This window comes from Fulvia fulva, chromosome 3, assembly GCF_020509005.1.
Source record: "Fulvia fulva chromosome 3, complete sequence".
Classification (NCBI taxonomy): Eukaryota; Fungi; Ascomycota; class Dothideomycetes; order Mycosphaerellales; family Mycosphaerellaceae; genus Fulvia; species Fulvia fulva.
In genome coordinates, this window is record NC_063014.1 from 3,419,669 (window position 1) to 3,488,880 (window position 69,212).

The 69,212-nt window shown below is 49.2% G+C and overlaps 16 protein-coding genes across 16 annotated transcripts; 8 read left to right on the forward strand and 8 right to left on the reverse strand.

The window, feature by feature from the left end:
• Nucleotides 1-6,719: 6,719 nt before the first annotated feature.
• CLAFUR5_08297 (Cutinase transcription factor 1 alpha) lies at nt 6,720-9,970 on the forward strand (the record flags this gene model as incomplete). Its single annotated transcript, XM_047907445.1, has 7 exons — nt 6,720-6,948; nt 7,005-7,047; nt 7,116-7,386; nt 7,439-8,115; nt 8,180-8,608; nt 8,657-8,848; nt 8,908-9,970. The coding sequence occupies 7 exons, from the start codon at nt 6,720-6,722 to the stop codon at nt 9,968-9,970; spliced, it is 2,904 nt and encodes a 967-aa protein (XP_047759304.1).
• Nucleotides 9,971-11,560: 1,590 nt separating this feature from the next.
• CLAFUR5_08298 (Pre-mRNA-splicing factor brr2) lies at nt 11,561-18,172 on the reverse strand (the record flags this gene model as incomplete). Its single annotated transcript, XM_047907446.1, has 1 exon — nt 11,561-18,172. The coding sequence occupies one exon, from the start codon at nt 18,170-18,172 to the stop codon at nt 11,561-11,563; it is 6,612 nt and encodes a 2,203-aa protein (XP_047759303.1).
• A 260-nt stretch (nt 18,173-18,432) lies between these two features.
• Nucleotides 18,433-19,351, forward strand: CLAFUR5_08299 (Glutathione-specific gamma-glutamylcyclotransferase; the record flags this gene model as incomplete). The annotated part of the gene is made up of 4 exons (XM_047907447.1): nt 18,433-18,479; nt 18,533-18,564; nt 18,619-18,669; nt 18,783-19,351. 4 exons carry the CDS (start codon nt 18,433-18,435, stop codon nt 19,349-19,351), a joined length of 699 nt encoding a protein of 232 aa, XP_047759302.1.
• Nucleotides 19,352-19,792: 441 nt separating this feature from the next.
• Nucleotides 19,793-21,742, reverse strand: CLAFUR5_08300 (MADS-box MEF2 type transcription factor MIG1; the record flags this gene model as incomplete). Its single annotated transcript, XM_047907448.1, has 3 exons — nt 19,793-21,403; nt 21,453-21,634; nt 21,712-21,742. The coding sequence occupies 3 exons, from the start codon at nt 21,740-21,742 to the stop codon at nt 19,793-19,795; spliced, it is 1,824 nt and encodes a 607-aa protein (XP_047759403.1).
• Nucleotides 21,743-23,075: 1,333 nt separating this feature from the next.
• CLAFUR5_08301 (uncharacterized protein) lies at nt 23,076-24,137 on the reverse strand (the record flags this gene model as incomplete). The annotated part of the gene is made up of 2 exons (XM_047907449.1): nt 23,076-23,497; nt 23,546-24,137. The coding sequence occupies 2 exons, from the start codon at nt 24,135-24,137 to the stop codon at nt 23,076-23,078; spliced, it is 1,014 nt and encodes a 337-aa protein (XP_047759771.1).
• A 171-nt stretch (nt 24,138-24,308) lies between these two features.
• On the reverse strand, nt 24,309-26,482 carry CLAFUR5_08302 (uncharacterized protein; the record flags this gene model as incomplete). The annotated part of the gene is made up of 4 exons (XM_047907450.1): nt 24,309-24,820; nt 24,874-25,403; nt 25,619-25,997; nt 26,056-26,482. 4 exons carry the CDS (start codon nt 26,480-26,482, stop codon nt 24,309-24,311), a joined length of 1,848 nt encoding a protein of 615 aa, XP_047759404.1.
• A 311-nt stretch (nt 26,483-26,793) lies between these two features.
• CLAFUR5_08303 (uncharacterized protein) lies at nt 26,794-28,002 on the reverse strand (the record flags this gene model as incomplete). Its single annotated transcript, XM_047907451.1, has 2 exons — nt 26,794-27,638; nt 27,690-28,002. The coding sequence occupies 2 exons, from the start codon at nt 28,000-28,002 to the stop codon at nt 26,794-26,796; spliced, it is 1,158 nt and encodes a 385-aa protein (XP_047759772.1).
• Nucleotides 28,003-28,338: 336 nt separating this feature from the next.
• Nucleotides 28,339-29,610, forward strand: CLAFUR5_08304 (uncharacterized protein; the record flags this gene model as incomplete). Its single annotated transcript, XM_047907452.1, has 1 exon — nt 28,339-29,610. One exon carries the CDS (start codon nt 28,339-28,341, stop codon nt 29,608-29,610), a length of 1,272 nt encoding a protein of 423 aa, XP_047759774.1.
• A 1,027-nt stretch (nt 29,611-30,637) lies between these two features.
• CLAFUR5_08305 (Dihydroorotate dehydrogenase (quinone), mitochondrial) lies at nt 30,638-32,842 on the reverse strand (the record flags this gene model as incomplete). Its single annotated transcript, XM_047907453.1, has 1 exon — nt 30,638-32,842. The coding sequence occupies one exon, from the start codon at nt 32,840-32,842 to the stop codon at nt 30,638-30,640; it is 2,205 nt and encodes a 734-aa protein (XP_047759773.1).
• Nucleotides 32,843-33,587: 745 nt separating this feature from the next.
• Nucleotides 33,588-33,920, forward strand: CLAFUR5_08306 (uncharacterized protein; the record flags this gene model as incomplete). The annotated part of the gene is made up of 1 exon (XM_047907454.1): nt 33,588-33,920. The coding sequence occupies one exon, from the start codon at nt 33,588-33,590 to the stop codon at nt 33,918-33,920; it is 333 nt and encodes a 110-aa protein (XP_047759405.1).
• Nucleotides 33,921-34,656: 736 nt separating this feature from the next.
• CLAFUR5_08307 (uncharacterized protein) lies at nt 34,657-35,760 on the forward strand (the record flags this gene model as incomplete). The annotated part of the gene is made up of 1 exon (XM_047907455.1): nt 34,657-35,760. One exon carries the CDS (start codon nt 34,657-34,659, stop codon nt 35,758-35,760), a length of 1,104 nt encoding a protein of 367 aa, XP_047759775.1.
• Nucleotides 35,761-36,236: 476 nt separating this feature from the next.
• On the forward strand, nt 36,237-37,991 carry CLAFUR5_08308 (putative cystathionine gamma-synthase; the record flags this gene model as incomplete). Its single annotated transcript, XM_047907456.1, has 3 exons — nt 36,237-36,323; nt 36,376-37,064; nt 37,127-37,991. The coding sequence occupies 3 exons, from the start codon at nt 36,237-36,239 to the stop codon at nt 37,989-37,991; spliced, it is 1,641 nt and encodes a 546-aa protein (XP_047759770.1).
• A 478-nt stretch (nt 37,992-38,469) lies between these two features.
• On the reverse strand, nt 38,470-39,135 carry CLAFUR5_08309 (uncharacterized protein; the record flags this gene model as incomplete). Its single annotated transcript, XM_047907457.1, has 1 exon — nt 38,470-39,135. One exon carries the CDS (start codon nt 39,133-39,135, stop codon nt 38,470-38,472), a length of 666 nt encoding a protein of 221 aa, XP_047759769.1.
• Nucleotides 39,136-39,986: 851 nt separating this feature from the next.
• CLAFUR5_08310 (uncharacterized protein) lies at nt 39,987-40,243 on the forward strand (the record flags this gene model as incomplete). Its single annotated transcript, XM_047907458.1, has 2 exons — nt 39,987-40,046; nt 40,103-40,243. The coding sequence occupies 2 exons, from the start codon at nt 39,987-39,989 to the stop codon at nt 40,241-40,243; spliced, it is 201 nt and encodes a 66-aa protein (XP_047759246.1).
• A 192-nt stretch (nt 40,244-40,435) lies between these two features.
• Nucleotides 40,436-41,178, forward strand: CLAFUR5_08311 (Methyltransferase pytC; the record flags this gene model as incomplete). The annotated part of the gene is made up of 3 exons (XM_047907459.1): nt 40,436-40,559; nt 40,612-40,880; nt 40,942-41,178. 3 exons carry the CDS (start codon nt 40,436-40,438, stop codon nt 41,176-41,178), a joined length of 630 nt encoding a protein of 209 aa, XP_047759247.1.
• A 683-nt stretch (nt 41,179-41,861) lies between these two features.
• Nucleotides 41,862-42,053, reverse strand: CLAFUR5_20254 (uncharacterized protein; the record flags this gene model as incomplete). The annotated part of the gene is made up of 2 exons (XM_059463090.1): nt 41,862-41,873; nt 41,973-42,053. The coding sequence occupies 2 exons, from the start codon at nt 42,051-42,053 to the stop codon at nt 41,862-41,864; spliced, it is 93 nt and encodes a 30-aa protein (XP_059318933.1).
• Nucleotides 42,054-69,212: the final 27,159 nt, after the last annotated feature.

Here is a 69,212-nt window from a genome sequence, read left to right on the forward strand (position 1 = left end):
TTAGCGACCCCGAGGCCAAGGCGCGTCTACTAGCTAGCAAGTTCTTCCCGCCCCTAGTCGAGGCTAATCTAAGCGACATAAACAGCTCTACTCCCCTAGCCCCTAGTATAGCGGTCTAATAGAATATGTCCGAGGGAGATGTTACCGCTATACTTAGGAAGTTGCCGGAGAAGAAAGCCCCGGGGCCGGATAGGATCCTAAACGAACTACTAAAGAAGTGTAGAGATTAACTAGCCCTAGTAGTCGTAGCGATCTTTAACGCCTACCTATAGACCGGATACTACCTAACGGTATTTAAACAATCGACGATAGTAGTCCTACGTAAGCCGTAAAAGGAAGACTATACGTAGGTAAAGTCGTACCGCCTAATTGCGCTCCTTAATACTCTTAGGAAGGCGCTTAAGAAGCTAGTTATAACGAGACTCTCCGAGGCGGTAGAGGAGTACTCCCTACTCCCGGACACCTAGATAGGTACGCGCCTATAGCGATCGACGCTATCCGCGATAGAACTTATTACCTCTTAGGTAAAGGCTATCTAGTATAAGAATAGGGACAAGGTAGCTTCCTTACTTAGCCTAGACATATCGGGAGCCTTTAACTACGTGTTATACCCGCGGCTACTCTATATCCTAAGGTCGAAAGGACTCCCTAAGTAGCTTGTTAACTTCGTACGGTCCTACCTCCAAAACCGTAGTACGTCGATCCTAGTCGGCTAGTATAGAAGCCTATTTTAAGTAGTCTATACTAGAATCCCGTAAGGCTTAACGCTAGTACCTATTCTATTCCTCTTCTTTATAGCGACGCTACTCCTAGCCCTAGAATCCTAGAACACCGCTACGAGCGGCTTCGTAGACGACATAAACATCCTAGCGTAGTCTTCCTCGACTAAGGAGAACTATAGGCTACTAGAAGAGAAGCACAAGATCTACGAGGACTAGGCTAGGAGGCACGGGGCTCGGTTTGCCCTAGAAAAGTACAATCTAATATACTTTACGCGCCGGCTACGGTTCTATAATATACAAGCTTCTATCTAGATATAGGGGTATACGACTAACCCGGCAAATTAGCTTAGGATCCTCGGACTATAGGTAGACCCGGCGCTACGGTAGAGGAAGCACGTATAGGCAATATTACGGAAAGCTAAACAGAATATAGCATTATGCTAGAGGCTCACTACGTCTATATAGGGGGCGGACTTCCGGTAGTTACGACTTCTATATACGGCTATTATACGGCCGGTCCTTACCTATAGTAGCTAAGTGTAGTCCTTAGACGAGAGGGCCTACCTATCGAAGGGACTCGTCGCGCCGCTAGCGAAGATCTAAAACCAATGCCTAAGGAAGGTTACCGGGGCATATAAGTCGATACTAACGAGGATACTTAAGTACGAGACCGCTATACCGCCGATCGACCTATATATCTAGGGACTACGGACCTCCTACTTAGGCAAGTCGGTATAGTACCTAGTATAGAAGGTCATCGCTAGTATAGTCGTAAGGGCCCGCGAATTAGTACTAGCGTATAGGGGTATTCGACCCGGAAACGAGCCGAACTACCGGGTAAGGGACGAATAGCTAGCAATATAATAGGAAGGTAAGAAATCGTTTATAGAGCAACTATAGAAAGAGAGGTAGAACAACTAGGTCATAGGGCATAGTGGACGCCCTTAGCTAGCGGGACAACCTAAGGAATAGTTAGCTATAAAATCCGCGGTTAAGTACCCCCCGAAGCTTATCTACTACCGCCTTACGAGGGTATAGAGTAGTATAGTAACCTAACTACGAAGCGAACACATCGGCCTCTAGGGGTACCTATTATAGAGGAAGGTTCTAGGATACACGAATACTAGCTACCCCTACGGCTATCGCTCCTAGAACGTACGGTACGTACTCCTCGTCTATCCGAGGTAGTCGCTAGGAAGGGGGGAGTAGATAGTAAAGGCGAGGAACCGGACGATTAGGGCACTTCTTAATAACGCTAAGGACCTACGGCGTATTACGAACTAGATACTAGAGAAGGGCTAGCTAGAACAGTACCGCCTAGTAGGAGTAGTATAGGAAGAGAGGACACGACGTAGCGCGACGAGACCGGCTAGGAGCGGGGGCTAACGGGGTAGTAATATAGACTACGTACGTTTAGAGGGAAAGCTAATCTAGATAAGGAGAAGTTAGGGGCGGGAAGGGTTTTCACCTATTCGGGTTTCCTTTTGTACATAACAATAGATATATACCTGTATAGGCCGGATAGGGTCCTAGAACAGGGGAATGACAAATCTATCTATCTATCTATATACTTAGGTAACAATAACGTAGGAGCGGTAACTTCGTCGGGATTATCTTCCGCTATCGGCGGTCGATAATTGCCTAATAGTACTAGCGTAGCTAGATAGTTAATAGACTATACTATTAGGTACTTATTAGACCTCTAGTTTGCCTTATAGGTACGGCATTTCAAATAGTTCATTATTATAATGCCCTTCTCCTATTATATCTCTAGTTCGTAGTCTACGAACTAACTAGAGCCGAGTATAATGTTATACTCTAGTGATTCTACTAAATAGTAGCTAAGGATTTCGACGTGACCGCCGATATTAAAAGGAAAGTACGTAGACTCGGTAATAAGCTCGTTAGCGGAGCCGCTATTAGCTAGTCCTAATTAAAGAGGTTCTTCCTAGAGTCGAGGAAGATTATATATACGAGCGTATACAGAATTTATATACTAAGAGGTAGTACTATAATTAAGGAAGGTAAGAGCTTAATTACTATCTATACTACTAGGCATTATAAGGTAAGGGGACACTCTCGGCCTTAGTGCCCCTCGTATAATAGGCGGTGTTAGAGAGCTTACTAATATACGTAAAGCGTACTCTAGTCCTTATATTACCGTATCTCGCTATGTTTCCTTCTTAGTATTATGTTCGTAAGTAGGACTAACGGTTATCGTACTTAAGCGTTAGTCTAGCCATTTCCCTATTACTAAGGGTTAGCCGGTGTCTATATTATAGAGCTAGTATTCGCGCGCGGCGGAGGGCGCTTATACTACTTAATAGGGCAGTCTAGCAAGTATAAGTTATAGTCTATACGGCGGTAGCGGACATAACCGCCTACTATAATAATACTAGTCTTCTCCTTAGGCTCGAGCTTTTTAAGTTCCTTAAATTCGCGCGGTATCTAAGCGTATAGCTTAAGGCCTAAACCTTAGGCTACGCCGGGCGCGGTAGGTATAGTACCGTTACTACCGCTATTACTACCGCTAGTACTACGAGGTAGTCGTAGTATAGCTAGGGTCTTTGACTTTAGGCGCTCGAACTTGGCTTCGAGCTTATAGTATAGGTCGACTAAGTCTTTGCGGTCCTTAGTCTCTATAGACAGTGCCTCTATATATTTGTAGTTAAGCTTACCCTCGAGTAGGCGGTGATTAGTCTTAGCTAATAGGTCGTATAAGTTGCGCTATTCGTCGTACTTAGCGATAAAAATGAAAAATAACTCGTTCTTACCCTACTATAAGACCTAGAGCTTCTAGAAGGCCTTGCCTACGACGTCCTTCTTACTATACCGGTCGATAAGGAATTGGATTATACTATCGATAGACTTGAAGGGGTTAACGCAATTACGCTTAGTACGCTTAGAGGGTACTCGCGGATTATATAGCTAGTACGGGTACCCGTCGAGGTAGTTAAGGATATAGCGTATTCCGTCCTCAATAGTCTAGAACTATATTACGGACAGCTTGATCTCTAGCTAATCGAGCTAACGGTTAAAGTTTATATTCTTATTATCGAACTTGCTTTCTAGGTCCTTAACTGACTTGTTAGTATATATAACATTAACTAAGGGTTCGATAGTAGTGAACTAGCTAACGGCGGTATTGCTAGTTACCCTAGAAGCACTACTAGGTATACCCTAGCGTTCTCGTCGTAAGGAGTTACGGCGTAGGTAACGGCGTAGTCGACTATTATCTCTACCTTTATCGTTATTAGAGTTGTCTCCGTCGTTATCGCTACTACCTCTACCGCCTCCTCGTCGGGTACCTCTACCTATACGGTCCTACTAAGTAGGAGGCGTAGGTAATCGTAAAACACCGTTACGACGAGGGGAGTAGACGCGGACCTAACGACTACGGTTATTATTATTATTACCGTTAGTACCGCTAGTATCGCTAGTACCGTTCGTGTCCTTAGCTACTAGCTAAGCCTTTAGTTCTACCACCTCCTTATTTAGAGCCTAATTACGCTTAGATAGGGCTTTAATGTCCTTAGGTGATATACCTACCTACGACTCCTCGACCTATCCGAAGAGCGTGTCGTTATCCTATCGGAGGCGCTAATTAGCTTCCTTAAGGTCTTATATCTAACTCTTATACTTCTAGTATTTGTTAAAGTAGAATATAAAGAGGCCCTTAACATCCTTATCCTTTTCGAGTTAACTAAGACTCTCGGATACGATGTTACGTTCCTACTTTATATCGGCGTACTTACGCTATATAACCTTATTAGCCTTCTTTAGGGACTCGACCTAGTTAAAAAGTGTAATGAAGTCTAACTATATCTAGCGGACGAGGTGAAACATAATCTCCGGGTATACTATAGTACGAGTCGCGAACTTAGCTAGGCTCTTAATAGTAGTATACTCTAAGGCGATTACCTACTCCTTAGGTTAGCGTATATTATTAGTTTTACTATCTTATATAGATATATTATCTCTTGACTCTATGATCTTATACACCTTAATTCCTCCTTCTTCTAAGATCTATTCTTCGTTAAGGAATTGTACGAAGTTAATAGGGTCGGAGGTTAAGGCAAACTACTGTTCTTTAGGTAGTAGATCCTTCTCGATCTCTTATTATTCGGCGGCGAAGTTCGAGTCGTCATCGGAAGGGAAGGCACCTAGAGCGGTATCGGTGCCTAGGTTATCGAGTGTCTACGTTTTAGTAGATACGGTTAGGAAAAGCTTAGCGCGTACGAGCGACTAACGCTTATACTTACTAAGATCTAGATAAAGAGGTTACTTAGGCAAGAGTACCCCGTTAGTAGTACTGTCGGGTATAGCTATATTATACTATTACGTAGTAGATAAGACTGCTCTCTTAGTAGGTATATAAGGGCCCTATAAGAGTAGGGAGGCGCGCGTTTTACGCGAAGGAGAGAGGTGATCTATTGACTTAACTAATACGTTTGTTTACGCGACTATAGTTATTATTAGTGCGCCTATACGCGCGACTCGACGGTTAGTAACTATAGTGAACTTGACCTGCCTTAACGCGTTTTGCGCAAAGGAGAGAGGTGATCTGTTGACTTAACTAATGCGCTTGTTTGCGCGACTGTAGTTATTGTTAGTACGACTTGATTGTGACTGCTAGCCTGACTAAATAGGCCGCTTATAGGACCGAACAAACTATTACGGGTAGTGATCTATGAGACGATAGTATAGGGTTGCCGTAAAACAAGCGTTGTTCGGTAAGGCTACGAAAGAGAAGCGCGAAGCGCGCGAGATATATAAGGAAGCGCTAAGGCGCGCGACGTCACGGCAGTAGTGAACCGTGACACTAATACTCGCTACGCGGGTCGTAGGGATTTATACGGCTAGTAGCTATAGATTGAAATGTCGTGAGCCTTACGGCTGCTGCTTAATCCACTATAGCTACGCAGCACTAGTAGTAGGCACTTGGGGGGATGAGGAGAAGTGGCCGGCACTCTCCACGGACAGACAGTCCGTTCTGCGACTTTTGCATGTGAATGTCTGGGGAAGCTTCCTCGGCACAACTTGCTACCATGACCTCTCGCGCTACTGCAATTGGCAGATTGCGGTGTGATGTGAAGAACAGCTGCAGGTTCGACACAGTTCTGTCCTGTAACAAAGGAGACACCGCTTGTACGGAAAACAGGCCGCAAATGTCTCCGGACTAATTGAGGACATGGGGGAGCGACATGATGTGCTGAAGATCTGCCGTTCGTGCCGGTGCAGCGAGCAAATGCTTGGTATGCGATTCATCAGGACCAGAATGCCATGCGTCATTTCATGGTCGTCAGCAGCATTTTGGCATGTCGCAAGCCCATCTAGGCGGTAACATTGGCATACATGTACATGTACTTCATTCTTTGTAGTACTACACCGCCGGACAATGCAGGCATGTCAGGGTCGAGGGCGCTGATCAATGACCTAATAGTAGGCACAATGCAGCTATAGGAGGGCGTGGAGGAAGACGAGAACGATGCCTGTTGTCATGATGTTGGATATGATGGCGTTCTGGAGGTGGCCGGGCAACGGATGAGCTAGTGCATCATTGGAGATACCGAGGCTCGACAGGTGAGTAGCGGCAGACAGCTCGAAACGGCAGGACAGGTGCAAGGCACACGCGTCCGCGCCCGATTGGACTGCACTGCACCCCAGCTTCGACGTGGATCTCGGTGACATAGCGTGATAGTGTAGTAGATGGAGACGTAAGCACGGGCGAGGAATAGTTTTAGTAGATGCATATGCGACTTGTCACTTGAGCCTTGAGGCGGCAGACCAACCACACTTCCAACTTCCCCGCATAACTTAGCCAGCCCTATTCTAGACCAGGGCCTCTCGACTCCGAGTTTCATCAGTCTCAAACTTGTCACGCTGCCACAAGCTCTTGCACGCCATCCACCTTGTTGAAGGCCAGATCCAAGGAGTGTCACGGTCACACACAGCTGCTGCAACACTCGTCGATGCAGGCCGACATGAGCGACGTGGATGCGACTGCCGACGCCTGAGACCCGGAACACACACGCCGACACGCACACTCTTCACAACATGGCCACGCTGGCCCCGAACCCGAACCCGCCCACCGCCAGCGAGACTCCCCCGAACTCTGCCATCAGCATCGCGCCCGGCACATCCTCTGCGGCGCCCTCATCACAGCTCCCGGGACATCCCTCATTCAGGCGGCAGAGGGCCAGTCGCGCGTGCGAAACCTGCCATGGTATGAAGTTCAGGCGGCGCAGAAGCTGCGGGCAGCTGCTGACTATGTTGCTATAGCGAGGAAAGTGCGATGCGATGCAGCATCCCTCGGAGTGCCATGGTAGGGACATATGAGATGACACATTTGGTGGTGTGGGCACATGCTGACGTAGTGGCTGCGCCGAACAGTACGAATTGTGTTGCCTTCAGCATAGAGTGCAAGATTCCCACGCCGAAGCGCAAGAAGACAGCGGGCAAGAAAGAGGATAGCAGTGAGCGCGCCGAGTCCGTGAAAGATGGCATCAGCCCAGCGGGTGCCGAAGCCTTCTCTGCGCCTCCACCGGACACTTTTGCGCCAGAGAAGGTGGGTATGAACACAACCGCGGCCATACCAAAGAGCGAGGGCAGCGACCAATACTATGCCAACCAACAGCTGTCAAATGGCACATACGCTCAATTTGTGGGTGTCATCCCATTTGCTGCGTGCATAGTGAAGGCTGACGATACCACAGATGAAGCCGAAATTCGCACGCGCTCCCATCAAAGAGGCTGGACGTGTTGCATATCTGGGAGAATCATCCAACTTATCCTTACTGGTGCAGGACCGCCACGGCTCGTCAGATGTCGTGCATTATCCGCTGCCCGAGAATGTTCGTGGCGCCCGTGCACGAATCAATGAACTTGACAACGTCGAGATCGATGTCCTTCACCAGCGCGGCGCTTTTCTTCTGCCACCACGACAGCTGTGCGATGAGCTCGTCGATGCTTACTTCACCTGGATTGCTCCCGTGGTGCCGGTCATCAATCGCAGCAAGTTCATGAGGCGCTATCGCGACTCCAAGAATCCTCCTTCGTTATTACTCCTACAGGCTATCTTACTTGCAGGTTCTCGAGTATGCAATAACCCACAGCTTATGGATGCGAATGGCTCTACTACACCAGCGGCAATGACGTTCTACAAGCGCGCAAAAGCGCTATACGATGCGAACTATGAGGACGACCGTGTCACAATTGTGCAAGCCCTCATCCTCATGGGATGGTATTGGGAAGGTCCAGAGGGTAAGAACCGCGAAAGAGCAGACATTGTCACGCACGCTCGGTCTGACCTGGTTGCAGACGTGACAAAAAATGTATTTTACTGGAGCAGAGTAGCCGTCATTGTCGCGCAAGGATCTGGCATGCACCGAAGGTAAGTACTTCGAGCACGCCACACTCTTGCATCGATGGTCCAGCCGTTTAACCTTTCTTTGAAGCGTCGAAGGTTCTCAACTCAGCAAGGCAGACAAACGACTATGGAAACGGATCTGGTGGACATTATTCACTCGCGATCGTTCAGTTGCGGTCGCGCTTGGACGTCCAGTCTCCATCAACATCGAGGACTCCGATGTGGAAATGGTGTCCGAAGACGACTTCATCGACGACGAGCCCGATCGGCCCGCCGAATATCCTGCCGACCCGATTCACGTCCAGTTCTTCCTCAATTACGTCAAGCTGTGCGAGATTATGGGATTAGTCTTGTCTCAGCAATATTCAGTGGCCTCGAAGCTCCGTCGAAATAATGCTCTCGATCTGACACACAGCGATATGGCGCTCGCAGATTGGCTACAGAACTGCCCACCCGAAGTCAGATGGGAGCCACAACGGCATCACTTCTGGTCTGCCTTGCTTCACGCCAACTACTAGTAAGTGAATTCGACATTGTCGCCATCGGATCGACTAACAGGCTACAGCACCACGCTGTGTCTTCTGCATCGAGCGCACATGCCGCCTGCGGGGTCACCAAGCTCGCGCGACAACCAGGGATACCCTGAAGAGACCGCATACCCCTCAAGGTCGATCGCCTATCAGGCTGCTGGCATGATCACGTCAATTGTTGAAGCATTGCAGGCGCACGACCAGCTCCGCTACGCGCCAGCCTTCATGTGAGTTCTCAAACCGGACGTCATGCCGGCGGCCGCACTGTTACTAACAGCGGATGTAGTGTCTACAGTTTGTTCTCCGCATTGATTATGCACGTCTACCAGATGCGCTCTGCCAATCAATTGATCGTCACCGCTACACAGCAGCGACTGACATCCTGCATGAACGCGCTCAAGGATGTCTCGAAAGTCTGGTTGGTCGCTAAAATGGTCCACACATTGTTCGAATCCATCCTCGGCAACAAAATACTTGAAGACAGGCTTCAGAAAGCGGCCGGCAGGCAACATCGCAAACCGAAGCACGGCTCAAGCAGCAAGGCCAGCAAAGAAACGCCGGGTCTTGATATATCATCCGAGGCCCAGAAACGCAAGTTCGACGACATGGAGATGGGCTACACGAACGGACCACCTGCGCCGCAGATGTCCTACGAACGCTCACGGCCGCAGTCGCCAGCGATCACACCTTCGCGCGAACTACCACAATCCTCTCAGACACCACAACAGCAGATACCTCATATCACCGCCGGCAGTCCAACAATACGACAGGGAACAGATGCGTTCATGGGCACGTCTCGTGCCAACACTCGACCAACAACTCCATTCAACAACTTCTCGTACCCTGGTACCCCTCCTGACCTCTTCTTACATACTCGCAATTCGCCCAAGATCTCGGAGGATCTGTGGCAGAACTACCAGCCTGAACAGCTCTTCCCGCCTGAGACTAGCCAGTTGTTCCCGATCAGCACGAGTCCTAACCAGATGGTCGATCCTGCGTTACATGATCCTTCACACCCACCACAGATGCATCAACAGCAGTTCGCACCTCAGCAACCGAATATGCAGCATCAAGGTCCACCTATGCAGCACAATCAGCAACATACGCCTACCATGTCGGACGGTCATTCCATGCCTGCGATCAACTATCAACACGACCCTAACGCCTGGGCACACATCAACATGTCCAACCAGCACCGGCCAGACGACCAGTGGAGTAACTCCGCTTCGAGTACAACAGGAGGACCGATAGTGCCGACAACACTCAACGTTGGTGACTGGTTCGAGTTCTTCGGAATCCCAGCTGGGTCAGATCTCGGCGCCTTCCATAACTCGGCTGGCTTTGGTTGAAGCGGCCCGTGTTGGTCGAAAGACGCGACTCACAACACCGGAAGCTACTGCGCCAACAGGGTTAGCACTGACCAGTCCGGCATGCAGCGCACTGCATACCCGACGGCATATCCCAGGCCCCCTCGCTTGCTGGCTCTGACACCACCTTGTATCTCTACCGACCATATCGAACCCTTGTACGACTGTAGTGACAAAAGTTTTATCTGGAAGAACAGCATTGCCTCCCGGCGTTTTCAGCATACGCGTGCACAGTATTTAGCACGTTTGTCATTGTTACAATAGCTGCAACCCAGACACATCGCAGTAGAGGTCCAGAAATACGACAACGGACGCACGCAGGGCCGTGGCAGTCCCGGAGAAGGAGCGAGGGATCGAGGGTAGTCATAACTGAGTAGCTTGAGCATTTGATAGCTGATGTGAAGTATGCAGTATGACTTCTGCCCAACGTCAAACCCATTTTGCCTCCACCGTTCTCAAAAGCACTTCAGACAATCCCACCTCACGCCCCCTTCCCGTCCTCATCAACATCAGGCCAAAACTCCCCCTCGACCCACACAACCTGCCTCCACGCCGCCTCACACTCCTTCCAAATCCAGCCACCTTCTTCTACACCCCACTCTAAGCACATCTTGTTGACCAGCCCACCAAGCCTTCTCACGAACGCCTCGAACTCGGGTGACGTCCAATTCAGGATAAAGACACGCTGCATCACGTCTTTATCCTTAGGACGGAGGCTGTGATCCATGTGCGAGAGGGAGTGTTTCCAGGCGCGGAGGTAGCATTCTTCAGTTGCCCAGAGGATGACGAGGCCGATTAGCAAGGGGCGACCGCCGGATAGGGCGCCGGCGAAGCGGTCCTGGTAGCAGCGTGTTGGGCGTTCGACTTCGACGTTGCAGATTTCGTCGAGGAAGGTTTCGGCGGCGGCTGAGTCTTCGAAGAGTTTGAGCTGGTGGATAAAGGTCAGTAGCGAAGATATCTTCCATGTAGGAGTTGATCGTCGTGACGTACCTCAGTCCGAATGTTTGTCAGGCAGTTGATTAGGCAATCTGCGATTCGCCATTCGATTGTTGAAGTTCTGTCTGAGCCTGTGGGGATCGAGATTTGGGACAAGAGGGTTCCAATGAAGTTGGTATAGCTGAGAGCGTAGAGGCGATCTTGTGCTAGCCAGTGCTTGAGCTTGGGCGGCTATAGTGAGGATGTAGCTGCTGCTTGGAGGAAAGGATGGGTTGTTGCTTGGTGTAGTGATGCTTCATCTAGTTTGAGAAGATGGGATGTGAGGGAAGGCATGCTTATTTGTCGTCGTGCTGGTGATTGACTTCGGTCGTTATCGTGACTTTGTGGTGAGGACCAATGGTTAAATGTATGTCACAAGACAATGATACTAAGGTGTCATGTGCAAAACGACTAGAGCAACAAAGAGACCATGTGAAAAGACCAGCTCAAAGTGAAGATCAAGCAGGATCTTGGAATGACGTCGGCATCTCAAGCGAAATTTAATGACATCGACTCGATACGTTATGGACCGTGATGTGAACTAAGGCAGTCCTCCTGCGGGTATCATTACACCATCTATCCTATACGTGCAGCTGTCTACTCCTCATCGTCCTCCTCATCGTCTTCCTCCATGCCCTCGGCCGCATCGACCTCAAATGTTGGAGCTTGATCTACACCCACGTAGCTGTCACTCATCAGGAACAACGTCAAATTGTGCTTGCCCGGAGTAGGAAGCACAATCTCCAGTTTCGCGTTGAGCTGCTTGACGATTGTGACTCTCTTGATAGCCAGCAATGTCCGTGTACTTTCTTCTCCGACCACAAGCCACCAGTTCTCAGTCTTCTCAGCCGGGTAGAATGGAGCGTGTACTTGCAGATTGGGCTCCTCATTCTCCTCGAGCTGGCGCTGTATCGATACATTGACGTAGCTTGGCTGGCCTGACGCAACGTTCTCCGCATCGTCGAGCTTGAAGTCCATCTCAACATTAGGATATCGCTCGTTGATGAATCCAGCAGCGTCTGCGAGCTGCTTGTTGCCGAACTGTAAGCCGTCCATGAACTTCTTGTAGTTCGGGTTCTCATCAGGATCCATGGCATCTTGGAATTCGAAGACATCCTTGATCGAGAACTTGCTGCAGACATCGATCTTGTCGTCGTCGAAGTGAGGTATCTGCTTCAGTGGCGAGTCACGATCCCACATGGCTTGGACGACCATCTGGCTGATCTCCATCGCACTCATGGCATTGAGATGACCTTCCGATGACAAGACATCAACACAGGCACTGAGCAGATTGAGGACCTTGCGCAAGATGACTTCTTGGTCCTTCGCCAAGTCAGTCGGCAGCTGCATGCGCGCGAAGTGCGCCTGCAGGAGGACGAATGCTTTGAAGTGAGGCGATTCGAAGTTGACCTCGGACAACTTGACAGGGCAACGATCGTAAATGCGCTGGAGGGTGTGCTCTTCGTGTCGGCGAATCTGGATGTCTTCAAATTCGGTCGCGGCAGTCACGACCTCAAGAATACCCTTGAGCTTCGTGCCGCGCTTCAGAGACAGCAGCAGGGTCTGCATCGTGATGAACGAGATGTTGTAGTAGGCCGCAATCATTGCTGCGTTCAGGGGTGTGATCGTGTCTTCTTCCTCGTCCAGCTCAATGATCTTGGCGTCGTTCAAGTCCTTCAGAGTGCTTTCGACTTGCTCGGACAAGTACGCGCTCAGACCTTCGTGAGAAGTGTCTGTCAGCCCGTAAAAGCTGGGGTTGGCGAGCAGTCTCCGGTAAAAGTAGGTGTATGTCGTCCAGTCCACGGCGTCTTGTGTCGACTCCACAGTCTTGGTGCTGATCTCAGTGACGAAGGCATCGTGAAGGTACGACTGCAGCTGGCTTTCAATGGGCAGTGCTTCGGCCAAGAACTTCTTGTAGTAAGTGCGCTTGACATCTGGGCACATCAGTACACCACGAGAGTCTTTGTCCTCCATGGGTCGTCCGGCTTTGCCAAACATCTGCAGAACTTCGCTGATTGGGTAGTCGATGTAGCGATGCTCACGGCCTTCGAAGAATTGAGTACCCATGACCACAACGAGGTGTGCGGTGCTTTGTATCTCCCAGCAGCAGTCACGAGATACAAACAACACTTGTGCGGCTCCCTGGCTAAACAGTGACTCCACGATATGCTTGTCCGACTCACTAAGTGCTTCGTGGTAGTACGCAATGCCATGTGCCAGAGATTCTGCGAGCGAGCGCTCCTTGACCCTGCCAAGAATGGGCGCAAGCTGTTCGGCATCCGTATGAAGAAAACGGTCCTCGTCATCGTCTGCTATGCATGCCACCAGCAGATCCTGAGCTGTCGCGCGAACTTGTTTTCGGCTTGGTACAAAGACCATGGCAGGCTTTTCAGGCGCGTACTGCAGTATAGCCTGGTAGGTCGGCTTCGTCATAGCCAACATCAGCGAAGGAAAGTGGGGGATGTTGAAAGTCTGTAGGTGCAGGTTCAGCGGCAGAGGTCGGTTGTTTGGGCTGAAGTTGAAAATTGTGTGCTTGCTGCAGCCGATCCACTCTCCAATATCTCTGGCATTGGAGAGCGACACACTGAGACCAATGGTGCGCAAGTCGTTCTCCAGCTGAACCTTGATGGCCTGAGAGCGCGACATGACAGCTTCGTAGGTGTACCCGCCTTGCCCGCCAAGCATGTGCAGGTCATCAGCGATGATGAGACCGACGTTCTGAACATTCTTTCGTCGCTGCCACTGGCGAGACATCATGTCCCACTGCACTGGCGTTGCAAGGATCAGATCACCCTCGGCGAGCAGCTTGAGGTCAGCTGTGGTCTCGCCAGTGAGCTTTACGATCTGCTTGCCACCAGCCAAAGAGCCGAGTCTTGGTTTCCAGGCTTTGTGTCGTGCATCGACCTGTGTCTGGAAAGGTGCAATGTATACAGCCTTTGTCCCGTTGGCCTTCGTGAAGTGTCTCAGCAATGCGAATTCGGCACAGACAGTTTTGCCACTTCCTGTTGGTGCACCCACGAACACGTTGTCATCAGTCTGATACGACGCATTGAAGACTTGTGTCTGGATCTTGTTGAACTGTGACCAGTCCTGGAACAGATCCACGTACTCCTCTTGCTTCAGGGCGGCGACTGGCAGTGGCTGCATGTCAAGAAGTGGCGTGTGTGGTGGGAACTTCTCAGGCAAGGACAGCTTCTGGAAGGACAGTGTAAGCTTGCTCTCGGCATGCATCCATCTGTCACTGAAGACCGAGATGAAGTAGTTAGGTGGCATCGGCTCTGTGATCGGAACAGTAAACTCCACGATATGCTCGTTCATTTCGGCCATGGCGTAGTCCTTGCGAAGCACAAACTGGTCGTGGAAGAGGATGTCCTCGCCGTCGCAGTCTTCGACCATAATCCAGAAGAGCTCGCTGCCATGGTGAACGTTGTCGTCCCACTCGAAACGAGGCGTCAGAGTCAACTCCACCTTGAGCATGCTCCTTGTGATGGGCTGGCACTGTGCTTGGATGTCCAGCCGTGGAAACTTCGCAATCATATTGCAAACCTGTCGGCCTTGCTTCTGCATACCAAGCAACTCACCCATGCGAGGTGGATCCAGATCGAAGTAGCTTGACCATGGCACGTCGATACGCTCAGCCTTCTTGGTGATCTCTGGTGGACAGTCTGGGAACTGTCGCAGCGGTGTCATCGTCGGCCACATGCGCTTCTCTGCCATCTTACACAGGTCAAGTGCATCCTTGGCAACTGACGACCAGCCCTTCTTCAGCGCGATCTCAAACATTGCGCGCAGAATACGACCAGCCGATTGTGTCACGTACACAAGGTCTGCCATTAGAGCCAGACCTTCTAGCTTCAGCCGGCTAACATATGCTTGGAGCAGCACGTTGATCTTGCACTGAGGTTCGTCGATGGTCTCCTTGACAGGAATAGGCACACGACCTAGCAACTTCGCGAGTTCAAGCTTCTCATCTTGTCGGACTGGAATGTACTTGAACTCGTCGCTGAGCGCGAAGACTCTGAACAGCTCAATCGGGCTGGTAGCTGGCTGAATGTGCATGTTGTATGTCAGCATGCTGTTGTGGGTGATGTAGTAGTGACTTGCGACACGGCCAAGATCTGTCGACTGAAGGCGCCCAGTCTTCTTCTCGTACTTGATCAAGCTTGCTTTCTCCAGCACGGCAGCGGCAGAGTGAATCAGATCTACTCTCTTTTGCTCCAGTGTCGCATCTTCCTCGATATCCTGTCCGACCTGGTACAGGTTAGGTGTGCGCAGCATGCGGACGAAGAGGTAAGTGTAGCCGAGCCATTCTACGCCTTCATCGCGAGTCCTGACGTTGCCTAAGACAATCTCAGCATTGAGGTTATCGGCCAGCCGTGACACGAACTGCGACTCAATCGGCAGTTGCTGATTCATCAGCGACAGATAGTACTGTATCTCAGTCTGAGTCGTGATGATGATACCTTCACCGTAGGTGTCGTACTGTGGACGACCCGCACGACCCAGCATCTGAAGCACATCTTGCGGACTGAGCTCAACCCACGAACCTTTCTCTGGCGAGTAGATCTGCGTGCCTTTGATTATTACAGTATGCGCGGGCAAGTTGACACCCCAGGCGAGTGTGGCTGTACACACCAGAACTTGGATTGCGCCATCTGCGAAGAGATCTTCCACAGCTGTTCTGTCGGCTCGGCTCATACCAGCGTGGTGAATACCGAAGCCATATGGCAGCACGTCCTTGAGATCAGTATTCGTGACGGATTCAGCTTCTTCGCGCAAGATCTCGCGGCTAGCAGCATCCGTTCGCAGAATTTGGCCGATCTTGTCCTCCTCGAGGGCCTTGTCACGAATATACTTCGCAGTCTTCGCAGTCTCTTTTCGCGAGTGGACGAAAATGAGCATCTGGTTCTTGTTCTGGCCGACTTGCTCAAGCGTTTTGTTGTAACATACATCGTTCATGGTCTTGAGCTGCTTGATGGCCTTCTTGTCGGTGACGCCAATAAACTCTTGCTTCAGCGGGCAAGGTCGGAATGTGCCGTCAAAGTGGAACAAGTCCTTCTGTGTGTCTACACGCAGGAAAGCTGCAACATCGCGGTAGTTGGGCAGCGTCGCAGAAAGACCGACGATTCGGACAGGGTCACCAGTCTGTTCGGTGCGTCGGATCGTCCGGGAAACAATACTCTCAAGCACAGGTCCTCTGTCATCATGCAGAAGATGAATCTCGTCAATGCATATCAGGCGAACCAGGTTCGTGTAACTGGTGTCCGTCGCCTTTCTCGTGATGACATCCCACTTCTCAGGTGTTGTCACGATGACCTGAGTGTCGGCAATCTGCTGTTTCGTAAGCTGCCTGTCACCAGTAAGCTCGGAGACAGTGATGCCATATGGCTTCAGACGAGCGCCAAAGTTGCCGACCTGTTCTTGAACCAAGGCCTTCAGAGGAGCAATGTAGATAATCTTGAATTCGTCCAAGTTGATCTCACCGGTCCTCGGGTCGCGGTGCTTGCCGATCTCGCGCAGCATTGTGAGCATAGCGACGTTCGTTTTACCAGATCCAGTAGGAGCACAGATCAACATATTACCATCTCCTTCAAACGCTGAAGGATAACACTCGGTCTGGATTCGATTGAGCGAAGTGGAGCTACCGAAGCCGGTCCTCGCCCAGGCTGGGAGGTCTGATGTGGGAATCAAGGGCCTCTCGTTCGCGTTTGGCTTTCGTTTCGGTGCAGGAACGTGGATCTCTTCCCATCCCTTAAACGTCCGCTTGACAGAGCCAGCTGGCAGCTTGACATTCTGGTTGGTCATAAGATGATTGCCGGCATCAAATTTGAGATCGTCGAGGTTCAGGGTCTTCCTAGGTTGCAAACCGCCCTGAAGACCATCCTTCTTAGGCTCATCTTCCTCGTCCTTGATCGGCAATTTGGCATCCAGGTCCATGGCATCGATATTGACTTTGATCTTCGGCGCAGCTTTCCCTGGCGCTTCATCTCGACCGCGAAGCTCTTTGAGAATGCTCGCGTGACCAGCGTTGACCATTTCCTTCTCCAATGCCACGCGCGACGCTTCGTCTTCAGCGACCCTCCGCCATCTTGTGACCCAGACGACCTTGTCTCTGTTCTTCACCAGCTTCCCAACCACTTCGTGATGTTCATAGTCGAACAGCTCCATCAAGTCGTTCTCGACGTCTCGAAGTGGTTTCTCCTCGCCAGAGTCGTCCAGTCCAGCCATGATCGATTCTGCTTCCTTGGTCTTCTCGGTCTGTGTATGCGCATCCTCGTATATTTGACCAATCTGCCGTTGGAGCCAGTATGCATCGATCTCGTGGGCAGGCACAAAGGTCGGATCCTTATCTTCTCTTGCGCCCCGTCGTGGCTTGTTCTCAATGACCATGCCATCTTCGTCTTCCTCTTCCTGGTCTCCTTCGCCTTGAGGTGGCGGGCCTGCACCGTCTTCTGCGACTTCTTCTGTACCCATGGCAAGATCATCTTCCGACTCTTCGTCCTCATCACGGACCTCGAATGTTTGGTTTTGATCTTCGCCTTCAGATTCGTCCCCGAAGTCGACCGCAACACCGTTATTCTCATCCAGATCTGCGTCCTCGCCGCCTTCGGCCATTTCTTCGTCGTCATCCTGCTGATCGTAATCGGTGATTTTCTTGCCCAGATTCACCAATTGATTGAACTCTTTGCTCGAAGTTGTGATGCCAAGAATGTCGTCAATCTCTTTCTTCTTGTCGAAGTCCTTCATGTTGTCGTCCTTGAGGTATTCCAGGACTGAGTCTGTCGCAGAAGCCGTTACGGCGAGACCATAGTCACCGCCCATCTTCTGCGCGACATTCGTGGAGATCAAGTCGTAAACATCCTTGTTCGCGGCTGTTCGAGGTCGATACCGCAGGCCCTCAATATTCATATCCTGCGCACTCAACACACCAGCAGCTCGGGAGCTCTGCACGGGCTCTGTGCGTTTCCTCTTTCGCGCCTGCTCTGGTGGCGCTGCCGAGACTGGAGCCTTTTCTCGTGCCGTTCGCGATCCCATCTCGTTCAGATTGATCCGTCCAGCCAGCGATTCCGGGTCGCCTGTCGTCTCATCGCCACGTCTCGAAACGAATCTTCGATCGGCCTGCAGGACCAAGTTGGACATGGCCGCATATTTGTACTGGCCCAAGTTGTTATCGGCGCCATCGCCACCCTTTCCCTTGTTGCCCGACATGCTGGTGATGTCGTCGCTGGGATGCAGCGAGCTGAGCAAGAATTGAAGAAAGGAAAGTGGCCGTATGTGGCTCGATGAGTCGTGGTGGGCTGTGAAGTGAAGCAGAACTATCCGATGCCTCGAACGCCAGTAGAAAATTGATTAAGCTTCCAGCGTGACTCGTGCGCTCCGGTCGGCATATCGGCGTTAGCGAGGTATTTTAGTCCTCGATCTTCACCAGCACTCGTCAACCAGATCTATTTTCCATTATAACATAGATCATGAAGGCGGAGAACGGAGAGGAGGATTTGTGGCTGTTTGGATATGGGTAAAGTCAGGAGGCCGTGAGCCACAACGTGACCTTCGCTCATAATCACGTAGGAGCTTGATATGGAAGCCACCACCAGATTATGGTATGCGATCATGCCGTTGTGATCATATCACGGCCTAACAGGACTCTATCTTAGATCTGCGACTGCCCGGCTACATAGAAGGATACGTCCGTCGATTTTGGCAGGTAAGTACACATGCCTCCCCTCATCATTCACTCCAAGCTAACCTCGCTACGCACAGGCCAGGTAAGAGTACAAGCCGCCCTCTCCCACACACCACATCAACCCTGACACAAACCTCAGCGAGGACCACCGCGGCACTCCCGAAGCCCCAGGCCGCGTCTGCACGTTGATCGACCGCAACCTCTGGGAGACCCTAACCGACCACCACGCCTCAGCACCCCCCAAAACCTGGGGCGCAGCCTACCGCATCCCCGCCGCGAAAGTCCCCGAAGTGCGCGAGTACATGAACATCCGCGAAATCAACGGCTACAGCATGCAAAATGTCCCCTTCGTCCAACCCTCCACCACCAAACAGAAAGCCGACGACATGTCCGCCACATACCAGAACGTGCACCTCCCCGCCAGCGTCTCCCCGGACGGTGGCAAGACGATAAAGTGCCTTGTCTACATCGGCCTTCCCGATAATCCCCAATTTCTCGGACCCCAGGATCCGCAGGCGTTGGCGGAGCATATTGTGAAGTCGAGGGGACCGAGTGGGGAGAATAAGGATTACCTTTACGAGCTGGATGCAGCACTCAATGATCTTAGCCCGGAGAGCAGTGATGAGCATGTGAGTGATCTAGCGAGGAGATGCAGACAGATTGAGTTCAATGAGGGGATGAAGGCGAATGCGAGATGTGCTTGATGATGTAGGGAGGAGATTTAGAGCCATAGAGGATGATGTATGAGAAGCAGAATCGAGATTGCCACTTGTTGAAGGCTTGAAAGCGCCGCATGATGACTCCTTTTGCCACGCCGTACAACTTTACACCTCACATACCAGATCAGGATTCGTGAGTAACGTCTTTCAAAAGTCCACCATGCCACAGGTGTGAACCAAGAGTCAAATGTATCGTTGCTCATCATTATGCCACCCAACCTATTACGCCCTCTAATTACCTACCCGCCCATTTCACATACTATGCCAGAACGATCCGATACACGTCGCCCCACCATATCGCTCACAAAAGCAATGAACTCTCCACATCAACCAATGCCAGAAAATCTCGATTCATTCTCAAACCCCTGTTCATCATGCCAATCATGACAGCATTACAAATAATAACTCCACTTTCCGCCTCCTGTACTATTGCTTCACCCTCTTCTGATCACCGCCTTCCTGGTCCTCACTGCCTCTTTTCCGTTCCTCTTCCGTCCGCTGCCACCCTTGTCCATTACTGACCACAGGCGTCGTGAAGTTGAGAGGTGAGGGTAGCATATTATCGGCACCTGACCTCCCAAAGCCCCACTCAGGGTAGAACGAAGACGGACTCGATAGCAGGTCGTTGTTCATGAAGCGGCTGGGAAGTGCAGATATCGGCGTCTCAATGGTATTGAGAGCAGCATCTCGATTCGCAGCGTGAGGATTCGTGCTCATCGGAGGCGCGGGTCGTGCGAATGGATTCGGTGGGCCCTGGGCTCCGGCTGATAGTAAAGCGCCAGCGCTAGGTGAAGGCGGAGGTAGAACCACTCCATGGGATGGTTGTCCCTGCTGCTGCGTCGTAGGCGGCTGACCGACTCCAGATGTGTTCGAATCATCACCTTGGCCCGATTCTGCTGTCCCAGCCTCATCATCAGATGCTCCTTGAGGAATCTGCACCTTTAGCCGAGGTCTCTTAGGTTCAGACTGGTTATTGTTCATGCGTCCAGGAGGCGGTACGTTCGGCGTGCTTGCTGTTCTTTGCGGTGGTTGTGGTGACTTCGTAGGCGGAGGCATTTGGTGTGACGGCCGCGGAGACATTCCATTCGCTCGCGCTTGGTTCTCTCGCTGCATCTGTGCTACATCTATCGACGCAGATCGTGGCCCGCCACCTTCAATCTTGATTTCAGGATCAGGATCTGGCCGGGGCACCTCTGCGTTGCTGGTAGCACCCCAGTGTTGTGCTAAAAGAGACCTAGTATCATCGATGGGCGTGAATATGCTGTGAGATCTGGCGTGAGCCGGTAGTGGGCGCGGTTGTGGCATCTGCGGACTTTGGAACTCGTGCTGCTGCGGCGGCGGCTGAGGCGAGGGTGTATGTCGTTGCTGTCCAGGTTGCGGCGAAGCATGTCCTTGTTGGCCAGGGACTTGCAGGTTCTCGGAAGACTGATGGCGTTGCATGTTCGCTTGCGGTGGAGGTTGCGGTGGGTAGTTTGGCGGCATTGATGATGTGCGGTCGTCCTGCATGTATGCTTGCTGGATGTGTGGATGTTGCGGATGCTGAGGTACAGGTGGTGGATATGGTGGAGGATACGTCTGCCCGTGCTGGACTCTTTGCGCCATGTGTGCTTGCGCCGCTGCCGCTGCCTGCGGATTGTAGAAGGGTGGATTGGGCGTATAAGCATAGTTGGGCTGTTGTGGCGGACCTTGAGGCACTAGATTCGAGCTCGTTCGGCGGATGTGTTGCTGGGCAGGATGCACTGCGTTGCGCGATGATGGGGGCGACATGCCTGGCGGCAGAGGAGACGGACCGCGGGTGAAATGTGGCATGCCGCCATTGTGCATTGGAGGCGAGCCCTGAGGTGTGCCGTGCCGTACATGTTGGAAGGCAGGATGATTGGCCATCTGTGGGTGCATCATGGTGTGATCGGGTTGCGGTGTGCCGCTGTCCTCGCCAGCTTCGTGCGCTCCGTCTTCATCATCTTCATCATCATCGTGCGCGCCTGCATGCTTATCCGCAAAGTCCTGTGGTCCCTTGTGTTCGTGCGCGCCGCCATACTACACTCGATCAGTACATGCTTTCACCCAGTGTCGATGTCCGACATACGTATTGGAACCTCCCGACTATATCGTTGATATCCGACGACGAGTATTCGTACAGCTTCTTGTTGTGGCCAAAGATGATGACGGCGACATCGACGGAGCAGAGGACGGAGAGTTCGTGCGCCTTCTTGAAGAGACCGCCTTTGCGCTTGAGGAAGGTGACGCTGCGGTTGCGGTCGTCGCGGACTGCGGGAGATGGTGTGTTAGCGGGTGGTGTTGCGCCATGGCAGCAGAAAGCGTGTGGATGGTCGCAATGCACGTACTCGGTTTAATCTCGATCTTACGTCTGCCCATGATGTGCTTGCGCGCAGACAGCAATGTTAATTTGGCCTGCTTCTAATCTGGGAGCGCAACAATCGGATGCGTGAAAGTGGTACCGACTGGCCCGCGCGCCCAGTGGAAGGAGATGGGCGGAGGGCGGAGTAGGCGGAGGGCGGAGGGCGGAGTGGGCGGAGGGCGGAGGGCGTCGCGGTGGAAGCGCAGCTGGTGGGAGACGTTCAGAATCCAGTATCCTCGCACGCCGCCAGACCACGCGCGCAGTGTTGTTTTCGTGCAATATCGCGTCGGGCGTATTAGCCTTCTAGGTTCGTGGTGAGGTGTGTTAAAAATAGAGAAGAAAGAGAGCCGGCGGAGCGCGTGCCCTTTGATCAACGAGGCCCACTAGTTCTAATCAGCCCACTTCCCTGCTGTTCGTCCACTACTTACTACCCCGTCTACACGACCGCTCGCGCTCTCCAATCCTGACGATACCCGCCGTGCTGGTCGCGCAGGTCTGGCCTTAGTCCTATCACTGTGGACGGCTTCGCCAGCATCTGCCATCTCCCTGCACCATTGCTTACGCCAAAATCCGCCCAGAGATCGACCGCTTTGTGACACCCTGCTGATGCGGAGACTCGAAACGCAAGGGGGCACTCGAGCATGGAGGCCACGACGTTGAAATCCGATACACTGATCGGGCTCAGCGCATGAACAGGAAACATGAGATACCACGATGCATGAACCCGATTTCGCATGTCAACATCTTCCATTCATGTCTGTCCGCGCTCGATCTTGCCTGAGGAAACCGCCGAGCACAATTCTGACGTTGCTGCATGTGAAAGTGCTAGCCGCGATGCGGTCGCCATTCAGCGATGATACATGCGACAGCTCGACCGCGAAGACTCGCGGACATAGTCTTCGCGAGGCGTGCCTCGCGCGGGTGCTCTTGAGCAATGAGAGGCACGTCCAAGCCCGCGCTGCAGGTGAGCACATTGATGTTACAAGACAGCGCAGCTCTGATGTTCTACCCAGGCACCCACGAGTCTCAAGTTACATGGTCTGAACAGGCCTCTGAGATAGTACGATACCTGACGCCTTCCGCACTCGCCTCTCACTGCCTCGCAAGTCAGGCGCTTCAGCCACGACCGAGCGATAGCAACCATCTTGATCTAGAGATAGGCCTCTCATGCCACTCCACCACTTTGCCTGCCCATAAAAGCCATCAACCAGAAACCTCGCCACATTCCGTTCTCCCCTGGCTTAAAATCCAGCGTACGATAGCCACATCGCCAGATCTTCTTATTCCCAGGCAGATAACCCACATCCTCCATGATCTCCTGGAACGAGCCTGTCTCCTTGTCGTCCACTTTCAGCTTGTATGTGAACCCACCTCAGGCCTGCCCATCAAAGTGATCTCGTTCTTGGGGTGCTCGTTGACGCTCCGGGTCCAGGATCTCCCCTCTGGGGAGAAGTGGCCAGCTTCACGGAGCTGACCTACCATCCATTTGCGGTACTCCACGTCCGTTCTATGGATGCGCTTGATTCTGAAGAGTGTAGTGCGAATTAGTATAACAGTGTGAAGCTGGAGGGCGAGCATGTTGCGTCCTTGGGCGCCATCGAGTAGCCACTCCGCGATGGCCTCGGCTTCATAGCTCGCCTTGGTCATACCACTCAGGACCACCAGTCTCTCGAAGATGTCAGCTTTGAAACTCAAGGCGGACGTAAAGTGCTTGAGGCTCGGCATAAGAGGGAGCAGCTTCTGCATGTCTTCGTTCGCCCCCCACTGCGAAGCTGAGGCACCGTTAGAACCCGTAGATTTCATTGAATCTGATCACTCACCTTCCCACATCTCAATCATAGCTCGACGGTTCTGTCGCACCTCGACTCTCTCGATCGGATACAGCCTGTCCAGCAGAGAATTTGGCGTCGCGCCCCAGACCTTGGTGACCGGCTTGAGATCCACGTCGACGACGAGTTCTTTGCTTCTCGGGTCACGAGCAATCGCCTCTTCGTACTCAAACTCGAATTTTCGTGACACGAGAAGCAGGTCCAAGACGGGGAAGTGCGGGAAGCGTAGCTCGCGGACGAAGGTCAGACCGCATCGCTTGCCTTTGACTCGAGCATGACGTGGAGATAGTCGGCTGTAGATGTCATCTCTCAGCTCGCGCGGGAGGTCAAAGAAACGGAAGATGTTCTTTTTTGTGGTGGTCGTGGTCGCTGGAGTGTGAGTGGATGGTGTGGTCCTCTCCATGGTGGTTGCTTGCGGGTGAGGTTGTGTTTCTGGAAGAATGTCGAGGAATGTAAATTGATGAAGGTAGAAAGTCGAAGTCGGAATTGGAGTCGAAGATTGAGTCGCAATCATGAGGAGACATTGGTGCTGAAGCCAAATCAGCAGGGTTGTGCGACCAGTGAGAAGCTTTGTCACGTGCATGCAGTGAATGTCAGCTTTGTTCGCGCGGATCTCATTATGCACATTAGAAAGCGATGTGTAAGGTTAGCGCGACCGAATAGGGAGTTCGGTGCATCACGATATGCTTACTGAACGTCCCCCTCATGCCACTCAAGTCATACCTTCGTGCAATCCTTACCCTTCCTGCTCGACCTATTTCACAGCTTCCATTTCCGCCTCAACCTCCTCAAAACTCCCCGTCAACTTCGGCATCACCTCCGACTCCACCACGTCGAGATCCTTCGGTACAACATCATTGACACCCTCCACAAGTCCGGCCTCACTCGTCAGAACTCTGACCCTCTCCCTCTCCTTCAAAGCCACCTTATACGCAATCCGATTCTTGGGGTGCTCTTCCCAATACGCCTCACATGGCACAAACAACTTGTCGTGGACAATAGTCACCGTCTCGTTCTCGAACTCATCTCGACGTCGCCGCATCCCTGTCTCGACTTCGTCATCGTCCATGTCACCCTGTCGATTAAGCTCAATGGCGAGTTCACTTCGATAGAAAGCGTCTCGCATCATTGCGGCTGGGAGGATATTGCCGAATGTTTGAAGGTGTTCGCGGAGTGTGGCCATGTCGAGGGAGTAGATGAACTTGGTCTTGGTCCGTTGGGAGAGGTCCATTGCAGAGTGCAGCGCTTCGCGGACTCTGTAGAAAGCTGGGAGACATGAAGTCAGTGTCTTGAACAGACTAGACCTGGTAATCACTTACGCTGCTCCAAATGAGATCTCTCATGCGCGTGAAAGATCAGTACGAGTGTCTGCACCTCCGGCAGTCTGTAATCAAGGCCTCTGAACTTCGCCGAACCCCACCATGGATCGTCGAAAGGTCGGTCGCGCCACCATTGATGGCCTTTGCCAATCTCAATGGTGAGACTCCTCTCGAACGAATGGCGCGCGAGCTCCTCGATGTACTCTCTCTTGACCTGGACACAAGATTGCAGGAGGCTGAGGTTAGGTAAGCTTCGACTCAAGGCGCGGTCCGCCCACTGGAAGCGACGCTCAATCTCTGGCTCGCGAATCGAGTCGTCGGCTTCGCTGTAGATATGATCTCTAAGCTCTCTCGGAATATCGAGAAAGCTGATCTTGTCGCTCGTGTTCTTACTACTGAGCTTCGGTGGCTTGACTATCGGTGGAGAGGAGATATCGCTAGTCGTGCCTTTCATGCCATCGAGGAGTGCTTCTGCGTAAGTCTTCATGGTGCTGTAACAGGCGTGCTGTAAGCCAACGAAGTTGGAGAAGCTACACTTTGTTAGAAAGAAAGTTGCAAGCCGGCTCGATCATTGATCAATAAGTTTGCCACACTGCATGTCTTGTAGCAGCTTCTCGAGATCAAAACTTCGCTTTTTGTCAGTATTTTCAAGAGATGTTCGTTCAGGTTCGAGGGTTTGCGGGCATGGAACTACAAAGTTAGTCTGACCTGGCTTGTGAGCTTCCATTTGATACGGCAAAGGTACAGGATGTGCATATCGCCGGCACCACTGCGCAAGATGTAGTAGCCACGTCTAATAGCTCCTGGAGCCATCCTTCCGTGTCCATGAGAATGTGTGAGCATCAATCTGTGGCTGTGGAATCCTCGCATGCAGTGCCGCCGCTTCGAAAGGGAACCCGCGGCCACGATGAGGATGTTCTCGGTAGCGTATGTCTTCTTAGGCAGACGTCGACCCCACTGGTTGGACTTGGGCTCTACTGTTTGCAGTGCTGTGTCATTTGCGTAAAGCCGCAGTCGTGGTACTCCATCGATGACCTGGAACTTGTTGGTGTAGTCTCTGTGCTGGATGCGGCGCATCTTCTTCCACCGCGGCAACATGTGCACAAGCGCTGTGAGGTTGCCGCCTGCGCTGCAATTTCAGCAGGGGCCATATGATGGACATGACGTCTCGAAGCAACGTACCTGTGCTCCCGCGCTCGAAGACAACATCGATCTGCTCGACATCAGCAAGCCGCTCAAGTAGGCCTGGAGAGAGCTGTCTCAGCGGTAGTGAGTGTGGTCGAGGTGTCCTGCACAAGTAATGCCAGGCCCGTGTAGTTTGACCGGAGGCATCCGAGATGGTGATGACCAGACGTGGTGGTGCAGCAAGGCGGGCCAGTGTCTCTTCGTACTCTACTTTGACTTGGCGGCAGGTCAGCTTAAGCTGCGTAGATGGGATGTCGTGTAGCTCAGCTCGCGCGTATGAGCTGATGGTTTCATCAATCTCGGACATGTGCCTGACAGCGGTGCTTTCCTCGTAGATGTTGTCTCTAAGCTCACGCGCCAACGACAAGAAGCCAGTCTTCTTGATGTCCACGGTGTCGTTCGTAGTGTCCGCCATCGTCGCCATGCTGTTGTGATGGCGCGGATTGTGTTGAGGTGTTGTGTGTTGGTGATCGTGTTGTGTCTTGAGATCCGAGGGAAGTGAGCTAGAAGGTAAGTACGAAGTTCGACGCTGACAGGGATCGTGAAACGACAGCCACAATGCAAACGCTGCTAAACAACGACCCCAACACTGCTCACACCCAGCTTGCTCATAAAGTGTACATTGTGAAGTACATACCCAACTCAAAAAGCTGCAACTTACAGACACTGTAGGTCCCACTAGCCCATCATTCGCCTGTGACGCCCTGAGATGCCCTTCCCTTCATACCATACAATCTACTTCCTCGCGCTCGGCCCTGAGACACCAGCACCGATAACACTCGGCAGCTCCTGCGAACCCATATCCATAATCGTTCCCACAGCGAACCCAACGAGGAACACCATGCCCACAGTGAAGAGCACAATCAACCAGAACTGAATCGAGATATCCTTCTTCTGGCAAGCTGGCCCACCCCAGTATGTCGTCTTCTTGCCATCCTCGCTCTTTGTTGCCTTGCATGAGCAGCTGAAGCAGTCGATACCGCCCTTGTTATTCGCGGTCGAATCGTGGTACTTCCTGCTGCAGCTGCCGTGGCCAGTGCAGTTTCGTGTCGCCGACTCGCAGGCAGACTGGGTGCTGAAGCAAGCTGGGAGAATGCCGCGGAGGGGCGAAGTGTTGTTTGCGTTGATTGAGATGGGAGCGGAGAACTCCGTCTTGCTGGAGGCGATTGGTTCGAAGGACTCTGTGAGTGGCTCTTCGGAGATTCGGCGCTGGCGCTTCTCGAGAGGTGCCTGCGCGTTTGGCATGGAGTATGTGCCCCATTGGTATTTGCCTTGGCTGGCTGCGGACTGTTCGCCCGGAGGGATGATGAGAGTGGTGATGCTCCACCGGTCGTCCTTTGTCATGCCTTCGAGGAGTGATTCGAGCTCGGCCATCGATGCTACTACGTGGAACAAGGCACCATTGGATGGCCGTGTCTGCATACCTTGTAGCTCTGCGTATAGGTCTTCGTCGCTGAGGTGGCCATAGCGGTCGGGTTGCGACTGTTTCGCGAGGTCGACAAATAGGCCTCTGCTAGCTGCAGTGGCTGGCGCTGGGTCGAGCTCGAAGGACGTATACGATCGCAGCAATGACGATTGTGCTTCCGTGAATCAGCATACAGTCTCAATCCATCACAGGCGATGCTTCTTACCAGCTGGGTCGCCCTCGCCTTCCAGCAGGAACGTAGCCCTGTTGACACTGCTATGCGCCTCAAACAGATGTGTCCGCAGGCCATAGTCGTTTATGGCTTCCACCACTTCCTTCCTCGACAGATCTAAGCTGTGATAGTCGTCCACACCGGCTCTCTGTGCCAACACCAACCGTGCCGCGACTGGTTCCAGCGTTCTCGCTGCGGCGCTAGGCTGCGAGTGAGGGTCGTGGATGTAGACGTGCGCGGGCGACGCTGCTGCAAGTTGCGCGGTACAGCATAGTGCCGGTAATATCGTCGCTGTCGTGAGCCTCATCGTTGCTGTGTTGTGGCAGAAGACGATGAGAAGTGAATGAACTGGATTGGTACATGTACATGTATGGAGCTCTTCCTGACGACACTGCTGTCGAACAGCTGCGGGAAGTGCCCGTCGTGGCGTCGGCTTGTGAACCCTGACCGTCTCCATCCATGTCCATGTCCATGGCACTCCTGGAGTGTGGACGTCTTTGTTTCCACAAACTTAGCTCCTGCTATCTCTCTCCAACATTCGCCTGTGGACTATACCATCTGGCTGGACCAGCGCCTGCATCTCCCACCGCATGCGACTGCATTCCAGCTTCCACTGCACGACATACGCACATACATCGCAACCATGCATCGCCTCCCGCGGGCCTTTCGGCTGCGGCAGCAACATCTCGTGCCGCCGCGCATGAACAGATTACCCCAGCAAAGACGACTCGCACACACCATGCCCAACGGCAAGGGCGAACCCATACGATACCAAGCCGTGCGCTTCAAGAAACCCGGGCTCACCATGCGACGCATAGCCACGATAGGTCTCTACGGTGGTGCAATATACGCCTACCTCAATCTCATGGCCAAGTACCTGGACATCACGATCGAGAAATTAGACGAGATGGAGCTGGAGGACGAAGAGGAAGAGGGAGTGGACGAGGAGGACCAGGAAGGCCCCTTCTATGCCGATGAGAACAGCACGTTCATCCCCATGACCTGGGCCACGAAGCAGGCAAGAACGTTCTACAAAGGCTCAGATCCCGAGTGGCAGGAGTTTGTGAAGATGGCGAAAGACAAGCCGCGGCAAAAGAAAATACACGAAGAACTGGTACAGGTCGTGTACAAGGGCGCGCAGCAACATCCCGTGATCGCGAGGCAGCTAGGGAAGGACACGAAGGTCGGGAAGTATTGGCTGGACCTCTCCTTCCCCGATGGTCCACCTCCAGAGTTCGAGAGGAGCGGCATCGAAATTGGCGACGGCTACATCGCGTGGAGTCAGCAACGGATAACTCCAGAGAACCAATGGCGGCTCATGCGTGCATTGTGGCCACAGGCAGCCTTCAACTCAGTGTGGGCGACGACAAAAGTGCTTGCAGGAATACAATACAGAAGAACGAAGCAAGCACTAGGGTGGGAAGGCAAGGATCCGTTCAGCCCGGAAGAGAGATATAGGCATGCTGTGGAGATGATGGAGAAGCAACAGGCAGCACGGGAAGGCAAGCAGCTTGGCAAAGCTCAAACGGAACCCGAAGGCAACTCTAGCGCAGTCGTTAATGCTTCTACTGCGACCGGCACAAACTCGACCCAAGCCACGACCGGAGATGGCAAGAAGCTGCCTTGGACGTTCAACGTACCACTCCCTCCGGCCGCGACAACAGGCTCTACAGATGCTCCCATCGCGTTGGCTGTCTTTCAATCGGCGCTCTCCCAGCAGTGGAATCCGAAGAAGATGGAGCCACCGAAAGGGACTTTCGTCGTGCAGGGACTTGTCGAGATTCGAGGGTCTAGGGGGCGCATGCTCTTCGACGTGCAGTCCTGCTACGACCCCAAAGCCGCCAAGTATGTCACCGTGCGACTGCACATGAGGAATTTCAAGAGGTGGAATCAAGCGCCTCGGGGTGGACCGTGATCGATCGACAAGGTGCTTTTCATTATGTTCTGTCGTTGAGTTGAAGCGTTTCAGCGAGCGAAATCAGGTTTCGGTCATTGCATAGCGTGGGTAGATGATTATTCTAGAGGTGTTTAACCACCATGTGCCCTCCCTCAGCCAGCGACAACCGCATACTTGTCGCATCGGTATCCCGCCAATGCCCACAGAGAACATATCCTGCATGCAAGTCCCCAGTCTCATCCTTACCAGATCACGACTGACACTCAATTATGTCGAACAAAGGACTGATAGATTCTAGAGACTCAGCACCTTAATACGCTTCGATAGCCTGCTCCACCGACTGCGACAGCCCCGTGCTTCTACTCTGAATGACACTCGCCTGGCTCTGCGCATTGTCGATCAGGGCGAAAGTAATCGTCTACACAAAGAATTAGCACATCCTTGGCCTTCTTCCCACGGGGAAACCTACATCTTCAATAGCCACGTCATCCAATGCAAATGCATGCACTGGCAGACCTTGGCTCCACTTGCATCCTTACACGACCATACCGTCGCACGTTGAGACCACAACGCATCGTCCATGCGGCCCTTATTGGCATCGTTGCGATGGTAGAAGCGTGCACTCCGCTGGAAGCCATAGCATTGCATACCGCTGCGATCTAGCACCGACGATCTCTCCCAGCAGATCGACAAAGTCTTGGACTGCACTGTCCACAAAGGGCAAGCACAAAGGCCCGTAGCGCCGCACGGCCGCCTCAACCAGAGAGAAACATGGGCACGAAGATGCAGAAGGGCAGATCTTAGCGTAGCATGACAGCACTCCATGCGCTCTAAGTTGACAACAGTCGAAGCGATCGCACTGTATGCAGTGTATGTAGTCTTGGCAACAGTGCATGAACTTGCCATCCTACGCTATCCAGATCTGGATTGTGTAGTAGGTGCTAGGCTAGTGGGCAGCAGTATAACTGCCAGCTCACCGCAAGCAGAGCTGCGTCATGAGCTTTCTTCATGTTCATGCTACACTTATATGTACAGATCCATAGTTTCATCTGTTACTGCTGTTTTGCTGCTTGATAGCTGTTCTCATCTCTTCCTTCATCCTGGTCACGGTGCCGACGCCACCGTACATCATGGCGGTGTAGACCTGGCAGACACTTGCGCCTGCGTTCAGGATTTGGAGACATTGCTCGCCGTCGGTGATGCCGCCTGTCGCGAAGATGACCTTTGCTGGTGGATCAGATATGGGGAGGTCGTTTGTCTTGGGCGTTTGTGATGCCACAGACTTTGTATCAACGGCCGTGGGGCTTGTTGTCGATGAAGGGTCGGTACTAGGCACGATCTTGTTCAGGGTATCCTTTGCAGTTTCCTTGGTCTTAGCGACGGCGTCTTTGGCCTTTCTCGCGATGCTTTCGCTTTCCGCTGGCTTTGGCTTGTACTTGGCCGGAACATTGTCTGTTGCAGAGGCATACCGCTTCTCGCTGACATCAGTGCCATCATGAGTGTTGATCTTGTCCAGAGCAGCTTGTGCAGATTCTCGTGGTCCTTGACCACCAAGAACTTGCTCTCGGTTGATGCCCTCCGCGAAAGCAGAAGAGCTTTCGGTAGGCGGCACTTCGGACCTTGAGCCCTGGCCAATCAAGTTTGACTGCTGCGCGGCATCTTGTGATGAGTGCCTCTCCGGTATCTGTACCAGAGGCTGCTTGCTCTCTTGTTCGGCTTCTGCCGTGAGTGGCTTTAGTCGAGCTGCGTCACGCTGAACGGTCTCGTCTATTGTGTTCGCAGACTCGAGTTTAGTGGTCGGTGCAGGCTTGCAGTCATCGACCGGAGGTGCCTGAGCTGGGTACTTCTGTGTGAGAGACTTGGAGGGCGAGTTGTCCCGAGGTGCCTGATCGAGCTTCGTCCTGTAACGTGAGACCAAGTCTAGCGTGCGTTGAAACATCTGAGGTCCAGAGTATCCTCCCATCTCATTGAGAGTCTGCTTCTCGTGGGCAGACATGATGTAGCCTTTGGGTAATGGATCTGGCCGCTTCTTAGTAGTATTGCCTACAATCACACCGTCAACGCCAGCAGCCCAGATGGCAGAGCAGATGCCTTCGATCTGCGCATCGCTATCTTCGTCGGGTGAGACCTTGACCATGACAGCAGGCTTCGTCTTCCGGTCGACGGACTTGGCAGAGTTGACCACAGCGGACAGGATGGCAGTCAGAGGTGCGGTGGCTTGTAAGTCACGCAGACCGGGAGTGTTAGGAGATGAAACATTGACAACTAGAATGTCGGCGTACTTGGCGAGATGATCAACACAGAAAGTGTAGTCTCTTGCGACTGCAGCGATGTCGTTGTCCGGTGTCGTCTTGTTCTTCGCAACTTGGACTGCAAGCAACTTTCCAGGAACCAGACTGCCCGGTGGAACATCTGCCTCGCCGTCAAGCACTATCCGCTCGGATTCGGCTGAGAGACCAAGGCTATGGCTGTAGGCAAACTGTCGCACACGCTCACGAAGCTGCATGGCAACATGTTCGGCACCGTCCGAGTTGAGGCCATAACGGTTGATCAGAGCATTCTGCGATGGTATCCTGAACACTCTTGGTTTCGGGTTGCCTTCTTGTGGGAGTGGTGTTGCGCCTCCGACCTCTACAATGGCAGGTCCGAGTGCGAACAGTGCCGATGGAACCTCAGCGTTCTTGTCGATACCCGCGCTGGTACCAATCGGGTTGTCCAGTATATGGCCAAACACCTCGACTCTTAGATCAGCCAACTCTTGATCCTTGTTGCCGCGCTCTCGAGGGTGCAAGCCAAAGTCGTATAGCCCTTTGATGTATCTGATGCCCGCGTGGTGTGCCTCCTCTGCGTCGCTGTGTACGAAACGCACGAAGGGAACGACCAGATATTGGTGGATGCTGGCGCGAGTGTCGGTGACATAGAGGAAGCCGAAGCCGAGCAGGATGACAAGACCAGTGCCGTAGAGGTATGCAATTACTCGCGAGCCACCAGATGCTGTTGCCCTCGCTGTGTGCTTGGCAGCCCCAGCGGATGCCTTGGCAGCAGAGTCGGCTGTAGCTTTCGCAGCATCGGTGGTGGTAGACTGGGCTCGGCGGGAGATGACTGCTATCGATCGCGTCTGGCGTGCGGAGTGTTGGGAGAGGTGGCGGGGCGATTGACGTTGCAAGGACCGCCATTGAGGTCCGTTGGGAGCATGAGTCTGCCGTAGAAGACGAGTAGACGCTCCAAGCGCCCTCTGCGTGGCCAGCATCGTGGCAAACGTCGCTGGTGGCGTCGGGACGTGCAAAAATCATGGAAGAGCTCAACGTCGAGGGCGTCAATGGATTTCCTCTGCACGGGCCACGCGCTCCCATATATACGCCCCACGCGACTTCTACCCCTTCGCGTCATCCATTACTCCTACATCTCTACATCTACATGTACGCGACATGCTACGCTCACGTACATTGCCATCAAAACTATACCACGCACTCCCAACAGCCGTCGTATGCTCCTGATCTTGCGCATTCCGCAATGCCAGAAGTCAGCAAGAATGACTGCAGGTCGACGAGAAGGAAGAAGAAGCAACGACAATCTGCTGTCGTCTTCTTAAGCACCGGCGACCTCACCGAGAGGCAGCATGACATACCTATCGGATAGGACCAGTGAACTTGAGCCACCTGAGCTACTACACCAAGCCTTGAGCTAGAGTCGTCACCTCATCGAGCAAGGCCTGGTGACCAAGGATGTTGCCGCCGATATATCTGTCGACTTCACTTCCGGAGACTTACGGGACGAACACATGTCCGTGGAACTAACATACATCAACGCGCTGGACCCTCGACCGCATTGATCGGACCGGGCTACTGAGCTACACACCAGCGTGTTGAAGCAACAGCCTGCGCTTTGACAGGGACCGAAGCGCTCGGCGGTAATCAAGTTTGTCACCAGCCCTCGAAGGGCAGTCATCGCATTGCAGGTTCAAACTGACAGGCATTTCGCATCGCACACACGCCATGGACAATGAAGAGAGCTCAACAGATGGTGATATCAAGTTGATGCCGGCTCTGGCCAAAGGCACTGTCGATCCGGAAACATCAATTTCTTACGCATATCGACCTCTGAACAACAGGGAAGTCAGACTCCCCAAGCTCGTGCCTGTCGAGACTCCGCCGCCTGCTCCTATTGAGATCAATGAAGCTGGTGGCAGGCCATACGTCCCGAATGCACGCCAAAGGGTGGCAGCGTATGCACGGCATCTGGGTAGCAAGAAGCTGTTTCATCGCCTTCAGCTAATCCATGTCAACCTGGACCATGCTCCTCCTTATGACCCAATATCGTACACTTGAGCCAACTCCGCCAGGCCGCATACGCTACTGCTGAACATTGATTCGTCGTTGATGATCGCGAAGACCCTAGCCACCTGCATCCCGCACTTTTTGAAAACTTCGAAAACGAAACAATTGTGTATAGATCAGGTAGGCAGCATGGCACGTTGAGACAGGTGATCCTAGACGCCGTAGCGCTAGGTCACTCCCTGGCCATTAGCTGACGCATTCCCAGCTGTGCATCAGTCAGGAAGATAACGACGAGAAGGGCCATCAAGTGGCCATGATGGGCGCGACATCTATCGTAAAGGAGAGCAGACGTTGGTCTGGCTGGGGGAGAGAGACGAATACTCGGATTTACTACTGCAAGAGCTGAAGGTTCGAGGCCTGCATGATAGACCCGGCGACGGGTTCTTTTGGAGCATTACTTCAGACTCCACGAGGCGCTATCTGACGTCCCTAGAGAGAGACTTGCGTCTTAGCTATTGTCAGCACGACCCATTGAAGCGCCATTCCCTGAAAATGCCAGTCTTCCGAGGGCCTGGCGCTCCCGCGGGACAAAGGGAGGAAGTCATTGTTTGTCGAGACTGCATCTTTCCTCATGTGGAGAAGCTGAAATCTGCCACATTGGAATTCTTCACACGGCCATGGGCAAGGGCTTGATTCAGGGTTTACCAAGCTACAGTTGACGTGTGTCTGCCAGTTTTCGCGAGCGTGGGTAACCCAAGAGGCCGTCCTCAGCAAATGGAACGTCTTCATGACGTCGGAGCAAAGACTTTCAACCAAGGACCTTGAAGAGATTCCAAACATACTGCTAGATTTGCAGCTTCAAGACGACTATGACAGGGTGATTGTCTCTCCAGGTTACCGCGCACTGCACCAGATCGTCAGCATGCGACAAGACACGCCAGGAACCCAACGATCGGAGTATAAATTCGTAGGCGATCTTCTGAATCACTTCAGAGAGACAGGGATCCAGGCTACGAATCCTAGGGACTATGTGTATTCCATTCTCGGCATATACCCTCGGGCGGGACAGCTCTTCACACCCGACTACAGCCTATCAGTCCGCGACCTCTTCATTGACGTGGCCAGGAAATTGCTTGATGAATCGGGTGGGCTTAATCTCCTCACTCAATGCGACAATGTCGGTCGTGACTTCAAGCATATCTTCCCTTCCTGGGTGCCGGACTGGGCGACCAAACCACGCGCTAAAGACCTAAAGCCAAATGTCGTCTTAGGCGTTCACAGAGCGATCAAATCGAACTACGCCCTCGACCCTTTTTCTCCACGTCTCACCGTTCACGGGAAGCCTCTTGGCACAGTCCGCTGGATCCACGACTATGATCTTGACAAAAACTTTGGCCACTTCACATATGATCAATTCAAGCAACATGACCACAGCATGCTCTCGGCTCTCGATCGTATCGCTTCCGCCCTCTCCATGCATCGCCCTCGCACCGCCCCACAAATGACGAAGGGCGCCATGCTCTGGGAACTTGATCTCGCGGTCGGCAGCCTCCACAAACGCAACGACGGCAGTGAGGATATTCATTGGCAGAACGACGGTCGCAAGCCTGCGACCAGTTTACTCATCATTTGTAGCAAAGCGACCGGGAGGAGGTTCTGCATTGGTGATGGAAACATCGTTGGGCTGGTACCGCAGAATTCTATATCGGGTGATGAGGTTTGGCTTCTGCATGGGTCGTGTCACCAGTATGTGTTGAGGATGGTTGATGAGGGAGAGTACTTGCTTGTGGGGACTTGCATTTGGGATTGGCGTGGGCTGCACACTCAGCACGGTGTTCGAGGTTGGGCAAAGTATGATGAGAACGAGGTTCGGAAGGTTGTGCTGGTGTAGAGCTATCCTCGGAGGCTCAGAGGCTCAGGCACCTCCAGCGAACACGACTGACCGCCGTTTACACTCTTAAACCCATCGAGCGGAGCTGAGGGTGTGCCTGAGACACATAAACACCACAATCTGGGCGCTCTGGATCCATCGCAGATGTTGAAAAGGTTTCAAAGTCGGTTATTGGGAGGTAGCGACCACGCCCGCATTTGTACGAGCACTAATGTCGCACAGTTGAGGGTGTGGCGGGTGTTATACGTGCATATGCACACCCCACTTCGCTCCCCTCCGGTGTAACGAAATCGGGATGAAGCATAATTGCCATTTACAGTTTTGAGGTGGCCGATCATGCGTAAGTACGAATCTTGACCGTAGCGAACCAGTAGCCAACGTCGAAGCGGCAGCCAAGCGGCATTTTCGATCGTATTGCTGCCACCGCCTTGGACGTCCAACAAAGCAACACTTCAGCTGGTCACCTGCTCTTACATATGATCAGCTCTTCCTCTAGGCACTATATACAGCACCATATTATGGCTCCCTCGGTCGGCGAGTCGATCCCGCCCGGAGATATACATGTACGATATGATTTCAACGTGGCCCCACGCACCGCTAATCGCATGGAAACAGGCTGTCAGTGTATCATTTCCCGAGTGGCAGCATATGGTGCGCTGGGGTCAGCGTGATGAAGAGTTGATTTCGAAGATGAAGGCGGGCTATCCGAGGTTCTTCATTCCGCTGATCGTACGCAAGCTGGCTGCCAGAATCGTTGAGCGAACGAAGCATTGCAAAGATGGGTCGCAGGCATTGCTCTTTCCTTGTGCCATCATGGCAAAGGCCTGTCAGCGGTTCTTCGCTTCCAAAGGTCAGCATGATGAGTTCATCGTGTTGGCAGTTGCCCTGGACGGAGAAGTACAGCACCTAGACACTGGAGTGGCACAGCCCTACAGTGTGCACGATGCCATATATGCGGTGACATATCCTGATCACCATGCTGCGACTGCGAAGGCTTTTTGGCAGCATACCGGACTTGGTATATCGACTCGGTGTGCGCACTTCTGGATGGACACTCTTTCAGGCGTTGGTCTCAAATCCGGTTCGGAGCACAGTACTGCTCAGGTCCTGCCACATGCCGAAGCCGATGATGCAAAGCAAGAGATACGTGCGCGACTCGCCGAACACAATTCCTGCACCGAGTTGAATATCGGTCCCCAAGACGTGGTCCTGTATCATACGGGAATGGCTGCGATATACCACAGTGGACGGCTTGTGCAAAGTCGGGCGAAGCAGAGTGGCCACCCCAAAGTCGTTGTGTTCGGGTGAGGCGACTCTCGTGATTCAGTTATATATTCCACGGATGCTAATTACGTTCTTGCCACAGTTTCTTGTATGTGGACATGACGAAAGTGCTCCAGATCATCCTCGGGCTCTCAGTAAAGCTCTACGGTCATGCTTCGGACTCAGATCTTGATGAGCTAGAAGAAAGTCTGAGGTCCGGCACGCCAATCGATGCACTCTATCTGGAGTTTCCTGGCAACCCCCTCCTGCAATCTCCGGACCTTCGTCGGATCTGGGCTCTATCGCGAGAGTTCGATTTCCTGGTAATCTTGGACGATACAGTGGCTACTTCCATCAACTTAAATCTCATATCCTGTTGTGACATGGCTTGTACCAGCTTGACAAAGATGTTCAGTGGTGCCTGCAACGTCATGGGAGGCAGTATCACCCTTAACCCACAATCGAGAAACTATCCGATGGTACGAGAAGCGTTGAAGGCAAGCTATATCGACACAATCTTTCCTACCGATGCCTTAGTCATGCTCAATAACAGCTCAGACTTTCGATACAGAGTCTTGACCGCCAATCGCAACGCGGAGCACATACACTCGATATTACGTCGACATCCACAAGTTGCTGAAGTCTTCTATCCGAAGCAGAGTACGTCCCAGCGCTATTACGACGAGTTCAAGCGCGAAGAAGGGGGTTATGGATATTTGCTCTCTGTTCGGTTCAAGGCACCTCACGTGGCCGAAGTCTTTTACAATGCTCTTGACGTTGCGAAAGGCCCGAGTCTTGGCACGAACTTCACACTCTGCTGTGCTTATACGTGGCTCGCACATCCTACCGAGCTGGACTATGTCAGACAGTATGGGATCGTTGAAGACTTATTCAGAGTCAGCATAGGGATTGAGGGTATCGAATGGCTCGAGCGCATATTCTGTTATGCCCTGGCTGCTTGCTCGTAGAGCTTGCTTTAGCAGGGTATGCAACCGCGAGCATGACGCGATCCGTAAGCATAACTTCTCCTGCTGTCCCGTCCTCACATCTTGATAGATACATGATCGGCGTGATAAGCCAGAGGTAACAGATATAAGCTAGACGCCCAAAGGCCCCAAAGCGCCCGTACCATCTCATCTGTCCGCTGCCCTAGCTGCAGGATTGTCAAAACGGAGAGGATGCTTCCTACCGCTACCGGCAGTGACCCGATACCAGCGAAAGTGGCATGCCGCATAGTTGGGCATAAAAACGACCACATCATAACCATGACTGCCAAAGACCATCTAGCCCAATGCTCACCATACAAAAGAGGCAGCGTCTCTCGACCTCGCATTGAGTCACCTTCCACATCTGGCATATCCTGGGCATGTACCGTAGTCATGACGATTGCTCCGGTCGTTAAGGTCCAAGCATATGCCGAAGGCATAAGTTGCGGCGGCCCACCCATCAGGAACCGTAGAGATGACGCTGGCTCCCTTTGCGGGCTGGTGAGTACGGACAGGGCTCCCCAGCTGAAACACATAATTCCTCCGGCGTTGAAAGCGTTGCGGATCCAGACAGCGTATCTGCTACCCTCACACTTGCATCATTGTACAGCCAGATATGAGCCAGCAATACCACGCTAGGCTTGAGAGCACCCAGGACTGCACTCGTAAGCAAAGCCACGCAAACCGCCCAGAGAAGCCATGTTCGTGCTTGACCGGGTGTCAACCGGCCTGATGGTAATGATCGCCAAGGCTTGTTGACGCGGTCTTCGATGATTGAATGCTCGCTCCTCTGGTTCTCGATGTTTTCCACTAACAGATGGATCCAAGTCCACCCGACGACGAACGGTACCCGCCGAGCAACGTCTGCAATGCTCATGGGGCTACTCTGCGTCAGAGGTGCTGCTGACATGGCGCAGGCAATCGAGAAGAGCGCTTGAGGGAGGACGATCGATTTGAGGTCGCTTCTGGTGAAGAGGTAGAGAGTATGGATATCGTAGAGAATTTGTCCCGGGATTGAGATGATTGGGTTGGTAACCTCGCCAGTCGCGGGTTTCACCTTCATCTTCGATGGAACATCTTTCTCCTCTGGTCGAGGGCTCGGTTTGAGCACCAATTGAGTTGCCATGCTTGCAAGACCGCCAAGAATGCCTCTGCTGGAGACCGAGGAGCACCTTCTGAACACCCCAAAGTTCAACGCCTGGGCAGGTGATATGGTCAATTTTGGATGACGAGGTTGGGCTAGAACAACATCCACCTCGACATGCTAATGATGCATATCAGCTGTCAAACCTGCATGAGCCGAGTGGTAACAGACGCCGATGATGCCCGATTTGCTCTCCTTTCCGTAGCCTTGTCGAGGCGGCTTCTGCACATCTCGTGGAATTGCCAAAATCAGAAGCTCTTCGAAGCTCTGCGACAGTAGCGGCTGTGAGCTTGCACGGAGCTCTTGCTGATCTCTGCTTCACTTAGTAATCTTGCGAAGCCCACATATGGAATAGCGTCCTCAACATGGACTATACAGAGGCAAGAAGGATTGAGCACTTTGGAAGCCCCACTCATTTATGCAGCTATGACAGCTACTGGCCTTCGACACTGCAGACACATCTGCTAATGGGGCAATCCTCAGCGGGCATTGGCAAGTCGACCTGCACACGGCATCAAGTCTCATGCAGTGTAATATACGTTCTTCATGACACGTCAAGCTGTATATGAGGCATTAGAGAGCTTCGAGCCTTTTTCAGAAAGTGCATAGTTGCCTGTATGGGACTTCACACCCATTAAGTTGACGACCACGCCAAGAGCTACATGTGAACTCAAGCTTGCGGGTCTGGGAAACGGAGATACATGCGCCGATCAACGAGCGAAAGACCTGTGAAACATATATAACAAGCATAGAGTCTTCAATAATACATCGCCATCAGCAGCGTCGCTCTCAATCCCGGCACAAGCCGACATTCCTGCCAATCGCCAAATAACATGGCTGCAATCCCTCCCGGTCGACACCACTTAGAGCATGTCATTGAAAGTCATGACTTAGTACGTTGATACTGAATGGCATTCTCTATGCTCTGATAACTTACACAGTCTGACAGATCTCGCCAAGCGACCACACCCTGGACTTGGACGCCCTCAAAGACAAAGCGTCCTCGCTCAAGGCCTCAATCCACTCCACCATACATGGCCATGACTACCATGAAGGCCGCCGATTCCACGGACACAAGAAGGGGTCTTAACTCCTCCCTAACGACGCCGAGGAATGTGATCGCCTGAACGAGCATCACGAAGTCTACAAGCATCATCTCAAGGGGGCGCTCTATCTGGCACCACTCGGCTCGAACGTGAAGCGTGTGCTAGACTTCGGTTGTGGAACAGGTATCTGGGACATTGAGCTCGCAAAGCAGAACCCTGACTCGAAAGTCATCGGGATGGATCCCTCCCCGATGTGGCATGGGACACTGCCAGCCAACAGCGATTTGTTTGTGCAGGATGCTGAAGCTGATTGGGAGTTCAAGTCGGAGGAGGCTCTTGATTTTGTTCATGGTCGTGCCAGTAAGTGTTGATCTCAATCTACCTGAATGTGCGTACTGACAGTCGATTACAGTGGGAGCGAGTATCGCCGACTGGCCCGGCCTCTACAAAGACACCATGAAGCACCTGAAGCCAGGAGGCTGGGCCGAGGTGCAAGAATACGATGCGTGGATCTATTCCGACACGGACCCCAAGATGGAACAGGCTCCCAACATCGACCAATTGCAGCAGCTTTGCGATGAGGCATCCAAGAAGCATGGCAAGCACTTCAACAACTCAGAGTTTCAGAAGCAGTGGATGATAGATGCCGGGTTCACAAATGTGCAGGAAGTTGTGTTCAAGGTGAGTGAGCTGTGCAATTCGTCGGTCCCTACTTCATACCGTTCACTGACCTATGTTGAAGACTCCCATCGGCAGCTGGGCGAAGGACCCTGAGCTGAAGGAAGTCGGCAAGAAGGAACGCAAGAATTTGATCGCATGCGTGGAGTCGTTCGCCTTGGCTCCTCTTACTAGGATCATGGGTTGGTCGGCCACGGATGCACACTCGCTGACAGCGAAGATCAGGAACGAGTTCCGTGATCCGAACTTGCGGATGACTTCTGTGTATCGCTATGTCTATGGGCAGAAGCCGAGTGAATAAACTCGACGAAGGTTGCTCTGGTGCATGGAGCCAGTTGCAGAGGCAACTGAGGCGGAGGAGAGTGCCCAGATCAAGGAGTAGGAGGTACGCATCGTTGTTAGAGGGCAGTTTCGCACAGGGTGGATGTTGCTCTGGGCTGTGTTACTGCCCCTATGTCCGGCCCTGGGGCATCTCTAAGTAGACAGACACCGTCTGCAATCGCCATCGATTTTCCCGTGTGATGACCGGAGACTCAACCCGACATTTCAATATTGTTAAGCGCCCGTAGCGATAACTACAATTATGACGAGATCAAGATGTGGCGGTGAGATGTAGCGGTGCTGTAGCTGCTCGCCCATATAGGGTCGAGAGAGAATTTAGAGCGCACGCTCTTATTAGTCAAAAGGAATCTAGAACTTCGTGATTAGCTACGTATAAACCCGCTAGCGGACTTAGACCCTTTCTCGGCGAAGAACTTCAAAATCTATATGCAGCGACCTTACACTTAATACGATAGCACGGGCAGCGATATTATAGCTTCGAAACAGAGCTAGCTAGAAAGAGCGACGTCGAAAGGCTACGCCGCGAAGTGCACGAAGTATCGGCGATACGGCGCTATCGATACGGCGCTATCGATGCGGGCGCGCACCCTTCGCGCCTCCCCTTGAGACGGTCACCGGCTCTCTAGCACTACATTTTCTACATCAAGCGTACTGCTATACACATTGCTGGCATCTCAAAATTGTCCGTGTTGGGTATAGTGCACCGCATCCTTCGAGGCAAAGCAGATCCTGAGATGGACAATGTGGGTTAACGTTGGGTTCGGGGACGGAGGCCACAGCACACGTGGTGCTGGGTTGCGCGGTGTCAATACTCCAACCTGCGGATACAGTCATCCTTGGAGCCGTGGCGCGAGTGTTGTTGTCTAAGATGGAATCTGGAAGTCTGCAGTGGGATTATTAAGCGAAGGGCAGCTTAGAAGGCACCGAGAGTGAGCGTTAGTCGTACCGAAGGGAGCTTACGACCGTAGGTCCACGACGTAGCGAGCGAAGGTGTCTAGAAAGCTCCCGTAGCGATAACTACAATTATACGTATACTAAATGTCCTCGCAGTATATAGTAGCCCTCCGTAGGAGCCTAGGGGTCTAGGGTCCCCCTAGCCGCCGGAGGTAGCTATTATATACGTAGGTATAGGTAAATCCGCGCCGTAGGCGTACGTATACCTATATAGAGTAGAGAGATTATTTAAAGCGTACGCTCTTATTAGTTACTAGAATTCAGGAAATTTATAATAAGCTTAGGAGTACCCGCTAGTAGCTTTAGTAGTAGAACTCTATAACTTTATAGTATAAAAGCTATTCTTCGTATATTACTATAATATAGGCTCGGGTATATCTAAAATATATCCTATATTATAGCCTAGGGTCGAAAATAGTACTCTATACTTCTAGTAACGTGCTTTACTACCGAGCGGGCTATACTACCGAGCGGGCTACTTTTACTAAGAACTATACTACTTCTACTTTAATTACGGCGGTATCTTAATACGATAACATCCTATAGAATCGTTACTAGGAGGACAATTCCTCTTTAGATTCTTCGCTATCTAGCGAGTCTACTTAATAGGTAGGTACGTTATACCCCGACTTACTATATCGCTTATAGCGTCGTAGCCTTAGTACTAGCTAAATACTATCTAGCGACTCTCTACTTACTTCCTACCTCCTAGTATCCTCTAGAGGTATTAATTGCGACGCCTTATTGAAGGTTAGAGACCCTCTAGACTGAATATACTTGCGCTTTTATGCTTTCCGCTATATAAGGGCCTCGTTAGACTTACGTAGCTTACTAATCTCGCTTCGTATAAGAGCTATCTAATATACTATCTCTCTACTCCCTCTCTATTGCCCTATTAAACGACCTTCCTCTTTCTACTACGCCTTTCTAAACCCGTAACGACGCTCTAAGACGTAATAATATCTATTATAAACCCTATCTCGTCGAAGTTATAGGTGTCCTAGTTAAGGATACTATACTTCTCCTTTATATTACGTATAAGTAAGAACTACTTCTCGATAACGTCTAGATCTTCTATTAGGGCTCGCTAACGATCGTATCTACGTGTTATACGAACCTTTAGCTCACGATACCGCCTAATAAACCTGTCTATCTAATTAAGACTAGCGGGCTAAAGACCCTTCTCTTATAGTAATAAATCGGCTATTACTCGTATACTAGCCTTTAATAGCGGGAAACCTCTAAGATCTAGCTCGAGTATATACTCAAGTATTACCCTCTCTTCTAGCTCTATAAGCTTCTTCGAATTCGGCTCGTAGTCACCCCGAGGAGGTCGTCTATTTAATCGATACCCTAGTATAGTTCGAGACGCGTCGTATACCTTTATAGCAAGTCGATTCGTGATTATCGCGTCGCGTTTCGTGGCCTAGATAGCTAAGGTCAGTTTAGCCTCGTTTAAAGACAATATACGCTATAATAGTAGTTATATAGCTATATCTATAGAAGTAGTATAGTTCTTAGTAAAAGTGGCCCGCTCGGTAGTATAGCCCGCTCGGTAGTAAAGCACGTTATATTATATAGATAGATAGATAGATATTTTATTAAGCTGTTATAGTACTCTTTAGCCTATATAGCTATACTATCTTGTTTTCGTATATATAGAGGGGAAACCGTATTAGTAAAAACCCCTCCTCCTTCTAGCCTATCTTTTCCCCCTCGTTATCGTCTTAGATTTCCCTTATTAAGGGTACGCTAGTATTATAGGCCTACCCTAATAACTACCCTATCTATAACCCCTCTAGCTTCCGCCTCTTATCTATCTACTCCTCCGTCTTGCTAGCTAGGCTAAACTACTAGAGGTATCCCTACTATAGTATCTACCGAGAGATTCGGCGAATGTTATCTTTGTCCCTAATAATCAACTTATAGTCTCTCCTCTCCGCTTAGTACCTCTAATTTCCCCTACTTTTCGCCTACTACGGGTATTGTAGTAGTATATATTCTAGGTTTTACGATAGGTAGCTATACTAGTAGGCTAGGCTTTAGATGTCTAGTACGCGTCTCCTAAATAGGTAGGCCCTTAATCTAATATATTCGGACCTGATTTGGATCGCTCTACTTACTTCGGCCCTTATTAGGTCCCTATATAGCTAGTAATTATGTCTCTAGAAGGCTCGAAGTACTGTCGGGCCTATTATCTTAGGGGGCTTCCTTTTCTAGTCCTACTCCTATAGGTAGCTCGCTATCTATTCCGCTAGACTTTAGGTCTTAGCCTTACTCCCGCCGGCCTAGCGAGCCCTACGCTCGTCCTCTTTTCGTACTAGCTATTCGGTACTTATCTATACGGCCGTAAAGGTAGTAAGGTTATCCTCTTTTTAGCTTGTCCTATATCCGGCCCCTCTCCGGTAGCGGCTTTCTATCTTATTCTTTACCTCCTAGATCGTAGTTTGTACTAGGTAATCTATCGTCTTTACCGTATAATAAAATCTTATTCCCCGGATATATTAGCCGATTAGTAGTATTCCCGTCTCTATTTCTACCGTACTTATTAACGTTATCTTATATACCCCTAGTATTCTACGTAGGTTACCTACCTATGTTCTATTTAGGGGTTACTCTATCCGTTTCGGGATCGGCTTACCTACGCCTCCTATACCCTAAATCTATATCCCGTATAATATAGCTAGTTTAATAATCGCCTTATATATTACTCTTGCCTTATCGAATATTACTCTCTATATAGACACCGTAAGCCTCTTTATCGAGGCTTTATTAACTTACGCTCGACTCTAGGCTTTCTTAATCTATATGGTCTAGCTTAGCTTCGGGTCGAGCTAGATCCCTAATACTCGTAGTTCCGCTAATAGTATCACGGCGGCACTTAGGGTAGTCTATTATCTAAAGTGAGCCTAGATAAGGCTCCGCTAGTATAAAGCTTACGAGCTTTACGACCTCGTCTTTTGCCTATTTAGGTAAGCCGGTAGCGCGGGTCTAAGCGGGCCGCTTACGTAGCCGTAACAAATAGCTTAGTCTTATAGCCTTAGATTCTTACCGCCGCCTTTATATTATAGTCTGTTCTCGCTTTACTAAAGTATATAAGCTAGTACTTTTTAGGGGCGAACCGGGTACTATACTTCTTTACCTACTCCTCGTATTTTTTATACCTATCTTTAAGGAGGCGATAGTTCTCCTCTATTAAGTCTAACTAGGCTAGAATGTTTATATCGTCTACGAATCCCGATACTAAGATTTACGGAGAGGTAAGTAGGGGGATCAGATTAGACATAAATAGATAGATAGATAGATGATTCATTTACCCGTTGTGGTGCCCTCCGGCCCATGCGGGTTTATGTCTATATATGTTACTGCATAAGGTAGGAAACCTATTCCTAGGTAAAAACCTCCTCTCCTTCTCTAATAGCTTCCTTGCCATGAGTTCTCAGTTTTCCTTCCATTAGGGTGCACTAGTGTCATGGTGGTTAGCCTCTGACTACCTTGTCTGCAACCCTAGAGTTGTCCCCCTCTTCCTGCTCTCCTCCTCCTTCTTTCTCTCCTCAATCCATCTCTCTGTTTCCCTAGTAAGAGAGAACTGCTCCAAAAATCCTTGGTGGATGATCCACCTTGTAATTCTCTGGAGGTCTCCCTTATTGCTGATCATGGCTTGGAAGTTTCTGTTCCTTGCCCTTGCCCTCCATTCACCTCTCCCTGTACTCCATTCTTTGCAAACCAGAAGTCTATGTTCGACATTCTGGGACAGGTAGCCGCATGGGCAACTCTTGTCTTCGATACCTGGGACTTTTCTCTGATGCAGGTATGCCCTGACTCCGATGTGTTCAGAGCGGATTTGTATTGCTATGCTTGCTTCTGACCTGGTCAGGTCTGAGTACAGTAGGTAGTTGTGGCTACCAAACTGTTGGAGTGCCTTTGGGGTTCCTGGCCTCTGTGGGGTTCTTGTCCATTCAGTCTTCCAGAGGAGTCCTGCCATCCTTTCAGCTAGAGACTGTTGCTTCTTCCCTTGGCTGGCTGCTGATCCTCTCCCTTGAGCCCTTCTGTCCTGTTCCTGCTGGGCTAGGTGCAGCTGTTCTGTTAGTTCTTTGAACTTCTGCAGGTCCTGCTGCTTCTGTGGGGCTGGATTGGGTCTTGCTTGTCTGTGCCTTCTTGTGCACTGGCTCCTGATTTTGTTGACTGCCTTCTGGATTACTAGCTGGGCTGGGTATGCAGACGTCTTTCCTGCATACTGGTATCTCAACCCTTGAAGGTAGAGCTTGGCTGGTGGGGAGCCAGACTCCATTTCGACCACCCTTGTTGGAGTTGACTTGTATGCTCCAAGCACCTTTTTCAGACAGGAGGCTTGGGCTCTGCTGATGGGATCTGCAATTCTCTTTGGGATCTTGTCTTGGGCTGACCAGATCTGGGCTCCATATAGCATGGCTGGCTTCACAATGGCCTTGTACATAACCTTTGCTTTCGCAAATGTGGCTCCCCATGTGGAGGCTGTAAGCCTGTCAATTGATTGCCTGTTGTTGTCTGCTCTTGCCTGTGCTTTCTTGACCTGTGGTCCCCAGCTGAGCTTTGGATCCATCCATATTCCTAGCACCCTTAATTCACTTGAGGGTTCTGTTGTGTGTCCCTGAATAGTGATTGGGGCTTGCATATTGTGTCTGTTTCTGGCTCTACTGAAGTGGATGAGTTGATACTTCTCTGGGGCAAATCTGGCTCCATGTTTCCTGGCCTATTCCTCACATTCCTTGTGTTTCTTCTGCAAGATTCTGCAGTTCTCTTCTGTGCTGTCTGACCAGGCTAGGATGTTTGTGTCATCTACAAACCCTGAGGCTGATGTGTTTCTGGAGTTTAGCTTTGCTGGCAGGTCTGCCATAAAGAGGAGAAACAGGATTGGAGACATTGTTGATCCCTGTGGGATTCCTGTCTCTGTAGGCATGCTGTCAGATTTGTATCTGCCCAGTCTTAGTCTTGTGGTTCTGCCTCTGAGGAAGGACTGGATAAACTGGACTGTCCAGTTAGGGATAGCCTTCTGTTTCAGGATGTGGATTAGCCTCTGGTGTGAGACATTGTCAAAGGCTCCTGATATGTCTAGTGAGAGGAGTGTGGCTGCTTTGTTGTTCCCAAAGTGCCATAGGGTCTTGATCTGCTCTGTGATAAGTTCCACAGCTGTTAGTGTTGATCTTTGTTTCCTGCCTCCCATCTGTTCTTCAGGAAGGATTCCATGTTCTTCAGCTAGGTTTGTCAGCCTTTCTGCTATGATCTTTTCCAGGAGTTTGCCGAGTGTGTTGAGCAAGGCAATAGGTCTGTATGCCTTTAGCTTTGTGTAGTCCTCTTTCTGTGGTTTTCTCAAGACCACAGTCAGTGACTCCTTGAAGTGTTTAGGGCAGTGTCCTTGGGCCATGCACTGTGAAAAGATGTTTGACAGTGCAGGGGAGATCTGGTCCTTGCATGTCTTAATGAACAAGTTTGGAATCCCATCTGGTCCTGGGGCCTTGTTTCCTGAGAGTGTCTTAATGATGCTCTTGATCTCTCCCTCTCCCACTGTGCAGGATTGCTCTAGTGGTGTTGGATACACACTGCCCTCCAGATCCTGCAGGTCAGCTTCTACCTGTGTGCCAAAGAAATGTTTCCCCAATGCCTGTGCCTTTCCTGGGAGAGTGTGTTGGATTACTCCTTCCTGGTCTTCAATGTTTGGAAACTGGGGCAGCATGTTTCTGTCCTGTGTGGGTTGTCTTGCCCACTTTGCTAGTTTCCACATCTTCTCAGGATTCTGGGTAATGGATCCAACTGTTGACCTCCACTCCAGCATCTTGTCCCTCTTGATCTGGGCCTTCTTGTCTCTGGTTGCCTGGTTGTATCTGTCCCATGCTTCCTGGGAGTGGCTCTGGGTAAGGGCTCTCCTGGCCTGCCTGGCTGCCTTGACCTTCTCTGAGCATTCCTTTGTCCAGAATGGCTTCTGGTACAGTGACTGTTTCTTTTCTCTAGTGTGGGCTGCCGCAGTTTCCTGCATTGTTCTAACCAGTTCTGCCACTGCTTGGTCTATGTCTAAGGCTGTTTCCAGTCTCCTGGTCTCTAGTCCAGCTAGCTTCTGTTCCAGGTCTTGTCTGATCTGTTCCCAGTTGGCTGCCTTCCAGGCCAGCTGAGGTTCTAGGTCTCCTTCCTGCTGTGTCTGTGTTTCAAACTCCACCTGAATTGGGAGGTGATCTGATGAGGACTCCAAGTCCTGGTTAACCCAGCATCTGGTGACCTTCTGCTGCAGGTCATGTGATGCAAAGCACAGGTCAATGGTGCTTGAGCTTGCTCTCTGTGACCAGGTAGTTAGGCCCTTTGGGGTAACTAGGTGCATGTTGTTGCTTTGGGTAGTGGAGAGGAGTCTGTTAGCTAGGAAGTGATGGGCAGGTGCAAAGTCTGATCCCCATGTAGGATGGTGCAAGTTGAAGTCTCCCAGCACGATGTGTTGGGAGTCACTCTGCAGGATGTCTGGCAGCTGTTGTAGTGTGCCCAGCTGGGTGCTGCTTCTGGAGCTGGGGGGTGGGTTGTATACACTGTGGATGTGGATGCTGCCTTGGTTGGTGTTGAGTCTGACTGAGGTGATGTCTCCCCCTTCCTGTTGGATTTGTTCCCAGCTGTCTGTTGCCATCTCTTTGCTGATGTACATGCATGTTCTAGGGGTGCCTTGTTTGGCTAGGAGTGTGTGATACCTTGGGTCGTTAGCAGTAGATGGTCTGTTAGATTTGCTGTTGATCCAAGGTTCCTGGACTGCAATAACTAGGTGTTTCTTTGGGTCCAGTGCTTGGAGAAAGCTTCTCTGGACCTTGTGCTGGCTTTTGTTGACGTTGTACTGGCAAGGAAGGAATCGTATTTAGCAAGCTAGCTACGAGATAAGATGACAAGTCTTAACCGCGCTTTCCCACTCATCTAGCACCACCGTGTAGCCTCGTTTCGAGAGGTTAGCCCGGAGCAAAAGCTTCCCTCTACGCCCTCCCTCCCTGTTTGCTCCTTAAGCCAATATCCACCTCCATAGGCCTAAGCCCTTTAGTGCTCTCTATTGACCGACATGCGCATCCGTCCTCTCGGGCTGTACAGACAGTGTCAGCCGTCGCTGCCAGTGTACACCACGCCCCAGGTTTTGACGCCCTTCGCGTTACCGCAGCCTATCTCTAGAAAGCGGCCGTCCATGCCTCGCAGGTTTGCTCGGGGCACACACCACGCCGGGCAGCGTACTCCTTGCGTTTCCACCTACTAACCAATATAAAGTTCCTTATCACCCTGCCCTCGATCCTCCCCGATCACAGAACTAATCCACTTGCATTGTACGTCTTTTCCCGTCCTAACAGCCGTCTTTTCCTTGCTCAGGCTATCGTCTTTTCCTCGTCGCAATCTACTATGTCAGACTAGGTGCGTTGTATAGCGGGACAGGCAGTGCCTTAGGCAAAACCCTCGTTCCTATACCGGGTGTTCAATAGGCCCTTATAGGCTTCGTCGCGTGTCTACCTACCCACCGTATTGCCCGCTAGCAAACACCAGATTGTTTCGTAGTCCGCTCGACGCCGTTGTATAGTCCGCTCAGTTGTTGTTCTGTAGTCCGCTCGTCTAATGTTCGTCGCTTAGCCCGCTCGGTTTGCGGTCTCCGGAGGTAAAATTCTGTACTTATACTAGAGGTGTCCTGTCGAGCGTATAGGCCACGGTTCCGCGCCCTTCTTATACGTAGAAAGAAGAGGGACTCGCTCCCGACACGAGTACACGCTCGTCGGATAGTTTTCATACCCGTTTTACTAGTAGTCCTCTGTTCGCCGCGGCTTCGCCTACGTTACGCGCCCGTCGCGCCCACGACGCTCTAGCGTGAGAATACTTGGCTCTCTCGTAGCTAGACGAGAGGTTCGTAGCCGACACTACGTATAGGTGATTCTCGTCGTCGACCGACATAAATATTAGAAATAGAATAGGGGAGAGAGTAGATCCCTAAGGTATTCTAGCCTCTACCTTTACCGGGTCGGACGTATACCTCTCTAGGACTAGGTATGTCGTCCGTTCCTAGAGGAAGGAGTAGACGAACTTCGTTACCTACTAGGGGATACCTTTCTATTATAGGATATATATTAGCCTTTAGTATAAGACATTATCGAAGGCTCCTAGCCTTTCTGTTATAGGATATATATTAGCCTTTAGTATAAGACGTTATCGAAGGCTCCTACGATATCGAGGGATAGTAAGGACGCCGCTCGGTTCCTACCGTAGTACTAGAGGGTCTGGATTTGCTCCGTAATTAGCTCTATTACTATTAGTATCGATCGCTAGCTTCTTCCCCCTATCTATATTACTAGGAGTACGTAGTTGTCCTCGGCTAGCTACGTAAGTCTCTAGGCTACTATCTTCTCTAGGACCTTCTCTATCGTGTTTAGAAGTACGATTAGCCTATACGATTTAAGCTAAGTATAGTCCTCCTTCTATAGCTTACGTAGTACTACTATTATAGACTCTCTATACGGCTTTAGGTAATATCCTAGCCGTAGGTACGCGGTAAATAGATTTATAAGGCACGGCGCGATCTGTTCTCTATACTCTTTTAGTAGTATATTTAGTATCCTATCTAGGCCTAGAGCTTTTCGTCCTTCTAGCTTACTTATAACTCCTATTACTATATTAGAGCTAACCGCCTAATCTATGTCTAGGGGTTCCGGGTATATACTCGGGTCGATATCCGTAAGGTCTACCTCTACTTACGTCGAAAAGAAATAGTCGGCTAATGCTTTTACCTTACCCTAGGGCGTAGTCTAGGCAATCCCTTCGCGGTCTACGATTAGAGGGAAGTAAGGGGTTCGTTACTCTTTAGATAGTCGTGCCTATTTAGCTAGTCTCTATATCTATTCCGGGTTTTCTATAACGAGCCCGATTATTGCTCTCTAGTCCTATAGCTTATCGCGTCTTATCTATACCTTCTTCTCTTATATCGCGCGATAGTATTGCTTCTACGTCTCTTAGGTATACTCTTTTGTCTACTATCGCCTTACCCTTCTAGCCTCCTTTACCTTCGTAGAGTATTTAGGGGTCTAGAAGGCCTTCTACTACGTTAAGGGCCGGAGTAACGGCGTATATTATTCCGCTACTTGCTACATAACCGAGGTAATCTGTTCCGCTACTTAATCTAGCTAAGCTATCGTCTCGAGTTCCCTATACTACCGTAGGTTCGCTATTAAGAAGTCTCTTATATCGTCCTAGCGTACCTTCTTCTAGTTACGGCGTAGTTCGCTTACTAGCTTCTCTATCGCCTTTACCCCTAGCGTCGTTTAAATAGGGATATAGTCTAAGGAGGCCTCTAGCGCGTAGTTCGGTCGGTATTAGACTAGTCTCTATTTAAGTTCTCGTAATAGAAAGTATAGGTCGATTATACTTATACTTATATAGGCCTTCTACGTCTCTATTCCCTTTAGTATTACTAAGGCCATTCCGTAGCGTACGGTTATATCTAGTAGCTTCCCCCCTAGAAACGCGTACGGGGGAGTGAAGTCGAGTCCCTACTATAGGTAATAGAGGTTAAAGTCGCCGAGGAGTACTTACTTTACGTCTTAGCTTAGGGTCCGCTCTAGGTAGGCGAGGGTTCCTAGTTCCCTACTCGTTCGACTCTACGGTAGCGGATTATAGACATTATAGATCTAGATAGAGCCTTAGGTCGTATCGATCTAGATTAATGTTATATCTCCTAGGTTACCCTACTACGATAGTATAACCTTCTACGACTTAAGGTCTATAGTCTTACTTACGTATATATATATCCTCGGGATAACGCCTCGTTCGCCTAGGATTATAGTATAGTATCTCCGGTTATTATAAGTAGCTAGGAGTCCTACGTAGGGGTTAATTAATAGTTCCTATACCGTAATAACGTAATACCGTAGCGGGTCTAGCTCTTATAGGAAGTAGCGCTAGACTTTGTCCCTACTTTTATTTACGTTATACTATACGATAGTAATGTCGTCGTATAGTATTATTCGTTATCCGTAAGGTCTATTTCCGTACTAACCTACTATATCTCCTAAGCCTATATCCCGCTATCCGGCTAGCCCTAGGACCGCTAGGGCGCCCTAAAGATTTGTATTTAGCCTAGTTCGTTAGTAGCCCGGTTAAGGTGTCTAGGCCTACCGGGAGGTAGATACGTTTAAGGTTAGGTTCCCTTATTTAACTCTTCTACCCTCTTCCTCTTACTCGCCTCGAAGTCTTTAAATACGGTATATCCCTCCTACTATTATTAGGGGTACCTAGCTAGTATAGAGATTCTTACTTATCTCGCTCGTTCTTATACTACTATTCTAGCTAGGTATTAGTTCGAATATACTAGGTGCCTTCTACTATAGTATATATACCTACTCTCCTTTTTTAGGCATTCCCTTCCCTAGTATAGGCCTATATAGCAAGGGTACCTTAGGGTCTTCTACCTATATTTTAGGGCTATATAACCGTACTATTAGTTCTAGAAGTATTATAGTACCCTATAGCTACTCTAATAGATCTCCGTATCTCTTCTCTCGTAGTTCTAGAATAGCCTATTATCTAGTATCTAGTTAGCTTATTCCGCTATCTCTACCTAGATAATAAGCGATAAATACGTCTTCTCTTAGTCTACTATCTTATATAACTATACCGATATAGTCGAAAGCTCTTATTAAGGCTATTCTAACGATATAAAAAGTAGGCCACTGCCCCTAGAATTGAGGGAGCTCTACCTTATTCAATCTAGATAGCTTAAAGTTCTCTTCACCCTATTTCTTTAGCTCTAAACGCCGCGGAGGTACCTAGCTACATTAGGTAACTCCTAGGTAATAGTAGCCTAGGCTACGGTACTAACGGCGCCTACGGCTCTATAGGCGAAGCTCCCCTAAGACAACTAGTAGTAACTTATAGAGGACGTAGAAAGTATAGAAAGTAATAATCAGCTCCTATACCGGTCTCTATAGGTAATAATCACTTAGCTACGTACGGCGCTTATACTATCGTATTACCGAGGGCAATAAGAAATAAGGACGACGTCCTAGGCGATTAATAAGGCCACCCGGAATTAACACCCCTATAGCTAGGCATCGGTCGCGGCATCGATACTAGGCCCCCGCCTAACGTACGATATAGTTACGATCCGTATTATAGCAAAGGAAGACTAGGCCGAAGTTACGAAGCTATCGAATAAGGAGCTCGCCTAACGAATTAACTAACTAGGGGTAGTCGTAGTGAACTAACAGTCTAACGGTACTCTATAGATCTATACTAGCTCTACTACTACTAGGAGGCACCTAGAGGCATAGCTATAGTAGGCATCTAAGGTTACGGCATTAGCGAAGGTCTTAACGAAACAATTCACGATCCTAGTCTACGACATACCTAAGGAGTTTGACCTAACTAACTAGGGTCACCTACGCGCTCTCTAAGAGGACAACCCGGTCACTCTTAACTCTCTAATCTAGAAGGCGACTTGGCTCTATAGGAAATAGCTAGAAGGCAAGAAGGCCTCGGCGCTAATAGTATAGCTATAAGACGCGAAAGCGGCGGATCTAGCGATAGAACAAGGCCTAGTCTAGTAATATAGCCTCAAGATAGTAGAAAAGCACTCCTCATCCTTTCGTGTCCTCTAATACTTCAAATACTAACAGTATAGACACCAAACCTACACGTGTACAAATAAGTAGGCCTGCTCGAACTGTATAGGAGACTATATATCTAGGGACTATATATCGACTACGAGACGGTACGCGAACTGTCCGGGGTACTACCTACAGTATAGTACGGAATGCCTATAGCGGAAACTAGCGAAAAACAAGGCAATCACAAACAGAACCGTCGCCCTAAGATTCTACGGCGACCGTAAGGCTAGCCTACACCGGAACTAACTAGCGGCGGTCGGGTATAAGCGCCCTAGGGCCGAGAACGATATAAAGGATACGTAACCTAGGGCGTACGGGAGGCCACGTGCTCTACTAGCTACGGCGAGGGAATCTAACTAGGCCCGGCTCCCCTTTAGTATATAGCCGATAGGCGTAGACTAGGACGTATAGGGTAGTAGGATATAGGACGATATAGAGGAAATGATTGTCGATACCGATAACTAGCCTCGATACGCTTAGTATTATCTAGTATAACGTCAACTATAGTAAGGATATAGTCTAGAACCATTTCCTATACGAGGCGGACCCGCGCGTCTACTACGTCCTTATAATCTAGGAGCTATAGATTAACCCGTACTATAAGAGACTAACGACCTATAAGTTACTAGGCTATACGACATGCCTACGAGGCGACGGCAGACCCCGTACGTGCTTCTATATTAGTAAGGACATACTAGAATCCGACTGGGAGGTAGTATACTACGTAGACGAAGAAGGCGGGGGCGATATTACCTCCCTCTACGTAGGTAGTACCTAGATATATAACCTATATATATAACCGCTAGCCTCGAGGTCTAGCCGCGACCTAGGGGTCTATAGACACCTAGATAGTGCGCTTAAGAGACAAGGGTGCTATATCGTAGTAGGAGACTTCAATATATACTACCCTTCCTAGGAAAGCCTTATATAGCCGCACCCTATAGCCGACGAAGTACTCGACTTAATAGCGAGCAACGTAATTGCCCTTAATACCCCGAAGGACCTAGGCACCTAGAAGAGAGGGGGACTCTAAGGCACGATCGACCTCTCCTAGATCTTAGATAGCTACTACTATACGGTAACCTACTATAGGATCGAATATAAACTCGAGGCGTCGTTAGACTATATACTAGTTAGGACCTCTATTACGATATAGATATAACGTATACTAGCGAGAACCTCTAAGCCAAACTAGTGAAAGGCCTACTAGGCTAATATCTAGGCGTACCTTAATAACTCTAAGAGGCTAGTCTAGATCGCGTAGTAGCAATACAACAGTAAAGACGAGATAGACGAAGCAGTCTAGGGGTTAATAGACGAAAAAAGAAAAGCGACCTTACTTTACGTTCCGCTTGCCTAACTAACGACATAGTCTAAACTATACTAGACGCCGGAGTATACTACGGTAGTAAGAGAAGCAAGGAGAGCCCGCCGGGTGTAGACGAGCAGCTATAGCGAGGAGGCCTAGAACGTATATAGAGAGGCATACTAATAGAAGAAAGCTATAATACGAAGGGAGAAAGTAGTCGGCTAGAGGGCTATAGTAGAAGAAATCGCCGGCAAGCTAGAGAGGATGTAGAAGCTAGCGAAATGGGCCCGACAGGACCCTATATAGGGCCCCTCCTTCTCTATCCTAGCGCTATAATCGCCTAGTGGCCCGGTTAGCGACCCCGAGGCTAAGGCGCGTCTACTAGCTAGTAAGTTCTTCCCGCCCCTAGTCGAGGCTAATCTAAGCGACATAAACAGCTCTACTCCCCTAGCCCCTAGTATTGCGGTCTAATAGGAGGTGTCCGAGGGAGAAGTTGCCGCTATACTAAGGAAGTTGCCGGCGAAGAAAGCCCCGGGGCCGGATAGGATCCCAAACGAGCTACTAAAGAAGTGTAGAGATCAACTAGCCCTAGTAGTTATAGCGATCTTTAACGCCTGCCTATAGACCGGATACTACCCGATAGCTTTTAAACAATCGACGATAGTGGTCCTACGTAAGCCGTAGAAGGAAGACTATACGTAGGTGAAGTCGTACCGCCTAATTACGCTCCTTAACACTCTTAGGAAGGCGCTTAAGAAGCTAGTTATAACGAGACTCTCCGAGGCGGTAGAGGAACACTCCCTACTCCCGGACACCTAGATAGGTACGCGCCTATAGCGATCGACGCTATCCGCGATAGAACTTATCACCTCTTAGGTAAAGGCTATCTAGTATAAGAATAGGGACAAGGTGGCTTCCTTACTTAGCCTAGATATATCGGGAGCCTTCGACTACGTGTTATACCCGCGGCTACTCTATATCCTAAGGTCGAAAGGACTCCCTAAGTAGCTTATCAACTTCGTACGGTCCTACCTCTAAAACCGTAGTACGTCGATCCTAGTCAGCTAGTATAGAAGCCTATTTTAGGTAGTCTATACTAGAATCCCGTAAGGCTTAACGCTAGTACCTATCCTATTCCTCTTCTTTATAGCGACGCTACTCCTAGCCCTAGAATCCTAGAACACCGCTACGAGCGGCTTCGTAGACGATACGAATATCCTAGCGTAGTCTTCCTCGACTAAGGAGAACTATAGGCTATTAGAAGAGAAGTATAAGATCTACGAGGACTAGGCTAGGAGGCACGGGGCTCGGTTTACCCTAGAAAAGTACAATCTAATACACTTTACGCGCCTACTACAGTTCTATAATATATAAGCTTCTATCTAGATATAGGGGTATACGACTAACCCGGTAAATTAGCTTAGGATCCTCGGACTATAGGTAGACCCGGCGCTACGGTAGAGGAAGTACGTTTAGGCAATATTACGGAAAGCTAAACAGAATATAGTATTATACTAGAGCCTTACTACGTCTATATAGGGGGCGGACTTCCGGTAGTCACGACTTCTATATACGGCTATTATACGGCTAGTCCTTACCTATAGTAGCTAAGTATAGTCCTTAGGCGAGAGGGCCTACCTATCGAAGGGACTCGTCGCGCCGCTAGCGAAGATCTAAAACCAATGCCTAAGGAAGGTCACCGGGGTATATAAGTCGATACTAACGAGGATGCTTAAGTACGAGACCGCTATACCGCCGATCGACCTATATATCTAGGGACTACGGACCTCCTACTTAGGCAAGTCGGTATAGTACCTAGTATAGAAGGTCATCGCTAGTATAGTCGTAAGGGCCCGCGAATTAGTACTAGCGTATAAGGGTATTCGACCCGGAAACGAGCCGAACTACCGGGTAAGGGACGAATAGCTAGTAATATAATAGGAAGGTAAGAAATCGTTTGTCGAGCAACTATAGAAAGAGAGGTAGAACAACTAGGTTATAGGGCATAGTAGACGCCCTTAGCTAGCGGGACAACCTAAGGAATAGTTAGCTACGAAATCCGCGGTTAAGTACCCCCCGAAGCTTATCTACTACCGCCTTACGAGGGTATAGAGTAGTATAGTAACCTAACTACGAAGCGAACACATCGGCCTCTAGGGGTAACTATTATAGAGGAAGGTTCTAGGATACACAAATACTAGCTACCTCTACGGCTATTGCTCCTAGAACGTACGGTACGTACTCCTCGTCTATCCGAGGTAGTCGCTAGGAAGGGGGGAGTAGATAGTAAAGGCGAGGAACCGGACGATTAGGGCACTTCTTAACAACGCTAAGGACCTACGGCGTATTACGAACTAGATACTAGAGAAGGGCTAGCTAGAATAGTACCGCCTAGTAGGAGTAGTATAGGAAGAGAGGATACGACGTAGCGCGACGAGACCGGCTAGGAGCGGGGGCTAACGGGGTAGTGATATAGACTACGTACGTTTAGAGGGAAAGCTAATCTAGATAAGGAGTAGTCGGGGGCGGGAAGGGTTTTCACCTATTCGGGTTTCCCTTTGTACTTAACAATAGATATATACCTATATAGGCCGGATAGGGTCCTAGAACAGGGGAATGACAAATCTATCTAGTATAGGTAAGTCTAAGTCGAACTTAGAGAACCTTAGATTACGGCTAGTATTAGTATAGAACGGCGAGACGCCTATTATTACTAACACTATATTATTTACTATAAACTTAGCTAATAGAGTCTAATCTAGCTAGTCGTCCTAGGTATAGTTAATAAAGATACGTAGATATTACTCTATTACTTTGTTCGTGTTCTCCGACTATCTATCTATTTCTAGGTAGAACGACGAAGATAGCTTTCGACTAATACTAAGTAGCGCGTATATCCTACGCTAGAATATAGAAACCTATTACGTACTACGATCCGAGACAATAGACTTCGGGAGCCTATATCTACTAAACACGTACTTAAGGAATACTAGTACAAATTACTCTACTATTATCGAGGTAATAGGAATGATATATCGCTCCTTAGTTAGGCGGTATATAACGGTTATAATATTCTCGTACGTTTGTCCGTCGACTACGCTTATTCCCTTCGGTAGTTTGACTACGAAGTTATTAGAGATATCCTCCTAAGCGCTAAATAGTACTAGTAGCGGTCTTAATAGCCCTAGGTACTAGATACTAGTGTTCTTGTTCGTACGGTAAGCGCGGTAGGCACGTATATAGCTCTTAATAAATCATACGATACCTAGCTAGGTATAGTTACGAGCTACTAATTTATACGTCTTCTCGTCCCCTAAGTGACTAGCTACTATATAGTCGTAGAAAGACTATATAATACGAGTACGTACCGGGATTTCACCTTTATCTAGATTGTCTTCTAACTCCGGAGGAACGAATAGGCTATAACTACTATATATATTCTTAATATATATTATACCTCCGACTAGGACTATATAACGGTTATCGATACGGTGCTTCCTTAGTAAGGTATATAGATCATCTCGTTCTAGCTATTAAACGGCTTCCTTAGCCTCTAGTTACGTATAGAGTCCTCGAATAGCGGTCGTAAGCGGGGTTATAACGTTATTAGTATATACCGACAACGCTCTAGTAGACGATAGGTTTAGAATACGATCTAGGCCTAGTAATACCTAATGCTACTATTAGTTTCGTAGATTATCTAGGTCTCTAGGCTTCGGTAAGTCCTATAAACGTCGGGTTAAACTATCTAGCTTAGTACCTTAAACTCCTAGCCTATAGACGATCTTAAAGAAGAACTATAAGAGAAACTCGGCCTAGCGAGCTTATCTACGGTTCAATTACTTCGTACTTATAAACTTTTCGAGGTTCTTATAATCGGAGTATATAAGCGTCGGCTTGTCCTTAGATTCCGGGTCTAGTAGATTCTTATAATCGTCGGTACTATATTCGTTAATAGTTAGCTCCGGTCGCTATTCCTCGAAAGCTTATATAATAGCTAGGAGCTCCTTATCGTAGATATCGTAGTTATATTACTAGGGATCTATCTTCTTAGATATATAAGCGATAGGATATAACACTCCTCGCTCGTTACGTTATAAGAGTACTACTACTATTACGTAATCTAAGGCATATATTTCTAGAATAGTCTCTCGCCCTAGGCAGAAGTACTTTAAGGTAGGCGTATCGATAGATGCTTACTTTGAGACCTCGAACGCTTATTAATATACTAGAGACTAGTCCTATAGGACATTCTTCCTCGTAAGCTTCGTTATAGGCAAGTAGATCTTACTAAAATCCTTAATAAACCTACGGTAGAAGTTAGTAAACCCTATAAACAACAAGATATTAGTAATATTTGCGGGTATAGGCTATTTCTTAACGTATTCAATCTTAGCTAGGTCTATCTTAATGCCCTTATTTATGATAATAACACCTAGATAAGTAGTCTCGTATCTAAAGAACTTATTTTTATTAATATCTAACTAGAGCCCGGCGGTATCTAGCTTTCGTAGAACCTTTATAATATATTAGACATACTCTTCTCTTGTCTTACTAAAGACATATACGTTATTAAGGTAATATAACACGATGTTATAGGCAGCCCGCGACCCCTTACTATAGCTACGTCGGCCCGGGTAAACCGCGGACCTTCCGTATCGGGTTAGCGCGGCTTAGCTTTACTTTATAACTTCGCCGCGCCTCGCGCTCCTCTTTCGTAGCTTCGTAGAACAACAACTCTCTTATTCGGACCCTATAGTACGCGCGCCCTTATGGTTTGTTCTACTACCCTACCTAGATCGCGGATCTAGGTAAGGGACGCGTAATAATAGGAATAGATAGAACTATAGAACTCGAAGAACGCGTAGAGTCGTATTAGAATATAGAATACGACAAGGCGTATAGCGCGTAAGTACCTAGAGAACGTAACGCGGCGACATTATTAGTAGGTAGTCGCCCGCTCGTAGATAGTTAGGAAATAGGTATCGTTACGCCTCCCCTAAACCTAGACAATATAACTTTATAGACAAACGGCGGTATACTACCGCTACTAAAGCCTAAGGGCAAAGGTAGGTAGCGTATATCTCTTTTCCCCGACCTCTCCTCTTTTCCTCGGAGTTAGATATAGGACGATAACCGGCGGGTTATAGTAGATACCGGTGTCGCGCTATAATAGGAAATTAATAAAGCTTACTAGAAAGCCTTCGAGCGAGAAGAAGGTAGTAAGATTGACTTTATAGAATTGTTCGAGTTCAAGCTCGAAGAGAACCTAGGCGGCGACCTAGACGAGGTATACCTATTACTCGACGAGGTAGAGCACATTCTTATATCCGAATACTAGAATGTTATACTAGACAAACTTACGACCCTCGTATCCTAGTAGCCGGAGACCACCTACGACTTCGTGCTATAGGTAGTAAATATAGCGATTACTAATAGTAGATAACTCGATATAATAGAGCGAGCTAATAACCTCTAGAACACCTAGTACACTATACTATATACTAAGTATAACCGTATCTATAAGATACTACGAAGCGAGGGGGCTATAATATAGAAGATGGCCGTAGACCTAAAGAGTAAGAAGGATTATAACCTAGTAAAGTTATAAGGGGTAGAGAAGAAGTATAGGGAGGCTAATAACCTATATAAGCAATTTAGCGAGATTTACGCAAAGGAGAAGAAGAAGGTATAGGATACTAAAGCTAAGAACTAGGCTCTATAGAAGGAGGTTAACGATCTAAAGACTCGAGTCTAAGCTACTAAAGACACTATATAGAATAGAGGTAGGGGCCGCTCTAGTCGCCGACCCTCCTATTTACTTCCGCGCGAGACTTTACTCGAGTAGCTAATACATAAGTACCGTAAAGCTACTAGTAGAGGCGGTAGCGGCGGAGGCGGTAGTAACGATAATAATAACGGTAATAGTAATAACGACCGAGGACGTAATAGAAACCGTCTACGACCTAATAATAATAACGGTCGCGACTCTCGAGCGCGTAACACCCGTATATAGACTCTCCTAACCGAACTTTCAGAACGCCTATTTACTATTAACCGTACTCTAATACGCGGTATCGAGGTTAGTAAGGGCGTGCCTAACCCGAAGCACTTTAAGAACGATAACGACCCTAACTTCGACAGTTAGTATAGTAGCGTACTTCTTAAGCTAACTATAACTACTTTCCGCTCTAAGGTAGAAGGCCTACGTTTTATATATAGATAGATATAGGGTGACCCTTAGAGAAGTATTAAGCCGAGGATCCCCGTGTCTAGATAACAATTATTTAACGAGTTCAAGACTAGTAAAGAACTACTAGATTAGATAATGCGCTAGTACGGTACCCGTAACGAAGGAACTAAGGCTATAGTTAATATCGCTACCTATAAGTAGGAGTAGGGCGAGACAGTTCGCGTACCGTCTCGTAGCTAATATATAGTCCCTAGATATATAGTCTCCTATATAGTTCGAGTAGGCCTACTTATTAGTATACGTATAGGTTTGGTGTCTATACTATTAGCATTTAAAGCATTAGAGGACACGAAAGGATAAGGAGTACTTTTCGACTATCTTAAGGCTATATTACTAGATTAGGCCTTGTTCTATTACTAGATCCGCCGCTTTTACGTCTTCTAGCTATACGATTAGCGCCGAGGCCTTCTTACCTTCTAGCCATTTCCTATAGAGCTAAGTCGCCTTCTAGATTAGAGAGTTAAGAGTAACCGGGTTGTCCTCTTAGAGAGTACGTAGGTAACCTTAGTTAGTTAGGTCGAACTCTTTAGGTATATCATAGACTAGAATCGTAAATTGCTTCGTTAAGACCTTCGCTATTACCGTAACCTTAGATACCTATTATAGCTATACCTTTAGGTACCTCCTAGTAGTAGTAGAGCTAGTATAGATCTATAGAGTACCGTTAGACTATTAGTTTTCTACGCCCCCCCTAGTTAATTAATTCGTTAGGCGAGCTCCTTATTTAATAGCTTCGTAACTTCGGCCTAGTCTTCCTTTACTATAATATAGATCGTAACTATATCGTATGTTAGGCGGGGGCCTAGTATTAATACCGCGACCGATACCTAGCTATAGGGGTGTAAATTTCGGGTAGCCTTATTAATCGGCTAAGACGTCGTCCTGATTTCTTATTGCCCTCGGTAGTACGATAGTACTAGCGCCGTACGTAGCTAAGTAATTATTACCTATAGAGACCGGTATAGGAGCTAATCGTTAGTTTCTATACTTTTTACATCCTCTATAAGTTGCTACTAGTTATCTTAGGGGAGCTTCGCCTATAGAGCCGTAGGCGCCGGTAGTACCGTAGCCTAGGCTACTATTACCTAGGAGTTACCTAATATAGCTAGGCATCTCCGCGGCGTTTAGAGCTAAAGAAATAGGGTAAAGAGAACTTTAAGCTATCCAAATTAAATAAGGTAGAACTCCCTTAATTCTAGGGGTAGTAGCCTACTTTATAGATCGTTAGAATCTATATAATCTATATATAAGGGAGCCGTTCTTAATAGAGGGCAAATAACGAAGTTGTTAGATAGGAGCTATAAATAGTGCTAGTAATAGGGAGACTAAGGTTCTTATATAAGGTAGCGTAGAGTAATAGATAAATAAGAATTAACTTATTATAGGCGACCCGCGCTACTTTACTACCGAAGCGTCGGCCCGGCTAAACCGCGGACCTTCCGTATCGGGTTAGCGCGGCTTAGCGCTTCCTTATAAGCCCGCCGCGCCTCGCGCTCCTCTTTCGTAGCTTCGTAGAACAACAACTATCTCAATCAGACTCTATAGTACGCGCGCCCTTATAGTTTGTTCTACTACCCTACCTAGATTACGGATTTAGGTAAGGGACGCGTAACAATAGGACAGAACTCGAATCGCGAGAGCGCGATACCCTAGAACACGGTAAGGCGTATTACGCGTAGATGCCTAGAGAGCGTAACGCGGCGACATTATTAGTAGGTAGTCCCGCGTTAGTAAACAGTTAGGATATAGGCATCGTTACGCCTCCCCCGAACAACCTAGACAATATGACCTTATAGATAGATAGCGGCATACCGCTACCCTAGAAGCCTAATTAGAAGGGCAAAGGCAAGTAGCAACGTACCTCTCTTTTCCCCGACCTCTCCTCTTTTCCTTAGAGTTAGACATAGGACGATAACCGGCGTGTTATAGTTAACACCGGTGTCGCGTTATAGTAAGAGATTGACGAAGTATACTAGAAGGCTGTCGACCGAGTAGTAGCTAGCGAGATTAACTTTATAGAACTGTTCGAGTTCAAGCTCGAAGAGAACCCTAACGACCCCGACAAACTAGACGAGGTATATCTATTACTCGACGAGGCAGAGTATATCCTCGTATCCGAATACTAGAATGTCGATCTAGACAAACTCGCGAACCTCGCTTCCTAATACCTAAAGACTACCTACGATTTAGTACTATAGGTAGTCAATACTATAATTACTAAAGGCTAGTAACTCGATATAATAGAGCGAGCTAATACCGTCTAGAACGACTAGTATACTACGCTATATACCGAGTACGACCGCATCTATAAGATGCTATAAAGCGAAGAGGCTATAACGTAGAGAATGGCCGCGGACCTTAAGAGCAAGAAGGATTACGACCTAGCCAAGTTATAAGAGGTAGAGAAGAAGTATAAGGAAGCTAATAACTTATATAAGTAGTTTAGTAAGATCTACGAGAAAGAGAAGAAGAAGGCATAGGATACCGAGGTAAAGAAGTAGGACGCTAAAGTAAAAAACCTGGCCCTATAGAAGGAGATCGATAACTTAAAGGCTCGACTCGAAGCTATAGGCACTATATAGAACGAAGGAGGCAATCGAGGCCGATCTGGTCGCCGACCCTCTCGTTCCCGCCTACGTAAGACTTCACTCAAGTAGCTAATACGTAAGTACCGCGAAGCTACTAGTAGAGACGGGGGTAGTAGTAGTAGAGATAACGATAATAATAGTAATAGCGGAAGACGTAATAACCGCCGCGATAATCGCCTACGCCTAGATAACCGCGACTCGAGACCACGTTCTAGTCGTATATAGACACTACTTACGGACCTATCTAAACGCCTATTTACTATCGACCGCACCCTAACTCGCGGCATAGAGATTAGGAAAGGCGTGCTAGATCCTAGACACTTTAAGAGCGATAACGATCCGAATTTCGATAGCTAGTATAGTAGCGTACTCCTAAAGTTAACTATAGCCACTTTCCGTATAGAAGTAGATAATCTACGCTCCGTATACGGATAGACCTAAGGAGATCCCTAGCGAAGCATTAAGCCGAGGATCCCTATACTAGGGCAATAGTCCTTTAATAAGTTTAAGACGGGCGAAGAACTATTAGATTAGATAACACGCTAGTATAGCACCCGTAACGAAGGAACTAAGGCTATAGTTAACATCGCTACCTATAAGTAAGAGCAGGGCGAGACCTTCGTAGCCTTCTACGCTCGCTATTCGAAGCTACGTGCCTAGATAGAATAGAGCGATAAGACCGAGCTTATACTATTCCGTAACCGACTAAACCGTAAGTACTTTATTAAGACCTTTAGTGGCCGCGAAGTCGACCGTCGACTATATAATATATAGGACGTTATCGAAGAGTACACTACCCTAGACGAGAGCTTCTACGAAACAGACCGCCTATACCCGTAGAAGGAGCGTCCTCGTAGTAACGGTAACGGCGGCCAGAACAACTAGAATAGCTTAGTAGCTACTAGTACCGCTATAGGCGTAGTAGGTGCCGTAGTCTAGCGTCCTCCGTAATACGCCGGTACTAAGAAGAAGGAAGATCTACCCGTTCAATTGTAGAATCTACTATAGCTTAACCGTAAGTAGCGCGAAGAACTTAAGAAGTAAGGTAAGTACTACCGCTACCGTATAGGCTCGTATATATCGACTAACCCCGAGTGCCCGATATACGGTTACGATAGCGACTATCGCCTACCGCGACTACGAAATAACGCGAACGCTAACCCGAACCTTAGCTCCCTTACTACAGACCTATAGTAATAGGGAAATGGCACGACCGCTACCTAAGCGTAGTAGATAGCGGTCAATCGAACTTCCTAGGTCAGAAAGAGCATAAGATTAAGAGACATAGAATGTAAGAGGCGGACTATAGTAAGGGCGAGCTAAGATTATTAGCTTACGTACTAAAAGGACAACAACTAGATATACATCCTTATATAGTACTACTAGTAATGATATAACATAAAAAGGCTCGAGGCCTATTAGATTCTACGAGCACATCTCTCTTTCTTAACTAGAAATTTATACGCAAACATATAATACCCCTCTTCGAGCTAGTGAAAAGCAAGAGGCTTACGCTAGGAGATAGAAAGGTAAGTACACGGCGCATTACCTACGTAGCCTTGATCGACGTAGTTATCGGTAGTTATTACGAGTAAATGATATACTACGTAACCGACCTCGAGTACGACATCGTCCTTAGACTACTATAGTTAAGCTAGTATAACCCCGACATCTTCTAGGCTATAGGTAAGGTGGCTTTTAGATCCGACTACTACTTTAGTTATTATCTACCTAACCGGACATCGACAATAGTATAGTCCCTAAACTACCTTAGAAGGTAGGTATAAGTACGATACGGACTAGAGCCCTTTACTAGAACCTCCGGTAGGTTTATAGTAGGAGGGGCGGAGTTGAATGTCTTATCGTCTAGTATAGGCGACGAAGAAGAGGTGGACTACCAGGGCGTTTCTTAACGCGTATAGGAGATGTACGCGTACCGGCCTAGAGCTAAGTGCTTCTACATCTTACCTACGGGACGTAAGGACGAGGGCGGCGACCTAAAGCTAAGTGCTATAGCGGCTAATAACCTAGATCAGTTCCTAAATAAGCAATTTAACTACAATCCGAAGGAGAAGCTCCTATAGATATATTATAACATCGCGGACGCCTTCTCGGCGAAAGATTATAAGGGACTCCTACCTTATCGACCCGGGATAGATCACGAGATTTATATTAAACCGGACGGGCCCTAGGAGCTACTATATCGTAAACCCTACGGCTTAGCTAAGAAGAAAAATGAAGCTATAAAGAAGTAGATACTAGAGCAATCCGAAGAAGGCAAAATACGTAAAGTAGGCTAAAAGACAAGTCAATCGCCTACGCCGGTCCTAGTTATAAGGAAACTAGGTAGAGGGCTACGAGTATATATTAACTACCGCGGCCTTAACGCTATTACGATCAAGAACAGATATCCGATTCCCCTAATATAGGAGACGCTTGACCGTATATACGGTAAGAAGTACTTTACGAAGCTAGACATTGTAGTAGCCTTTAATAAGTTACGTATTATAGAGGGGCATAAATAGTTAACGGCGTTCACGATACGGTACGGTATATACGAATGCCTCGTATTACCCTTCGGACTATATAACGGCCTAGCCTCGTTCTAGTCTTATATTAACAAGGTGTTATAGGAACATTTAGATGACTTCGTCTCCGTATACCTAGATAACGTGCTAATCTTTAGCGATATACTAGAAGAACATATCGAGTATATACGTAAAGTCCTTATTAAGCTTAGAGACGTAGGGCTAACGGTAGACATCGACAAGTACAAATTCTATTAGTAGCGAGTCAAGTACCTAGGACTAATTATTACGCCTAACGGAATTGAGATAGATCTAGAGAAGCTCGAATATATATAGACATAGGAAGTACTAACAAACCTAAAAGATATATAGGCCTTCCTAGGCTTCGCTAACTTCTACCGCCGCTTTATTAAGGCCTTCTTACGACTAGCCGCACCTTTGACCAATCTGATAAGAAGCGAAGGACCTAGCAATCATAAGAATCGGAGAATCGACTAGACAGTAGATTGTTAGCGCGCCTTCGACGTATTAAAAGCTACGTTTAGTAAATCGGGCATACTCGCGTATTACGTTCCGGGTAGACAGACCGTAGTAGAGACGGATTCCTTAGACTTTATAAACGTAGGAGTGTTATTATAGTATAATAACGAAGGCGTTTTGCACCCGGTAGCCTTCTATTCAAAGAAGCTCAGTCCGTAGGAGTATAATTACGAGATTTACGACAAGGAGCTCCTCGTAATTATTAAGGCCTTCGAGGAATAGCGACCGGAGCTAGCCTATAAAGCAGATGATAGTAGCGAGCTAGTCAAGGTATTTACGGACTATAAGAACTTAGAATACTTTATAACGACGAAGTAGCTAAATCGTCGGTAAGTACGGTAGGTAGAGTTCCTATCGTAATTTAACCTCTAGATTATATATCGCCCCGGGGTATAAGGAACTAAGCCAGATAGCCTAACGAGACGTAGCTAGGACCTTTAGTAGGGGGTAGACGATCCGAGAAATCAGTACTAGTATTAGACATTACTTCCGCCGGAGCGATTCCTTAAGATCGACTCTATATAAGCTACCGTTAAAGATACGCCCGAGGAGGAAGACACGACTCTACTAAACCCTAAAGCCGTAGAGTTCATTCTAGAACCTAAGCTAGCACCGTAGTCAGTATAGCCTACGTATAAAGTCTAGATTAAAGCCGAACTCGAATACCGTATAACGACCGCTTACGCTTTAGATAGCGAGCTTAAAGTAGCTATTAAGCTACTATAGAAGGATAGTAGTACTATCCCTCCTTTGTTATAGAAGGCGAAGATACACCCTACGTATTGTAAGGTAGATAGCGACATATTATATATCCGTAATTAGTACGAAGGTTAGAGCCTATAGGTACTAAATAACTAAGCTCTATAGACTCGATTAATTAAGATGAACTACGATACTCTAGTAGTAGGACATCTAGGGCGGGTACGTATATACGAACTCGTAGCACGTGAATTCTACTGGCCTGGGCTAGTAAGATCCGTGCGTAGATATACCGCGAATTGCCGTACCTACCGTATATCGAAATCTCTATACACCTAGCTACTAGGATTATTATACCTACTTTCTATTCCGGACCGACCTTAGAGATATATCGTAGTCGACTTCGTCGTCGAACTTCTAGACAGTACCGTTAACGGTATGACTTATAATAACATTATAACCGTTACGGACCGACTAACTAAAGAAGTCGAGTTGATTCCTATCGGAGCTATAACAGTATAGAACGCGGCAAGACTTTTACTTAAACACGTCTTTTGCCGTCGAGGCCTACCTAACACTATTACCTCGGACAGAGGGCGGTAGTAGATCGCGACTTTCTAGAAGAAGCTCTATAAGATGTTACGTATTAATCGTAAGCTAAGTTCTTCCTACTACCCTAAGACTAACGGACAGTCTAAGCGTACGAACTAGGCTATAGAACAGTACCTACGTATATTCGTTAACGAGGCACAAAGTGATTAGGTAGACTAGCTTTATCTAGCGCAATTCGTAATTAACAACTATATCTTAGAGACTACCGGCGTATCTCCTCTCTATACTACGCTTAGCTATAATCTAGAATTTACGGAGCGTATCGACGTATAGGTAGGTAAAGACCGATAGATAACGACACTATAGCGATTAGATAGCAAATCTGCCGAGACGTTTATTAAGCGACTATATAGCCTATATAAGAATCTATAAGAGAATATAAGAATGTCGTAAGCGCTATAAGCTAAGGCCGCGAATCGCTATCGAAGCATCCTACTAGATTATAAAGTAGGCGACATAGTATACCTTAGTATAAAGAACATCCGTACGACACGGCCGTCTAAGAAGCTCGATAGACGATACGCTAGTCTCTATAGAATCACTAAGGTAATGCCTACTAGACTCTCGTACAAGCTAGACTTGTTAGATACGATAGTAGGGCTTAATAACTACTTCTACACCTCCCTTCTACAAAAAGCCGACGACCTAAACTTGCCTCTACTCGAAGACTAGCACCTCGTACCGCCGCCGCCGGTAGTTATCGAGCCCGATACGACCGAAGCTAATACGATCGCTAACGTAGTAGCTATACCTACTTCCCCGATATACGAAGTAGAGAAGATTCTAGATATATATACTCGTAAGCGAGCAGGTAAGGTAAAGAAGGGACAGAAGCGTAAGGTAGACACTTAGTATAAGGTGAAATGGCTAGGATATT